The sequence below is a fragment of the Alligator mississippiensis genome, chromosome 4 (genome assembly GCF_030867095.1).
Source record: "Alligator mississippiensis isolate rAllMis1 chromosome 4, rAllMis1, whole genome shotgun sequence".
Taxonomy (NCBI): Eukaryota; Metazoa; Chordata; order Crocodylia; family Alligatoridae; genus Alligator; species Alligator mississippiensis.
Genome location: NC_081827.1, coordinates 151,441,946 through 151,512,609, shown reverse-complemented (window position 1 = coordinate 151,512,609; position 70,664 = coordinate 151,441,946). Strand labels below are relative to the sequence as shown.

General features: G+C 49.6%; 2 protein-coding genes across 2 annotated transcripts in view; both read left to right on the top strand.

Moving 5' to 3' along the window:
• LOC109286369 (scavenger receptor cysteine-rich type 1 protein M130) overlaps positions 1–3,872 on the top strand; it is a 15,920-nt gene extending 12,048 nt beyond the window's left edge. The window contains exons 9-11 of the mRNA XM_059726246.1: positions 1,030–1,125; positions 3,020–3,211; positions 3,760–3,872. Coding sequence (XP_059582229.1) covers positions 1,030–1,125; positions 3,020–3,211; positions 3,760–3,872 — 401 coding nt within the window. The remainder of the gene's footprint in view (positions 1–1,029; positions 1,126–3,019; positions 3,212–3,759) is intronic.
• Positions 3,873–14,866: 10,994 nt separating this feature from the next.
• On the top strand, positions 14,867–51,222 carry LOC102562404 (scavenger receptor cysteine-rich type 1 protein M130). Its single transcript, XM_059726794.1, has 13 exons — positions 14,867–15,072; positions 30,577–30,897; positions 32,361–32,675; positions 34,159–34,473; positions 35,904–36,221; positions 38,210–38,524; positions 39,078–39,140; positions 39,227–39,541; positions 41,237–41,272; positions 41,617–41,745; positions 42,996–43,091; positions 49,851–50,003; positions 50,552–51,222. The coding sequence occupies exons 1-13, from the start codon at positions 14,997–14,999 to the stop codon at positions 50,674–50,676; spliced, it is 2,577 nt and encodes an 858-aa protein (XP_059582777.1). The 5' UTR covers positions 14,867–14,996; the 3' UTR covers positions 50,677–51,222.
• Positions 51,223–70,664: the final 19,442 nt, after the last annotated feature.

Below are 70,664 nucleotides of genomic sequence, written 5' to 3'. Positions count from 1 at the left end.
CTGACTGCTAGTTCGGGAATGCAGGGTGGGGCAGGGTCTGAATCCGGTGTGTGGTGCCCGGGGGTGGGGAGCATGGAGCCTGATTCTAGGTGGACAGTATGGCACAGATCACTTCACCATCTCCACCTCGCCAGCATTGGGCTTTGCCCCTCCTCCCTCCCCCACTGCCCATACCTGGCCGGCATTGGACTGCCCATACTTGGCCAGCATTGGCACCGTGGAGCCCCAGGCCAGATCTTGGTGTAAAGGGCTGGCACAGGGCATGCTCCAGCCTGCAAAGTGGAGCCATGCTATTCATCAGGCCAATGGAGCCAAAAATGTGAGCAATAATGACCTAGAACAATTGGATATACTGTGGAAAATTTTGAGACTATAGATGTGCGAAGAATAGGGTGGCCATTCATCCAATTTCATAGAGGGCAGCCCAGTTTTCTGTTACTCTGTCCTCTTTCCTACTGATATGAAACTTGATACCTTTATATCCTCCATTTCCCTCTGCAGACTTCCACCAGTCTGACATAAAGGCATCCAGTTTCATACCAAAAGGACAGAGGACAGAGTAGCAGGAAACTGGGCTGTCCTCTATAAAACTGGACGAATGGCAGCCCTAGTGAAGAACAGTTTTGAGCAAGAGTGGATAATGTATTATACTCACTGGAGGATTGAGTCTTACAGACAAATGCATCTTCAACTACAACAACATTATAAAGCAGAGAAATAGGTGTTGTTACTCCTGAAATGTAAACTTTGTGTTGGGAGAGGAATTATTGAAGCTGCTGTGTGGGCAATAATGTACAGTAATGAAATGAAAGGGAAACAGACATTTTAGGAGGAGAGATTTTGTGATGGTGGAACAGATAAGGAAACATCTCCAAAGAGAAGTTTTTAAAGGGGACACATTAGTTGTCTAGACTGAGATATTTTCTGGCAGGAAAATGAAGTAGAACTGCTGATAGTCCCACACTGATTTGAAGGTTTAATAATGTTTCCCACCTCCTCTTCCAATAACCGCTTACTCTTTGCTTTCAGGGTCCAGAAACGTCATGCAGCCCTTCTCTGAGGTTGTGTATGAAGAGATTGACTACAGCCCAGTGAAGGAGAAGCAGGAATTATTTGTTCATTCAGGTCTGTGCATTACGTTCCTAACACAGAGTCACTGTCTAATTCACTTCCCATCCTGAGATCTTGACCTAGACCTAATTCCCTGTAGTTTTCAACTGGGCTGAATGCTGCCAGCACTGGTTCTGTGATGAGACCAGTGAACTTCCATCAGTGAAAACCCCAGCGTGCTCATGAACCAAGATGTTGCTAGTCCCAGCTCCCGGGACAATTTCTGTCACATTGCCCATGCTCCAGTTTTGGAGTGGAACTAAGGATGGGTCAGGAAAGCATCTGTTTCTAGGGCCAGATAATTTGAAAATAGCTTGGGAACATTGGAATAATGATTATTCACTATCTCCTTTCCTTTCCTACAGTGGTCAGTGATCTGCTGTGTGGGTTCACTTTCCCTTGAGGTTTCTTCCACCATCATCCTTTCTACTACAGAGTGTGGTGTTGATTTAGTTGTATGGCAGAGGACAGAGACGAAAGGGTATAAACAGACATCATGAAGCGAAGTGGATCAGCTGGGACAATATGTGCCTCACCAGCTGATTTGCTTCAATGGGTAAAATAAATGTTGCCCATTGTCCTGAATTGATTAGGGCCTGATCCTGTGGGGCAACAGGTGATTTGTTCCTTGATTAAAGAGCTGTCTCTCAGAGATTCCCCACAGCACATCCATGTAAAGGAGGGAGCTGAGGTTCCCCATTTACACAGGAGTGCATGAGAGACTGCCCTGGAAAGCTAGGCAGGTGCTCTGGGGCTTTGAGGGAACTGATCCTGCAAGATAATTCCCAGGCTGTGCAGGATTGAGCCTCTTAAGTCCCAAGGTGCTAGCCTGGGGCAGCTGAAGAGCATGGGTCGTTGTGGGTTGTCTGTGCTCTTGTGCATAAAACAATGAGATGCCCACTGAATAAAATGGCAGAAAACCTTTCCGTATTCATTGCAGCCACAAAGTTTGGGCATTTGCGGTGTGACAAGGGGTATGAATTCCTGTTTGCTTGGCCTTTGTGCCTCCATAAGAATTTGACACCCTAAGAAACAGAAAAGACATGCTGTATTCCAAGTCAGGAGAGAGGCACATTGTCCAAGCAGCAGCTCTTTGCCAGCTGGAATACTTTGCAGTTTCCACAAATCTGGATTTTTACTGGATAAGTTCATTTTCTGTTGGGAACTCTGAAATGAAGCTACAGCTCTCTGGCTCTTCCTGGGTTGCTCTGGAGAAAGGGCTTCTATGGATTAGAGGCTCCTGGCTCCCAGAGCCATTGGGACTCTTGAGGTGGCTGATTGTCCAGGCTGTCAAACTCCCACAGGGGTCGGCTCTCCAGAGACTTGGGATACCTGGGAAATCACATGTCCAGCAAATCAGGGATCCTAGGAAAATGGCAAGCCAGTTGCATAGCTCCCTGCACTCCATACCTTGCAGAGAGGGAGAAAATCTGTGTGGCAAAATCCTCTACCTTCTTATATCATTTTATTTCTGCATTATATTTTGTTATTTGATTGCTTAGAGTCAAGTTGCTTAAAAATGCTGTTTGGGAATGTTTGACAACTTATTTTTACTTGGAATATGGCTGCTGTCTCATCTCAAGAACTCTGTGGAAAATAAGATATTTGTTCAGAAACTGATGGAAAGAAGAATTAAAGATATGGAAGGAAGATAAAATGGGACAAGATGAACATGGGTTTATCACAACATACAGTTCAGTAATACTGATATCCTCTGATGAAAAGATAATGGGGTTCTTGAATAAGGCTAATGTAGTGGACTTAATTTTTCCAGGTCTAAGCAGAGCATTTGCTAGCAGGCTTCCCAGGCTGAATGAATGGAATTGATGGACAGAGCAGATCAGGGTTGCTTATGGGCATCTCAGCCTTTTGTCCCTGACCTTTACTTAATTTCTCTATTCCGTGTCAGGTCTGTCCTCATCACTATTAATTCCCATCTGTATTTCAGAGGCCTCTGTACTGCCCAGAGATGCCACCAGTGATGGTTATGATGATGCTGATGAAATTTCTGATGCAGAACACAGTTCTGCTTTTCACCAGAATGATGAGGAAGTCAATGAAGTCCCAGAGGAAAGTGATGGGACAAGGGATTCGCAGACAGGTGAGTAAAGTTAGTGTATCTCACTACATAATTTCTAGTCAAGCAGTGTTTAGTGTTTAAAAAAATTCTTCTGTCATGTCTGGAGATTCAATAAGCTATGACTATGATGATGTCTAAGAAGTTCATCATGCTGAAGAAGTTCTTGCACCTTGGCAGAATAAAGAGAAAGCCCCTGGAATCCCCGTGGAAAGTGGAGTCACATCATTATGTAAAAGGTTCTGTTTTGCTTTTAAAAATGTATAGCAAGTTGTGCAGTTATCAAACTTAAAAGGCTTAAAAAATGAAGCATGCGTAATCTAAGTTTCAGAAATAACAAAGGGATGAAAATATTCTATTTATTTTAAAGCTTAAAAATATAAGTTACTCCCACAGTAGTTTGAGGCCTTGCTCAACATTCCTCAAGTTATGCAATGGGAAGTAATGGATATGCCTGTATTGCATGGTGACCTTGAAATCACCAAGGTGTATGTGGTTGCGGTGGCTCACCTGAATGGGAAGGCAGGGTTCAGAACTAAGTCACTATCATGTGCTTCCCTTGATATTTTCAGGTTGGAGTCTGCACTCCCGAAGAAGTGGAGCTGACAGAAAAGACCCATCCCTGCCTCCTGGGGACATAGAATATGATGATGTTGAAGACGGTTTTGCTGGAATGTTGATATAATAATGTCTGTGTTTATCACAAATGCCTTGCGAGGACATAAATGCTATATGATTAGATGATACCTCTCAGAAATGCTGACTGGGCCAAAGAGTCCCTAGAAACAGTCCCTGCATAGCTGGTGGCCTGACCAGCTTCTTCTAGAGGCTGATGTAGTTGCAAGTGTATTAGTTTAAGTGACAATTTTTAAGTTATCATTGATTAGGCTGTATGAATAGTTCCTCCTTTTGTATTCCTAAAAAATTCTTCATGCTAAAATTAATGCATTTTCATATTAAAACATTTTGAAAGCTTGTTCCAGAAATGATATATTTCTCTCAACCTGATGTATTGGGTCAGTACAAGGGGATGATAGAGTGAGAATGAAAATGCATCACAAGACAAGGTAACAAATATAGGCATGTCTACCTCCAGAGGGGGTCAGTTAGCCTCTGCCTCTGGGCTTGGCATTGTAGGGACATGCAGCCTCTTGGGAGCCTGGTTTGAAACTGACCCATAGTGAGGGATGCAAGAAATGCTGTGGGGGCATCTGTTGTCCACCCAGAAGGCTCCTGCCGTGCCATTGCCTAACATAAGGGAGAGAGAAACTAATAAAGAAACAAAAATCCAAAAAATACATTGGGGCTAATGAATCCTATAGGGGCAGGCTGGGGCTATGGGGAAAGTGGAGGGCAGGGGAAAGCAGGCTGAAGCTCACTCATCTACAGCCCCATGGGAAACCAGGCGAGCTATGCCTGGGGAAAGTGGGTGTGTGTGTGGGGGGGGGACACCCACAAGGGCGGGGAGACTCAAGCTGGCTTACTCAGCGACAGGGCGAGTGGACCTCAGAACTTACCCCACAAGGGCAAAATACAGTGTGGAGGTAGCTGAGGAAGGTACAAAAAGATGACTGGAGTGGTGGAGGGTCATTGTGTGTGGAAACTCAGTCCAGGAGCCCCTCAGGCCTCCAGCCAGGCATTTAGCAGCAGGGCAGCAGGCAGGGAAGCAAAGCGCAGGATCAGACGTGGTGATGCAGGTGTGAGGGAGTGCAGGAGCAGTCAATTAAGGAAGTAATCCAGTGCAGGTGCAGTGTAGGGCAGTGTGATGTGGTGCAGCAGGAAATCCACCCCTCTCCTGAGAGAGGGCAGCACCGGTACAGGTGGTCACCAGCAGCAACAGTGGTAGCAGCTGTCCAGGTCAGCCACTCAAAGCATGGTTCAGGTAAAGGTGAAAGTGAAGGTGAAGGCAGAGGGTGGCCTGCAGAGGCAGCTGAGACAGGGAAGGCATCTTAGGTGCTGGCAGTGATGGTGGGGGAGGAGCCCACGGGCAGCACAGGAGGGTGGCAACAGCAGCAGAAACAGCCCAAGGCAGGAAGGGGCACAGCTAACTTCCCCCCAAAAGCTCTTGAGAGCAAGCAACAGCAGAAGCAGCTAATAGCAGCAGCAGCAGGAGACTGAGGCAAGAAGGGGCCTGGCCAACTTTTTCGAAGAAGCTCCTATCTATTTGTATCTTCCAGTGGACATGGGCCTTAAGGCCCACCCAGTTACCTAATAGCCCTGACTGTGTGGGGCCAAAGTTTGAAAGATGCAACTAATACATTTTTTTTGGTAGTGGTGGTGGTGGTGGAGGGGAAGTAAGGGGAAAAAACAAGAACGGAGTGACATGGGGGTAAAAATGTGAAATTAAGTACTCCAGAGGGAGACTGAGCAGAGCCCCCTGGGCCACACCCAATGGTCTTCAAGGGCATCTAAGGAGCTGGAGGATGCCGCCCACTGGTGCTCTGTCTGGAAACATGCAAAGAGGAGGGAAAGGAATGTGGTCCCACAGTCCCTGGGCACCTTCTTGGCCAGAGTCTCTTTCTTGATCAAATACAGGGTCCACTTGGCGAGGGCCAGGAGAAGGTAGACTAGGAAGTCCTGGGACTTGATGGGGCCACAGATGAGGTGAGCAAAAATAATAAGGTCAGGGTGAAATGCATCCAGAACTTCAGGAAGAAGTCCTCCACCCAGCTTAGGTGGTGGAGCAGGGAATGCCACAAGGCTTGGTGAGGCACCGCCCCCATGACAAACTCTGGTGGGCTGGAGAACACGGGGGGGGGGGGGGGGTTGCCTTCACATGCACCAGGTCACCTGAGTCATGGACCGTGAAGGGTACATCACCAGCATACACTGACCGGACCTGCTTCACCACCAGCTCCTGGGGCAACCTTGCCACCTGCCTCTGCAGGATGATGATGAAGGGCTCCAGGGCCAAGGTGTACAGCTGGCCCAACAGTGGGCAGCCTTGATGCACCACTCTCCTGAATGGGATGGGCTCCATCAGGGTCTAGCTGAGCTTGACCAAACACTGTGCAGAGGCATACAGCACCTGGAGAGCCCCTGTGAAATGGGGCCCAAAGTCAAAGCCCCACAGTGTGCCTCTGATCCACTCTATCAAATGCCTTCTCCTGGTCCATGGATAGGAGGGAGAAAGACAGGTCCTCCCAGTGCGTCCTCTCTAGGAGGTCCTGAACCAGGTACAGGTTGTTGAAGATGGAATATCCAGGCACCATGTACATCTGGTTAGGATAGATCATATCTGTCAGCATGGACTGCAGGCGCAGTGAGATGACCTTAGCTACCACCTTGTAGTCCATGCAAAGGGGGGACACGGGGTGCCAGTTCCTCAGGTTATTTTGATCTGCCTTCTTTTGCAGGAGGGTCAGCCTGGCCCTCTGATGTTATAGGAGCTCCCCACTTCCGTTGCATTTGGCCCAGACCACAGCAAAGTCTGGGCCAAGGACGTCCCAGAAGGCCCAGTAGAACTCTGCGGTCAGCCTGTTGATGCCCAGCACCTTGTTTCCAGCCATCAGGTGGAAGGCAGCTGAAAACATGGCCAGGGTGAGAGGAGCTTCCATCTGGTCCCATTTGCCTATGCTGACCAGCAGGAATCTTCCCACAGGGTATGACAGGCTTTGGCATTGGTCAGATGCAGGGAGAACAGGTCTGCATAGAAGGCTTGCACGCACCACTGCATCTCACCTGGATCCATGAGGGGGTGCCATCAACCACCAGAAGTCAGGTGATGTACTTCTTGGCTCCCTGCCTCCTCTCCAGGGCATAGAAGAAGCAGGAGCCATGGTCCATCTCCCAAAGGAGCTCGACACGCGAGCAGACAAATGCACGGTGGGCATGGTGGTTGTCCAGTGTACAAAGCTCTTTCCGCCTCTCCCAACACTTTCTGCAAAGAGACAGGTTGGTTGAGGTGGTGGCTAGGCACCTTTACAGCTCTAGCACTTCTCACCTGAGCTGCTCCCGGACTGCCTCCCTCTGCCGGGTCTGCCCCCGAGTGTAGTTGCAGTAAGAATGCCAGATGCACACCTTCCCCCATGTTCTACCTTCTCTGAGCTAAGGGGAAAGCTTCTGGTTGCTCGTGGGTTCTGTGGCTGTCCCCTGGGGCTCAGTGCCGCTAAGCCTGAGTGGCCCAGAGCTGCGAGACAGTGCACAGTGCCCTGCTGAGCCAGGTCACATCAATGGAATGCAGCAGCATGGTTGCCAAGTGGCTGAGGAGGGACATGGGGTGCCAGTTTTTCAGGTCGTGGGGATCATGCAGGAGGGTCAGCATGGTCCTCTGGCATTACAGGAGCTCTCTTCTTCCCTTAGATTTGGCCCAGACTACAGCAAAGTCCAGGCCAAGGACGTTCCAGAAGGCCCAGTAGAACTCTATGGTCAGCCCATTGTTGCCTGGTACCTTGTTTCCAGCCATCAGGTGGAGGGCAGTCAAAAACTTGGCCAGGGTGAGACGAGCCTCCAACCAGTCTCATTCACCTGTGCTCACCTGCAGGAGTCCCTCCCACTAGGTCTGACAGGCTTTGGCATTGGTCAGATCCAGGGAGAAGAGTTCTTCATAGAAGGCTTGCACACACCACTGCATCTCACCTGATCTGTGAGGGGGTGCCATCAACCACCAGAAGGCAGGTGATGTACTTCTTGGCTCCCTGCCTCCTCTCCAGGGCATAGAAGAGCTGGACGCGTGAGCAGACAAACGCACGATTGGCATGGTGGTTGTCCAGAGTACAAAGCTCATCCCCACTCTCCACAAAGGGACGGGTTGGTTGGGTTGGTGGCCAGACACCTCCCCAGCTCCAGCACTTCTCACTTGAGCTGCTCCTGGACTACCTCCCTCTGATGGGTCTGCCCCCAAGTATAGCTGCGGCAAGAAAGCCAGATGCACACCTTCCCCATGTTGTACCTTCTCTGAGCTGGGAGGAAAGGAGCTTGTTGGTCCCACCAGGCCAGCCAGAACTCCTAGAAGGCCTCCTGTAGCATGGTCTGGGCTCAGACAAGGTGATGATCACTGAAAGGTCTCAGCCAGATGCCAGAAGAGTGGGGCTGTGCAAAGTGCGGCAAACAGATATAAATCTGATCTAAACAGGAGTGGCATGCCTGCTCCTCCCCCACCCTTACATAGGTGAAGGCAGGTTGGGGCCAGTAGGGTGATAAGCATGCCAGACATCCACCAGGGAGTAGTCTGTTAGGATCTCCCCAAGGACACCCATGGAGGCCTGGTTCTGCTCCCTGCCTGACTGGTCCTCACGTGTCTAGCATAATGTTAAAGTCCTCACCAAGGACCAGGCACTCATAAGGGTTGAGGGTGCCGATATAAGTGGCCACCTGGCAGAAAATATCTGCCAGCTCTGGGGCTTTCGCAGGGGTGTACACATTCAGAAGGTTCAGGAGCAGCCCCTGCACTTGGACCCAGAAGTGCAGCAGGCAGCCCAGCACAACCTCAACATCCTGGAGAACCTCCTGCTGCAGGCCTATGGAGAACAGGGTGCCCACCCTGCAAGAGGTGGCCAAGAGGGGACTAAAAAAGACCCTGTCTCCCCACTCCAGTCACCAGTTAGACTTCTGGGCCAGAGTCATCAGGGTGTCCTGCAAGAATACCACAGGGTACCCTGCCTCTTGAAGGAGGTACTCAGAATCTCTATAGACCCTTCCTGCAGCCATGAACATTGCCGGACATGATCTTAAATGATGTCATGGCTCAGGTAGGGGGTGGAGTGGATGGTTTAGCATGGGCCTCATGCATCTCAATGCCTGGTGTGGGGTTCACCAGCTCACACAGTGCTCTCCCATAACTATAGAGGACATCTGCAAAATTGCAGGCTCACCTATAGATCTGGGTGTTGCAGCTTTTGGGCACCTTGCCTTCTATTGCTAGTGCCCTTGCAGTGGCAAGGATGCAGTCAAAATCTCTCCAGCATCCAAGGTGAGCTGTATCTTGCTGGTGGACCGCTGGGTGTACTCACAGTCAAGAAATGCAAGTAGCTCACCCTTGCCAGTTCTCAAGCATCCTCCTCCTGGTCCAGGGGCTCAGACCCCACACTCTGGTTGGGAGTGGGAGAGCTCTGCAGCTCCCTGGTCCACCATGTGAGCTGGCTGGAGGACACCAGACCAGTCCACTTTTCCACTGTCTATCACCTCCACCTCTACACACTTGTGTGTTGCATGATCCATCATGCTGCCCTCACATTCCACCCAGACATCAAGTGGCAGGACCTGCTCAGCGAGGACACGGCTGGGGCAACCCAGTGGCTGAGTCTGTATTCCACCCTCATCCCACAAGTCACTGGGGACCTCAGCTGGTGACTCCTCCAAGGAGCCATTGCCACAGGTGTGTATGTGGCAAGCTTCACAGACACCCTGGTCTCTTGTCCTTTCTGCGGGCAGAGAAAGGCCCTGATACACACGGCCCATGAGTGTGTCAGGCTGCAGACCCTCCACCTCCACCTCCAGAACCTTCTCCTAAGGACTTCATCAAAGGCTTTTGACACTGTCTCCCATTCCAACCTCATTAAAAAACTAGGCGACTGATGCCTACACACTCAGATGGATTGCAAATTGGCTGAAGGGTCATACTCAAAGGTTGGTGGTGGACCGGTCATATTCGACCTGGGGGGGAAGTGAGCAGCGGAGTCCCCCAGGGCTCAGTCCTTGGGCCTGCACTGTTCAATTTCTTTATCAGTGATTTGGACGACGGGTGAAAAGCAACCTGTTTACATTTGCTGATGATACCAAAATTTGGGGTGAGGTGGGCATGCTAGGAGGGAGGGAAAAACTGCAACAAGACCTGGATAGGTTGCAGGGGTGGGCTAACAAAAACAGGATGTGTTTCAATACGGACAAGTGCAGGGTGCTGTACTTGGGCAGTAGTAACCAGCAGCACACTTATAAGATGGGAAACTCCCTTCTTGAGAGCACAGAGGTAGAAAGGGATCTTGGAGTCATTATTGACTCCAAGGTGAACATGGGCTGACAATGGGAGGTCATGGTCGGCAGGGCTAACCAGACCTTATCGTGAATCCACAGGTGCATCTCAAGTAGGGCCAAGGAGGTGATCCCCCCCCTCTACGCAACACTGGTCAAGCCACAGCTGGAGTACTGTGTCCAGTTCTGGGCATCCCACTTCAAGAGGGATGTGGACAACATTGAGAGGGTCCAGAGGAGGGCCACCTGCATGATCTGGGGACAGCAGGGCAGACCCTATAATGAGAGGCTACATAACCTGAACCTGTTCAGCCTTCACAAGAGAAGGCTCAGGGGGGACCTGGTGATCCTCTATAAACTTACTGGGGGGGGGGCAGAAGGGTTTGGGGGAGATCTTGTTTCCCCTAGCGCCCCCCGGGATAACAAGGAATAACGGCCACAAGTTGTTGGAGAGTAGGTTTAGATTAGACATCCATAAGAACTATTTCACAGTCAGGGCGGCTAGGATCTGGAACCGACTTCCAAGGGAAGTGGTGCTGGCTCCTACCCTGGGGGTCTTTAAGAAGTGGCTTGATGCCTACCTGGCTGGGGTCATTTGAGCCCAGTTTTCCTCCTCCCCAGGCAGGGGGTTGGACTTGAAGATCTACAAGGTCCCTTCCGACCCTATTTCTATGATTCTACGATTCTATGATCTCTTTGTGTTCCCCCAGGGGCAATCTGCTACCCCCCATTTCCTCTCTTTTGTAGATCCTGAAACCTCATCTGCCATTTCTTTCACCCGGCATGGAAATAGGCACAGCTGCACCTTGTGTCCCAGTCACTGCACTTTCCATGAACTGGCTCCCCAACTTCTTGGGAGAGGAACCAAGGAACAGGGTTGACTGTCACCGTGTTTCAGTGTAATCTCACCCTTAAATAAAAACATATACTAGCCCACAGCATTGCAGCAGAAAGTCTTTGAGCCACAATGCCCAGGTTAAATCAGAGACAGGGGCAGATCCAGAGGGGACCCAGTGGTTTGGACGTTCCCTGCTTCCATGACTCCCACTACTATTCCGGGTTGATCCAGGTGCAGGAGGAGCCCCAAGGATGCTCCTGCCCTGCTCTACAATGAGCTGTGTCTGTTGCTCAGAGGACAGCAGTCCCCTGTCCCATGCTCAGGGGATGGCGGTGGCAGTGGACAGCAGGGGCAGTGTGTAGGCTCCACCCTCCAGCACCTTCTCCCTGGCACCCTGCCTCTCCACTTGTCCCATGCTGGCTGGTCAGGGAAATGGAGAGATCTAACCCCAGTATAAGATTCACACATTTAACTCAGAAGTTTTACAAACAGTATCATAATCTGCCGCAATGCTACGCTAGACTTGTTTCCAGGCCTCTGGAGCCTTGGCTGTCACGCATGACTTCCCTGACGTGCATTTCATCAGGGCCGTTGATTAAGTTTTATTCACATTTATCTAAAGCTCTCTGATATGCTCTAAACACCAGGCTGTCTACGGGGTTGTGACAGGGGGGCCTCCCGGGGCCAAGCTCTATGGCCCGCCTGCCTGTCACCGTGACAGCAGGCCTACTCAGGGCCGAGCTCTTCATGGCCCGCCCATCTGTCTCTGGGCAACCGCCCGCTCATCTTGCCCGCCACACCTTTGATGATAATGAGTTCAATTATGATAATAATTAAGCAGGAGGCTGCCCTTCGACTGCCCCGATGCCCAGGGGCGCTCTGCGGCTCCAACCTCCCCTAATACTGCAGCCCAAGCCTCGCAGATGGCATCATGGTGTTCTTCCTCACCGGCCCCCGCACTGGGCCCCAGAATCTTCTATGCAAGACCCCACTATGGTCTTCTCTACTCAGGCGGCCACTCCGCCGTCATCTGGGCTACCTCACCCACCCGAAGCTTTGTTCCCCTCTCGGGTGTGGTTCCCCCGGAACCTTCGGCTACCAGCCCTGGCCCACCTCAAGGCCAGTTGGGACCCCAGGCCCCCGGCTCTTGGGCGTCTCTCGCGGTGGGCCCCCGGCCCTTTTGACCCTCACTGGTCCTGGCCCCAGCATGGGCCAGTCGAGGGGACTCTCCCCTTCGGGCTGGGTCTTTCTAGCTACTCACTAACTCCTCGGGCCTCACTGTGCCACTACTCCCTTCCTCCTAGGAGCAACCGCGGCACCTCGCCCACCTTACTCCCACTCTTGGGGTCCGCCCTCTCTGGGCCCCTTACAAACACAGGCCCTCTCGGCCCTCATAACCCTGGCCCTCTCGGCCCTCATCCAACTCAGGGGTCACCCACCTGGTGGTGGTGGGAGCTAGGGGTTAAGGCACCCCGACCCGCCTTTCACCGGGGTGATCACTGGCCTGGCATTTCCTGGGGGCTCCCGCGCCACTGAGAGCCCCACCAGACCACCCACTCCTGGCAGGGTGCAGTTTCAGGCCATGCCCAGGACCAGGAGCCTCCTACCATCCCCTTGCAGCTCCCCCTTACCTCCAGGTCATACACAGCAACCCTAAGGCCAGTCGATGTTGCTGCCTGACCTCCTGCAGCCAAACTGCCTGGTTTATATAGGCCTCAAAATGGCTGCCGCAATCAGGCACCTGGAGGCTGCCAGCTCCAGGCCCTTAAAGTGGCAGGAGCACCCTGTGCTCTGCCACAGGGGTATACTCATTCTACGTTTTTAAGTGGTCTTATATCCACAAACATATTTGGCTTCTTAATCTTTGATGTGCCATGTAGAGAGCTAGGTCAGAATAGCATCCCAAATTCATCCAGAGTTTCCTTAGACTGAGCTTCTGGGGAAAAAAAAATCATTCCTTAAGACTGACTTTTTTTTTCAGTTTAATTGAGGGATTCCAACCTTGGCTTTGTTCGGGCCCCAAAATGCGACAATCAAGCAACATTAACCACAGATTATTGCCCCTGTCCCTCCAGGGAAGAAATAATGAACACAGTGAGAGAGAAACCCTACAGATGGATATGAACTTAATGCTAAGGATCCCGGGATCTCTGCCCTTCTGGGCATGTCGGGGTTCCTCCATGACCCGTGTGTATGTTCCTGGAGGTGAGGAGCCCATGCTTGCTTAGTGTGGTTTAAGCTGTCTTTCTGCTCCCTACACAGGCTTATATGGGCTATAATTTAAATTTGGGCCCAGCTAGTAAGCTAAGTTAAATCTCTGAAAACCAGGAACTACAAGCTTATGGTAGACATCATCCTTGTAACTTTCGGCAGAAAGAGGAATGAGTCAGGGATAGGGGTGAATGTTGATAATATAGAGACTTGACTTGACAAGGCAGATGCATGGCTGGGGAAGGCTGAGATGAAGGAGGCAAAGATAGGGGCTGTTTTGTAATAGAAAAACTGGTTTGATATAAGCTTGAGCTACATGGCCAAGGAAGTGTGTAACACGCAAGAAAGCCATTTCCTGTCAAGTAGGTATACAGCATTTCTGAGAACATAGAGAAACGTTTGGAATTCAGTGGCTCCTACAGTGATAATTGTTTAATGAGAAAGCAAGGAGAAGGTGACCTGCAAACAGTGTCCCGGGGGATATATTCTTTGGGGGACTGTGGGAGAAAAAGATTGGAGGGATAGGAAAACATAATCCCAGAAGGTGTTCATCAACCTACTTAATACTATTGTGCTTTCTACGTAATAGACCAGTCAGGAGTGTGAAACATGGAAAAATGAGGTGGCTTTTCTTACCAGCCCTGTCACCTGTCCTCATCGCAAACATGCCATTGCATGATCTTAATCCACTATTATTAAATAACTAGGAGAGGGAAGAATCCCCTAGGAATAATATGGTATCCTGATACTATTTAGGATCTGCTATACAAAAGAGCTGCAGATCTGTGTGATATATGTATCTGCCTACATGGCCCCTAATTTGTCTGGTGGTATTTGATGTGCATACCGAATGCTGTGTTCAGAAAAAAAGCAAACCAAACTTGTGAAAATTAGGATATAAAATGTCTAGATATATGCCAATACAGCATTAAGTTTCTCTTTTTTGACTGGTAGCCAAGTAAATCCAAAGTATGTATATTCTCCTCCTGCCTTTGACCTGCACTGGATAGGACCTTCTTCCAAGCATACAAAGATCCAACACTTAACCTGCTCACAGATGGAACACCACAGCTACTACATTTTATAATGCCATTTACTACCTTTTATAAACCTTTCATCCTGAAGCACATATAAGACTGTGCTTTCCCTTATACAGCATTAAACTCTCAGCCTCCACTTCTCTTCCAGCTAAGTGCAGATACCCCACACAGATTTAGAGAATTGCTCCTGCATTTTAATACACTAATTCAGAGTTGGTGGAAACGGCTCTTGATCATCCGTTAGGTATGTTCTGATACCTACCAATATTTCCTGATTTTCAGTTTTAAAATGTGAAACACTTTAAAATTTAATTTCCTGATTTTCAGAAGTTGGAGTTTTCTAAACTCAGTCTTTAACTCAGTATTATGAAGGGTTTCTTTTTTGACATAGATAAAACTAATTTGGATGTATGATTTCCACCTTTCTTTGCCTAAATATTTGATATACTCTAGAATTGTTTAGAAAAAGCATGACTGTAAATGCAATGTTCCTGCCCCCAAAAAGAAAGAGCGGTTGCATGATGATCCGGGACTGTAGCGAATGTGACATCAGAAGCGGAGCTGTCTCTCATATATGGTCACAGGCAGTGTTTTACTATTTTATTGGAGGTTTTAGCCATGAAACATTGGAGATAAACCCCCTGATAATGTCTAAAAAGGTGAAGGTTGTTTCTATTGGCTCCTCCCTGCAGAGATGCAAGCCTGTGAATCTCTATATTTCCTCCCCCTGCTTTGTATTCTTTGTCAGACACAGAGAAGCCCTGGCAGAGTGTGAGGTGCATGCAGGGCAGTGCCAGCAGGGTTGAGGGGCATGATGCCGGTGAAGGGGCACCTCTCCACTCAGCTGCTTTGGTTTCTTGTCCTACTTGTTCTTCAGCTAACCAACAGTGAGTATTGTATACATTTCACTCTTATATTTTTTGAATTCTTTTTAGCTAGGAATCAAGGCACTGAGAAAGGAGAGACATAAAAATACAAGAAGTTATTCTCTTGCTTGTCTGTCTCCCCAGTTTTGGAGTCTGCACGATGAGCTGTTCAAACAGAGAGGGTTGTTTGGTTTATATATTTATAGTAATGCTTGTATGGAAAAAAAAAAGAAATATCTACTGATTTTAAAGGAGTAAAGAAAAATTAGATGGAAGTTTAAGATGCATCCAAAATAGGTTTTGATATTGAAGCCACAACCCCAGAACAGGAAGCTTGTTTTCTTAGGGGGAGCATATTACATTAGAATGTGCACCTCATAATTCACTTGGTGTCACTTTAACCTTCATATCGAGTATCTGAATGTGAGTCCTATCTGGAAATCCCAGGGGTCAGGGGTGTTCTGTTCACCAGCAACAGAATGATTTTTTTTTCTCTCAACTGAGTATGGTATTTACCTCCTTTTCTTTCTTTCTTCTCTCTTTTTTTTTTTTTTAGTTGCCTTCCTCTGAACTATCAGACTTTGCCTGCAAACAGAGATGAGAGACTGAGCAGGGCAACTAATGCTCCCAAATTCTTCCTGAAACTTTCATGTCAAATCAATCTTTTGATTTGGGATCAAGATGAAATTTTCTCCCAGGTTAGATTAAGAATAGGGTCTTTTTAATCTTCCCCTTGTCCTCCTCTTTAGCACTGGGCATGGCCCTTGTTTTACAGTCAACTACCATATTTCACTTAATAGATAGGACCCTGGTAGTATTCAGATCTTTCATTCTCTCTCCTGTTTGTGGTATGCAGTAATTTCCTTTTTGTTTTTTGGTCCTGTGCTGATGGTATGAGAGAATTGGCTGAATAGTTATTTGGTGGACAATTGTGCCTGTCAGTGCAAAGGGCTTGGTCTCAGTGGCCCAAGCAGTCCCTCTCAGCCCTGTGTTCTTATGTTCCTGGTGATTGGTGCACATTATGTCCCACGTGCCATTGTTGTAAATCTGAATTAATAATCTCAAAGTGCCCAAGTGCTGCAGGGTTATAAACCCTGCTGAACTTCTAAGCAACCATGCTGTTGACAGGCATAATATTAAAAAATGTCAAATGGCCTGAAAGTGCAGTTGAAATGTTTCAAAAGTCTAGTGTACAAAGATACACATGGGACAAAAGTGTTTTGTGGGGAGCAGATACTATTGTGTACCCTGATATTTCATTCTGCCTTACATCTAGACAGTAGGTTTATCCTCCAGGCATCCCACAATGAAACACTATCTCCTTTCCCCCTGCTTCTGATGGTTTCTCTACACCCAGGCTGCTGTTGCTCCCCTCCCAGCCCCTACTGCTGGCTTCTGGCACTCCCAGTGCTTCAGGCATTGGGGCTCTTTGCTTTCTGGTCACTTGGTACAGCTCATGGCACTGTGGGACTGGAATTGCATTAGGCAGGTACAATCATAGAATCATAGCAAAGTAGGACTGGAGGGACCTTAGGAAGTCACCCAGTCCAAACCCCAGCCTAAGCCATCCCTCCTAAACATCCCTGTCTAAACCATTCCAGACAAGTGTTTGTATATCGCATTTTTAATAATTTCCGAGGATGAAGCATCCACAGCCTGTCCAGGTTGTCTCTTCCAATGCTCAACTGTCCTCATAGTGTGATTTTTTTTTCTAATAACCACCTTAAATTCCCCAATTTACAGTTTAAGACCCTGGGGGTGTATCTACACAAGAAGTTTTACTGCATAGTAGATTAGTCTACTGCTCAGTAAAGCATGACTGTCTACATATTTATTACACAGTAAATTAGACTACCGTGTTACTACTTTAAATAAAGGCAGTAAACTAACTGCGCAGTAGATATTGTGCAGTAACATATGTGGAGACCCTGACAAGGAGCAAATTTGCTCTGGTTACTCTAGCCAGCAAGGATGCAGGGGATAAGGGAAGTTTTTGTCCCTGGTCCTGGTGCTGCACAGATCCCTGGTTCACCCCAGGAGCTGGGAGCCAGTCTGCACCAGGACTGGGGAGTTCTGTGCTATCAGTTCCAGCTCCCAGCATCAAGCTGGTGGCTCTGGAGGGTGATCAGGGCCTAGGAGTCCATCCCCTGGCTATCCCCTGGAGCAGCTCTGTGTGGCAGGGGGCAGGCTGATCAGGAAGTGGGAGGAGCTGGGAATGTAGCCCTCATCAGTCCCCTGAAGCAGCTGCATGTTATGTGGAGCTGGCTGCTGCAGGGAGGGAGCAGGGCTTGGCATCCATACCCAGGACACCTCCCAGCAACCCCCTGCTAGAAAATCAGCACTGCAAGAAAAGATTGTCTGCCATTCCTGCGAATTAGTTAAGTATTAAATAACATTAATAAGGGTATGCATGTATGTGTTGGAAATCCAGATTGTTGAGAGGAACACAATTCAAATTTTGTAAGGTAGAAATAGGGAGTTTAAAATGTTTATACCCAATTCTCTGAAAAGTGGAATATCCTGAATTAACAGGTACACCTATCTGAGGTTAATTCTGTTCCCTCTGGACCTGAAAGTAGCTAATCTGTAGCTAAATTAAGAAAGAAAGACTTTGACTTTTAAGAGACCTTTATTCCCGGGAGGGTGATAACTCGGAGCCAGTAAAGAGCATGTACAAGTATGCCCGAATCTCTGGGCCTCATGGACAAGGCCTGGGCTCATGGCCTGCAAGGCCTGCCCGTACACTCTAGACAAAAAAACCCAACACAACGAACATTAGGACTATTTACAGTATTTACAGTTCTGCCAGCGGGGACACCCACGGAGGCCTCCGGGGTCGACCCGCATGAACAAAAGTCCAAGGCCTCGGCCCGCTTGACGTGTCTCTGCAGCTTGAGCAGCCGGTGGCATCACAGTACGACGATCAGGCGTCCTGCCTCGACTCGGCACAGTGCCCCCTCGAGGGCCCAGCGCTCCTCAAAGGCGGGCACCGTCCGCCGGAGGACAGCGTGCTCAAACTCGAGCGAGAGGCGGGCCTGCACCAGCAGGCGGAAGAGCTGCAGGGCGTCGACCATCCCGGTGCCGGTGAGCCAGTTTCGCCAGCTCTTCAGGGTGGCCATCTTGGCCTGGCCCAGCAGGAAGTTGGCCAGGCTGACCGTGGCCCGCTCAACCGCCCGGTACGGAAAGGAGTGGACGTAGGCGTCTTCGGAGAAGTCTTGGCCCAGCACCCGAAGCAGTGCGCCCAGAGCGGCAAAGAGAGGCTGCGGCCGGGGGCAGTCGAGGAACGCGTGGAAAATGTCCTCATCCAGCACCCCTGGGCAGAAGGGGCAGGCCACTGAGGCCGCTGGGTCCAGGTGACACACAAAGGTGCCGGTGGCCAGGATGCCGTGCACGAGTCGCCACTGCAGGTCGCCGGTCTTCTTGGCGATGGGCACCTTATATAGCGTGCGCCACGTCAAGGTCCCGGGCTGTGCCAGGCGCCGCCGCCACCTGTTGTCAGGGCGGCCGGCGAGCACCTGGGCGTGCCGGGTGCTCACCATCCACATGTAGAGGCCTTTGCGGGGCAGGGTGCCAAAAGGGCAGCCCGTATTGCTGCTGGGGGGCACCCGGAGCCTGAGCAGCGTGTTGGGCCTCTCGGCCAGCTCGCCAGGTACCGCTGGGATGACGGGTATTGGTGGGAAGGCGTCTTCTGTGGCGTCCGTGGCGGGGAGGGGCCGGCAAGTCTGGGGATGGACTTCCAGGGCGGTCACTGCCTCCATTGGGAGGGCGGCCCTAACGGCCCGCAGAAGCCGCCCTTCGGTGCGGACGGAGCACATCGCCAGCCGGGCAGCCAGGACCTCGGGTGACAGCCAGTCCGACTGAGCAGGGTCCAGGAGGTGCTCTAGGCGGGTGGAGCGCGCCTTGACGAGAGCTGCTGTGAGGCTGGCGGAGGCCAGGCTCGGCATGACACGTTGCAGGGCCGCGTTGTGGACCAGGGGCTCTCAAAGGAGTTGCGGGAACCGCAGGTGCCTGGCCTGGGGACAGAGATGGAAGGCCTCCCACCAGGCCCGCACCATGCTGCGGTAGAATGGGGGAAGGACCGCCCCGTTCAGGAAGGTGAGGTCCAGTTGAAACAGCTCCCGGTCAAAGCCGAGGCCCCCCACTTGCCACAGGAATCGGCATGCCAGCTGTCACCACGGGAGGTGGCCTTCGGTGTACAGGAGCCGCTGGAGGGCCTGCAGCCGATAGGCGGCCACCCTGCTGGCCAGATCGATCAGGCCCTGGCCCCCCTCAGTGGTGGGCAGGTAGAGGGCAGCTCGTGGGAGCCAGTGGCGTCCGTCCCACAGGAAATCTACCAGGAGCTGCTGCAGTCTCTCCAGTAGCTCCGGCGGAGGGTCCAGCACCGCGCAGCGGTGCCACAGGGTCGCCGCCGCCAGGTTACTGATGACGAGGACATGCCCCCAGTAGGAAAGGCTGGGCAGGCGCCAGTGCCACCGCTGCAGGCGGGCCTCCACTCCCTCCTCGAGGCAGTCACAGTTGCACGCCATGAAAGTCGTCGGCCCCAGGAACACGCCCAAGACCTTGAGGCCCTCGCGGTGCCAGGCGAGGCCCCCCGGCAAGTCCGGGGGAGGCGTGCCAGTCCATGCGCCAAGCAGCAGAGTGTCACTCTTTCCCCAGTTGATGCGGGCGGAGGAGGCGCGCTCGTAGGCCCGCTGGCAATCTGCCAGAGCCCGCACGTTTTCCTGGGTGTCGAGGAAGACGGTGACGTCGTCCGCATAGGCCGACAGCCGGAGACGAGGGCCAGAGGACGGGCCTGTGGCCGATGGCAGGGCCACCCCACTCAGGCAGCGGCGCAGCGCGTGTAACAGCGGCTCGATGGCCAGGGCATAGAGCATGCCCGACAGCGGACAGCCCTGGCGAATGCCCCTGCGCGCGGGGAACGGAGCGCAAAGCACCCCGTTCTCCTTGAGCAGGATGGAAATGTCTCGGTACAAGACCCGGAGGGCCCCGGTGAAGAGGGGCCCAAAGCCAAAGGCCTCCAGCGTGTGGAAGAGATAAATGTGGCTCATGCGGTCAAAGGCCTTCTCCTGGTCGAGAGAGAGGAGGCCGACGTCGAGGCCAAAGAGCTCTCTAGCCATGAGTAGGTCCTGCAGCAGGAACAGGTTGTCTTGTATGGTCCTGCCCGGCACGCAGTAGCTCTGCTCGGGCCCGGTGAGAGAGGCCATGACCGCGCGGAGGTGGGTGGCCAGCGCTTTGGCCAGGATCTTATAGTCTGTGCACAGCAGGGAGACCGGCCGCCAGTTCTTCATGTAGCCCAGGTCTCCCTTCTTGTGCAGCAGGGTCAGCACCGCTCGGCGGAAACTGATCGGCAAGACCTTGTCGGCGAGGCTCTCCTGGAAAACACGCAGGAGGCTGGGGCCGAGGAGAGGCCAGAAGGTCTTGTAGAACTCGGAAGGCAGCCCGTCGAGGCCCGGGGCTTTGCCGGAGGTGAGGCCGGCCGTGGCGGCTGCCAGCTTTTCCAGGGACAAGTCCTGCTCAAGCTCGCCGGCCTCCAGGGCATCGAGACGCGGTAGGCCCTTGTGGAGTTCCCGCGTGGCCTTGGGGCACGACGGCTTGGCCGCGAACAGGTCGCGATAGAAGGCGACGGCACGTTCGCGTACTTCGCCCGGCTCTGTAATGACCCGGCCCTCAGGAGTCTTGAGATGATCCAAGACTTTGCTCGCTGCCCTCCGCTGCTCCAGGTCGAAAAAAAAGCAGGTCGGGGCGTCAGTTTCCACCAGCTCCTGGCAGCGGGCGCGGATCCTCGCGCCGCGGGCCGCACTCTCCGCCAAGTCGTGCAGGCATTTCCTGCAGAGCCGGAGGCTCTCGCTCAGTGCCGTGTCCCTGCCAGCAGCCAGCAGAGCAGCCTCGAGCTCCGCCACGTCCTCCTCCAACTCCCGGATACGGCAGCGTGTCTCGTTTGCGGCCAGCTGGGTGTACTGCTGGCAGAAGGCTCAGGTCTGTACCTTGCCCACGTCCCACCACAGCTTCCAGGAGGAGTGGCTTGGTCTCGCAGCCTCCCACCTCCGCCAAAAGTGGGCAAAGCAGTCCCGGAAATAAGAGTCCTGAAGCAGACTAACGTTCAAACACCAATACGGTGCCCGTGCACAGGCTCTCCCCGGCAGGCTCAGTTCGCTGAAGGCCAGGCCATGATCTGATAGACCCAAGGGAGCGATGTGGCTGCTGCGCAGGAGTGGCAGGTGGTGCCTGGTGATATAAAGGCGGTCAAGGCGAGCCATGGTGAGACCACCGGCACTCATCTTGGCCCAGGTGTACTGGCATGCATCAGGATGCAGGGCTCGCCAGACGTCCACGAGGTCTGTCCCCTCCAGGGCAGCTTGCGAGTGGAGGGCAGGTGGGGCTCAGGCCCTGTGCAGTCGAGGCGCGGGGCAGTGCTGCAGTTGAAATCGCCCCCGAGGAGGAGCAGGTCATCATCCTCACTAGCGTCGCGCAGGAGGGCAGCCAAGGTTTCAAAGAAAGTGACCCTCTCCTGGCCATCGGAGGGCGTGTAGACGTTGATGAGCAGCAGGCGGTGTTGTGCGAGGGTGACGCGGACGGTCAGCAGGCGGCCGGGGATGACCTCCCGCGGCACCGCCGCGTCAAGCTGCAGCTGCGGCGATAAGAGTGTCGCGACCCCCGCGTGGAGGTTGGTGCCGTGGCTCAGGAACACCTGTCCTCGCCAGGCAGCCCGCCAGGCCGCCTGGTTGAACCTGTCAGAGTGCGTCTCTTGTAGGAAGGCGACGACCAGCCTCTTCTGTTGCAGGAGCTCCAGGACAGCCTCGCGCTTCACCGCGTCTCGACAGCTGTTGACGTTGAAGGTGCCAATGGTTGTGGCTGCCATGGGTGTGGGTGTGGGAGAGGAAGAGCAAAGCAAAGTTTGGGTGGAAGAGCGAGCACCCAAGAGCAGAGCAAGGCAATACAGACAGGTCAGGGAAGGCCTACCGTGCCCTACTCTAGTCGAGGGACCCGCCCAGACCCCACTCCACTCTCACCCTCTGGGCAAGCTTGTCCAGACGGTAGGCCATCTGGCGTGTGCCCCGATCCTGCTGCATGAGCTTGACTGCCGCCCTGGCAGCCTTGACGAACACTTTGGGGTCCGCACACCACTGAGTGATGTGCCCCGCTACATTTTTCTGCCCCTTAGTTAGCTTCAGCAAGGACAGGAGTCCCCCATAGTCAGGAGGGACCCAGGGGGGCTCCGCCAGCTTGGGGTGGATGTTGCCTACGGAAGAGCGGCGAGGCCGCACCCCCGGCGGGAGCTCGCCCGCAACTGCAGCGTTGACCCCCTCGATGTCCAGGCACATCAGCTGCCTCTCGTCGTCCGAGTCAAGGACCGGCTCCGCGAGGACATTCCCTGTCTTCTTGGGGGGGGAGGGGCCATCCCGCTCACGACGTCTCTTGTGAGACTCAGAGAGCTGGATCTCCATCTCGCTAACTTCCCCATCTGATCCGCTAGGCTGGGGCGTGACCAAAGGGGCAGCAGGCTCTCCTGCCACCCCCGGGGCCAGGCCACCGGAAGAGAGACATTCGCCACTATCCCTGCTGCCGCCCGACTCCGGAGGCTGGGGGACAGGCGAGGGGAGGGGGACCCCTGAAGGCCCCTCCCCTCCGCCCGCTAAGTCTGCCCCGTCGATGGCTACATCCAACGGGGCGGGTGGTGTGGCAGCCGGAGTGGGGTCCGGCTCTGTAGTGGGGGGGCCCTCAGCACTGGCCGAGGAGGGGTCTGTCAGGGATGGGGTGTCCTGAGAGGCCCCCCTCATCTCCCTCTCTTTGTCAGGCGGTTGGGAGGAGGCCCGAGCCCCATCATCCGATGAGGCTCCAGCGCTACAGTCCCCGGCCACCCCAGCCACTTCGGCCGGGTTAGGCAGGGGGCAAGGGGAAGCGTCTGCCCCTCCACCCGGTGGGGCTGCCGTACCGAGGGCAGGGGGCGCCACAGACGGGGGAGGGGGCGGTGGGGCCATGGTAGTAGCACCAGCCCCTCGGCTGGACGATGGCTTCCCACTGGAGACCCCGGTCCCCTGAGATGGAATGGGGGTGGAAGGAGGTCAGGAGGAAGAGCTCCCAGCCTCCCTGGGCCTGCCGCGTGCCCCAGAGGTTGACGCGCCGTCTCTCGGTGGTGCCCCAGGTGCCGATGGTCCGGCCGCCTTGCCCTGAGGGCACTGCGCAGCCAGGTGGGAGGAGCCCCCGCACTTGAAGCACGTGGTCTCTCCCACAGACAGATAGATAATGAACCTCCGACCCTCGAGCGTGAGGCTCAGGGAGCGAGGTAGCGACTGGGGGCCCTCCTTGAGGAGCATGAAGACCTGCCTCCGAAAAGACAGGACGTGCTTCCCCTGAGGGTCCTTGCTTCCCATCAGGAGGTGGTGAAAAGGACTCGCAGGAACCCCATAGGCCTCGAGTCCCCTGGCCAGCTCCTGATCAGAAACGTGTAGTGGGACGTTGGAGATCAGCACCCTCACTGCCTGAGTCTCTAGGGGTGTGACAGGGTAGTGGACGCCTGCAATGTCCAGGCCCTCCGCACACACCCTGTCAACCAAGGTGGGCTTGCTCAAATAAATCATCGGGACCGTGTTCACGCGCCCTGCATAGCGGATGGTGCGCCATCCCAGGAGCGCAGCCAGAGCCTCCATGCAAACCTCAAGCCCCACGTGGAGAGGGGTATGAACCCTCAGGCCATGAGTCAGCGGGAGGTCCCGAGAGACATCCTCATGCCAGCTGCCAGGCGTAGGAGCAGCCATTCCTCACTAGGATGGGGTTAAACTGCAAAGCGCAAAAAAACAAACAAAAAAACCCCCCCAAAACCCTCAGGCTGACAGGGGGGACTGGGAGGGGGCTGAAAATGCCCCAAAATCAGCCTGGGGGGGGCAGAGCAACCCGGCAGGGGCTCAGGGCAAGCCCCAAGGCAAGGGGAGATGGCAGGGACCAAGGGAAGGGGCCCTGGGGGAGGGAGGCAGCAGAAATCAAAGGGAGAACTCAGGCGGGGGTGGGGGAGGGGCAGAGACAAACGAGGCTGCCAGAGCCCAGAGGAAAAAGGCTCAGAAAGTGGGGGGAAGGGGCAGGGAGGGGGGCCCCAGGGACAGGGTGGGGAGAGGCAAGGGGTTTTTTTTGGGGGGGGGGGACAGGAAAAGCGGGGCAGGGAGTGCGGGGCAACAAGCTGAAAGCACCTGAGCTGGAGGATCTTAGAAGGGCTTCAGCTGTCGGCGGCCATCTTGAAAGAAAGAAAGAAAGAAAGAATGGAAATCTTAGTATGAAGATGTAGCTAGAGGGAGAGAGGGATAGAGAAGGGGAAGGGGAGGGAGAGGAGGAGGGAGAGGGAGAAAGTGGGGCTGGGAGGCCAATTGAAGGAGAAGTGAAGACATCATCCCATATGGAGCTTAAGTCCTACAGCACGTATAGTCAACCAAAAGTCTGATCAGAAGCAGCAAGGAAAGTAACTACTTGGGTGGAGGAAGGGAATGCTGTGGCTATAGTGTAACTGGACTTCAGCAAGCTTTTAACATGGCCCCACTTTACCTGAGTGGGATGCTGGGGAAGTCAATCAGGTCTCCTGGTGGCTACATCAGTGGCAGCAGCAGCCCCAGCCAGAAACTGTGTGCTGGCTGAGCCATACCCTTCCACACATGAGCTGGGAGTGAAATGCAATAGGGTTTTTGCGGGGTGGGGGGGAAAGGTATGTGTGTATATATGGGCACCTTGCTCGTATCCTTGTGTGTGTAAGGGCTGGGTGAGGTACAGTTAGATAGATAGATTCATAGATGCTAGGGTTGGACGGGACCTCAACAGATCATCAAGTCTGACCTTCTGCCTTGGCAGGAAAGAGTGCTGAGGTCAGATGACCCCAGCCAGATGTCTATCCAGCTTTCTCTTAAAGACCCCCAAGATAGGGGAGAGCACCAGCTCCCTTGGAAGCCCATTCCAAATTTTGGACACCCTTTCCATGAAGAAGTTCCTGGTGAATGGGCTTCCAAGGGATAGTGGGAATCTGTGGGCTGGATGAAACTGGGTCCAGCCCATGGGCTGTATTTTGACTGCCCCTGGGTTAGATTATGGATTTGCCTAGACTAGTTTGGATAGGGGAGATTCTGCCTCAGGCAGTGGTTGGACTAGATGACCTGTGGATGTCCCCTTGTACCCTTATTCTCTAAGATTCTATGACATAGCTCAGCAGCTTTTTCTTGACTGTTGCTGCAAAAGGATGGCGTCCCTGATGACTTTGACTCTTGGAGAAGGCAGGCAAGCTACAGCAGGCCACCAGTACATTTGACTCCTGGAATGTTAGGGAATTCCTAATGGTGTACCTCATTACCCAGTATGACCCCTCTGTCTTTTGGGACTCAGACAAGATAAGAGGTGCTATTGATCTGTCTCTAGTTTAACTGTTAGCCAACAAATCCCAAAGACTTCAGACAAGGAGCTGCTGAACTGCTGAAAATGTGTTGCTTGAGAATGCAGAGGGATTAATCATCCCCTCCTGCTGCTTACCTGCCCCCTCCAAGAGCAGAAGCTTTGAGGGGATTGGTAGACTGCTTCTGTGAGGAGACCACCACTGTACCAGCTGCCACCACCTGCAACTCCCTGACCACCTGCTGTGATGGCTGAAAATGATGTCTGTATGGTAAAGGTGCTTGTTGAACACTCTGTGAGGATTAGACCAGGTGTTTCTTGTAGTTTATTCATGTATTGCGAGCTGTATGTTGCTGCTAAGAGCTTAATTAAAGTCAAAGATTAGTGAGGCCTTGTATGTAGTGAAGCCTTGAAAGAAGTAAGGCCTTGTATTTAGTGGTGCAGTTAAAATTAACCTTATAAAAAAAATGCAAAGACTTGTAGTGCTATTGGTCAGTCATAAGGAGAGTTCGTCGTGCATGGCTGTGAGTCCACAGCATGGCTCAGAAGTTATAAATTGGATAGCACATCCAGAAATTATCAGAAGGGAGATGCAGCATTGTAAGAGTAGCTACTAATTCAGGAATTAGCAGCTGACCTGGGTTCAGTGGGCCCGTGGATCTTGAGGAGCCCGAGGACTGAATACCAGGGTTCTTCCCAGTACCCCCTGGACAGCACAGATTGGGGATGCCTGACTTCTGTGAGCTTTATAGAAGAGGAACTTGTTGTACATCAACCATCAGAGGGGACTGCCGATAAGTTACCAACGTGAATTGTTATTATCTGTCGTTGTGTTGTTATATTATGCGTAGTTGTGTGTTTGTTAAGTCAATAAACCTTTCTTACCTTTTTAACCCAGACCACTCTCTCAGTCCCGAACCCTCCTGCTGGTAGCTGGGACATCTGCATAGACTCAGGTTCCGAGCCCACCCTGTGCCCCATCTTTTCCCCATAGTGAACAAAGCCATGACTGCATGAATTGAGTTTGGCAAGATGGGGGATCAGAGGAAGTATGAACTGACTGTTGGAGACAATTTCAGCATTTAGACCCTGGGACAGAATGACAAGGAATCATTTCAAGTAGTCTGGGACAATACAGCCTTGAACTGTGGCTGCATGGAGGGGAACCTGAACTACCATGATAGTCTCCTCTGACTGTCCAAGTGGCAGACCTGAAGCTTTAAAACCTGCTTTGTTACTCATTCCCTTGCTCTCTTACTTGGTCACTCATTCACTATACCTGTAGTAAGGTACCTATATCTATCACTAATTTGTTGTTTACCAGGACTGCCTAGGTCAATCCTAGTGCTTTCTTAGGTTGCAGGAGGAAGGGGGATGGGGGCAGGGGAGCAAGTAAAAAATCTAAGTTAAACTGATCTGTAAATTGGGGGTGGGTCCACTTCAGAAACTGTGGCTCTTGTGGCTGATGATGCGCCGTAGCAGAATGGGCTGAGAGTTCCTGATCTGGCTCATAACCTGGATTGCTGTGTTGGCCTGGAAGGGCTGCCTATCTTCAACGACAGTTGGACTGGAGTCCTTACTATGCTCTTGGCTGGTTCCAGGGGTCACTGGGCCCACCACATTTTCAGACCTGACCATGTCACTTACTGCAAAGATGTGGGAGAGAGTATTGTTTCAGGTGCATGTGAGCTTGCATGTGCTGATACGCAGTTGCTGTCCTGTGCCTTTGTGAACTGCTGTCTCAGTACCTTGCACTTGGAATACAGCTGGTTTCAGTCATGGTCATAAACCCGGGTTGCCATTTCCTTGGGAATCCAGTGATATGCATCTTGTTTTAGTGGTTTGACTAGAGTACCCACTGATTCTTCTTGACCGAGATGGCAATGGGATTGGCTATCTTTGGGTAGTTAAATGCTATGGTCAGGACCAGTGTGACCAGACAGAGTTAAAGAAGGTCCAGGTTTGGGGCCAAAAGAGTGCAGTGTGGGATACCTGGAGGTCCCACACCAGAGAATCCCATGATAGTGTGGGACAAACTATTAGTAATTTCATAGATTTCATAGACATTCGGGGCTGAAAGGGACCTCATGAGATCATCAGGTTCAGCCCCCCACCATGGGTGTGAAGTCAGCTGGGATCAAGTGACCCCAGCAAGAAATAAATCCACCTGTTTGTTGAAGGAGTCCAGAATAGATGCTTGCACCAGTCTTGGGGGAGTTTGTTCCAGACTCTGGAAACACACAGTGTAAAGAACTTTTTGCTATGTCTAGTCTAAATCGGCCTTCCTGGAGTTTATGGCCCTTAGACGTTGTTATCCCTTGGGAAGCTCCGGTGAACAGGTGTTCTCCCAGGTCCTGATGTACCCATCTTATGTAATTGTAGGCTGCCACCAAGTCCCCCCTAAGCCTTCTCTGCTCCAGACTGAGAAGTCCTAAGTCCTTCAGCCTCTCCTCGTACAGCCTTCCCTCCAGGCCTTGGATCGTATCAATGGCTCTCCTCAGGATTTTCTCAAGCTTCTCCACATCCTTCTTGAAGGTGGGGGGGACCCAATACTGGATGTAGTACTCCAGCTGTGGTCTCACCAGAGCTGAGTAAATTGGGAGGATGATTTCAGGCCTGTGCAAAGCAGCTAGTATTAGCTTTGGATTCGTATTCAGCCTATTCAGGGGACAGTGTTTCGATTCAGTGATTCCAATCACTGTCCCAAATCGATTCCGCTGAATCAGCGAGGTCTATCCTCCCCGGCCTGGCAATGTGTGCCCTGGCCTCCCCAGCTTCTGGCACCTGGGGAATAAAAAGCCCCAGCTCAGTGGGTGCTGCCAGGTTGGGGGGCAATCGCTGCTGCCACCCCGAGCCCCATGCTGCATGGGGGGGGTCATGCAGAGCTCATGCCCCATGATGCATGGGGGGCCCCCATGGCTGCCCGCCTGATGCTCCCCCAGCCGCCGCACAGCTGCCATGCCCATCATGGTTCTGGCCATTTAAAAAAAAAACAAAAACCCAGACCCACCCCCAACTCACCGCTCCTGCCCACTGAAGCCCCAAGGCTGCTGCAGGAGCAGTCCATCCCTGGGCTTTTCTCTTTTTTTTTTCTTGAAAGGGCCGGATCTGACTCTGGGCAGGGTGCCTGTGTGAGTACTGGGGGAGTGAGGGGGGGATCAGGGGTCTACTACAGAGCCCCCCATGCAGCATGGGGCAGTGGGGGGCAGCAGGGATTGCCTCCTGCCTGGCAGCACCTCGTGAGTGGGGCTTTTTTTTAAGTACTTGGGAGCTGGGGCAGGTGGGGCAGCCATAGCGGGACTGGGGGAGTGTGGGGGTTGGAGGGGCTGGGGGCGCAGGCAGAGGATGGGGGCTGGCGCAGGTCTCCCCATGGTCCCCTTCCCCAGGACCCAGCCCCCACTCCCTCACCCCTAGTACTTACCAATTTGTAGTCCGGCTGTAGCTGTCTGCTGCAGCCACCGGGGACTCTCTGAATCATCTAAACTCTCTGAATGTTTTCCAAAGATTCAGAGCGCTTTGAATCAATTCAGACCTTTTAATTGATCCCCTGATTGGATTTGGATTCAGAGATTCAGGCATTGGATCAAGCTGAATCCCCTCCAAATCAAATCACCACCCAAAGCTTTGCATAGCCCTAGATGACTTCCCGGGTTTTGATTCAGAAGCATCAGTGGATGCACACCAGAGTTTGGTTACCTTTGCCAGCCTTAAACTGCTGGACTGTAAAGTAAGGTAGTTGTAATCAGGTCCTGTCCAGTGCAGTTGAAAGGCAGAATTACTGTATGTGTAGTTTGGGCTTACTGGGATATCAGGCAAAGAAGAAAGATCTAAAGCTATGGAGGCATATATCTTGACTTAAATTTCCAAGGTTTTGGGTGGAGTTTTGCTTAATTCAGCATTCTGAATACTCCCCTGGAACCACCAGGAAACCCTAACTCTCTGTTAACAAAGCTTTTTGTTATGGACGTTCCTAGGTCTTGTCTTGAATTCCCTTTTTTTTAATAGAAAGAGAACCATTATTTGAAGGAGTTAGTGGTCATTGCAGCAGTTGCCCTTTAACATGTAGCTTTGCAGTTCAGAAGCTATTGGTCTGAAGGGAAGCTGATGGATACTATGAAATCTCTTAATAATTGTTCCACCTCTAATACATAGATTCTAGTGAAAATTTGAAGTGTTTGAGTGTGGAGTTGCTGATAGTACCAATGACAGAAATAATAGACATAGTTTACATCCAAATATTATTATTATTGTTATTATTATTATTTTATGGCTACTTTCCAAGCTTCAGGTAGGGGTACTATTTATCTCAACTTTGTACAGGCTAGTCTAAATATGAATGACCTTGAATATACTCCAGATCCAGACGTGAGGAGCAGGGAGAGTAGATTAGGCCTCTCCAGCCCACCTCTTGAATCTGTGCAGCCAAGAGAAAGAGATGCATGGGCCATGAGGAAGAGATGCTATAGTGAGGTGGCTGTTGCTTTGTAATGGAAAGGGCTGTGGGTCCTAACCTGGACCACTGTCCCAGTGGGGTAGGAGTTTCTGCTCTGTTCTCCATCTGTTTTGCTCAATTGAATATAAAAAGCAAGATATAGTGGCTCAGCCAAAAATTTGCAAATGTCCTTGGTGACTGTGTGGTGCATGACATGTATGAAAAGGTCATCTCATTCTCTGACTTCCTTGTAACCCAGATAGCTGTGAAAATGTGTTTGTACTGTTAAGGTAGCTGGCAGCAATAGCAGAGACTAGTTTCATAGGAGCAGACACCCGGCTGGCTCTGAATGCACAGTTCAAGCTTCCATGACTGATGAAAAAAGAGGGGAGAGAACCTGTCCCTTCTTCAACTTCAGTGTTGAGCTGTGCAAAACATTAGAGACCGCTGTTTCCAGATCCTGTGCTAACTTCATATGTGCCACAGGAAGCAGGCAGAAGTAGCTGAGTAAGATCTCATGAGGCAGAACTAAGTTAGACATAGTGAATACACTAAAAAGTCCAGGAGACTGATTTAGAAATGAATGACAAAAGCCATACACCACTGATATATGCCTAAAACTGTTTGGCAACTACCGTTAAATGAGCTTGGGAGCTCCTAGCCTGTACAATACTTAGGAGATATGACTCAATGTGCTCTTCTGTAATTCTATCCTGCTTCTCTAACTGAAGGTATATACCATGGAGGGAAGCTTACCGGTGGTAGCAGTCCATGTGCTGGCAGAGTGGAAGCAAAATTTGGTGATTTCTTCATGAAAATATGTTTTCCTGTTGCATCTATAAAAGTGTTTCAAGTAATTTGCAGAGAACTTGGGTGTGGATCAGCAGTGAGTTTCCACAACGCCAGCCATTTTGTGGAGGATTTCATGCCATACATAGTTCCAGTAATTCTTTGTCGTGGTGATGAGACAACAGTCATGAAATGCAAGGGAACTTCCTACTCTCTGGAGTTCACGTGCCCTCCTTCTTTCTATACTGGAGTCACATGCTCAGGTAAGGAATTAGCCATCCTTCCACCTGTCAGGAAATTGCCATGGAAGAAAAGGGAATGAAAAAAGAACGTGTCTCATCCTTCTGAAACAACAGGAAAGTGGGTAAATATCCTCAACTCCTATAACTGTTATGCGCACTGAGAATGAGGACATCTAAGTCTTTAGAATCCCTTGATTAACCTAAGCCCACTTCTCCCAATGCCATATTTACTATTTACCATTTATAGGTTTTTACTCCATTTCAAATCAGAAACATTGTATGCATTTAAAAGCTATTGTATCTGAGCACCTAAACTGTATTATGGACACGTCTACATGTTGCCCTATGGCACAGTGAACACCTGCACTGTGCCATGAGCATGCTGCATGGTAAGGTTTAGCAGCTACTTTGCCTTTATGGTGCAGTTTAATGAGGGAGTGTGCAGCTATGGCTAAGTAGTTGCCAGTGACATGTAGATGCACGTCGTAACTATATTGGTGTAGCATGTCACTGTAGTGACATAGTGCATCATTGTGGTGATGTAGCATGACATGTAGATGCTCCCAGTATGTAGTGTCAGAGAATCTGTACTGGAATTCTGTATAATTGTGTTACATTGATAATGCATGAATCTGATGCATGCTTTCCTCATTGCTGTCCTGGGGAACTTGAGCAAGCAGGTTACTAAGCAAAGCAGTAGTAGTAGAGAGTTCCTTGGTGCAACTACAACATCCTGATGTTCGTTTTCTCCCAAGAGCTTTATCTGAACTCAAATAACTCATCTAATGGTGTTACGGTTACCTCCCAATCTGGGTATTCATCTCCACAGTCACCCTGGCTGTTTGAATGTTCCTCCCAATACCGAGACTGAATTTTTATTTCCTTGGAGCCTTATGCAGTTTTTTTCAGCTGTGCAAAATGAATGTGTGGTGTTTCCAAACCATAACTCTTTTGCTCACATTGCTATTAGAATTGGCAATGAGGGTGTGCATAACTTTTCACAAGTACAAATCATTCACGTTGCAAGAGAGTGAAAGAGTAGATCCTTAGCTTTCAGTTTGTAGCTAGTACAACTTGTCTTTCTTCCTCTCTTTGCTTTTCTTATTCCTTCTTCTGCCTTACTTACTGTATTCTTTCTTGAGTATAAGTGATAGGATTATTTAAATCTGTTTCCTGTTCAACTGAAAGTGGAAACCACAAAACTTTTGTTAACAATTAGTAACAGTGTAGTACACAATATCATAATAATTAATCAGAAAGCAAAGTATTTAATAAAATAGTCATGTTCCCTATCCCTTGTGATTAGTTAATAATTTTTTTGAGAAGTAGAAAATTAATTAATGTGTGTATGGGAGGTTAATTCCCTATTTTTAAAAGAATTTGGCATGCAAAAGGTTTGAAAAAATTATCTGCATTTACTAAAAGCTGAAATGGAGGGCAAGGGGTTTCAGTGTTATATTCATTGATGGATTGATTGACTCTAGGTGACAAACAGCCCCGGCTGATTGAAGGTGACAATGCCTGCTCAGGACGTCTGGAGATAAGACATGGACACACTTGGGCTACTGTCAGTGATTCCCACCTTGATCCTAAAGCTGCCAGTGTGATTTGTAATGAGCTACTGTGTGGAGCAGTTGTATCCATCACAGGAGGAGCTCACTTTGGAGAAGGACAAGGGCCAATCTGGACTGAAGAGTTTCAGTGTGTGGGAAATGAGTCTCATCTTGCGTACTGCCCCCGAGCACCACCCATGAATCAGACAGGCTCACACGCAAATGATGCTGGCCTCATATGTTCACGTAAGAATTTAGTGTGGTAGCTTAAAAATAGGAATATAGGAATGTAGTATCAAAACAGACCACCTGAGACACTGAATCCAATCCCTGGCATTTGCAGGAAGCCATTTATTTATATACTAGCCAAGTGTCCATTATGATTCATGGGTGGGCGGTGGGGACGGAGTGTCATCTGCTTTGTGTCTGGCTGCGTTCAACCTTCCCCCACCCCTTTCTGTGGTTGGCTCTGTATGCCCCCCGACACACTGGACACACACCAGGCCACACATCACCTACCACACACTTGCCACACACACCACATCCACCCAGCCACATACCACACCCACCCATACAGCCACCTGCCTCACACACCCAACTACACACCACCCACCACACCCAGTCACCCATCACACTCCCACCCAGTGATACCCACCCACCCAGCCACACATCACACCCATGCACACACCCAGTCACACGCACACATGTGTGGTCCCAGCCACATGTTGCATGCACCCAGCCACATGCCACACACTGCACACACCTGGTGTGGCTGGGTGCCCCATTCACTGTGAACAGCCTGGCCAGGGGGCAATCAGAGCCTGGTGGCTTGTGCAGGAGCATGATGCAGGGAAGCTTGGGCAGGGGGAATGTGTTCCCCTCCCCTGGCTCCCCTGCAGTGTGTGCAGCAGTGGGGGCCAACTACTCTGGAGGAGCAACCAGGCTCCCATGGCCCCAGGGAAACGTGCTGCCCTCCGTCAGCTCCCCCCAGTGCGAATAGCAGCTGGAGCTGACCAGCTATGGCCCTAGAGGAGCCGCTGGACTCCCTTTGTCCTAGGACCTGGTCTGGTCTAAGTGTAACCCTCGCCCAAGTGAGGAACAGCCCAGCATAGCCCCAGCCCCAGCCCCAGTCCCCCATGGCTTTTCCAGTGGTGGTGGTGGCTGCTGCAACCCCCATTCCCTGCTCCTCCACCCACTCCCCACTCCCTTCCCTGCTGGCTGCTGTTGAGGGAAAGTGCAGTGCGGTGGCTCCCTGCCCTTCGACCACATAGGCTCACTCCCCTGAGCCCTGGCACACAGTTGTGCCCGGGCCCCCTGGGCTAGCCAGTCAGCACCCACCCTCTTGGCGGCACATGTGCAGTTAGACCAGAGTGTTATGGACAAACAGAGACACAGACAAAGCTTTTATTATATTAGAATTTATTTATGTGTTTCTTTCTTTATAAGCTGTCTTTCCCAACAAAGTCTCACCCTTTCAAACCTGCATACACAACACCAAGACAGTATTGATATGAATTTTGGGCTTGGGTAGAGCAATAAAGAGATATCCCTTTGTTGGAAGGAAGGACAGCAGAATTGTAATCCATTTCTGGTAAAATCCCTGAAAAGCCAAGATAATCAGAAAGGGGTTGTCATTTTCTGATTTCCCATTCTTTGACTATTTGGTATAAAATGAGACATGGACTGTTGTGCTCCTCTCTAATCACTGTCCACCTTCTCTTCTCCACAGGGTTCACAGGGTTCAGGCTGGTGAACGGCAGCACACAGTGCTCGGGGAGAGTGGAGGTCCAGGTGCTCGGTGCCTGGGGCACCATGTGTGACTCGCGCTGGGATTTATCAGATGCCCACGTTCTCTGTCGTCAGCTTGATTGTGGATTTGCAGTGTCAGCTCCAGGAGGAGGGCATTTTGGGAGAGGAACGGGGCCCGTCTGGAGAGACACATTCCACTGTAATGGGACTGAACCCCATTTATGGCACTGCCCGGTTACTGCCCTGGGAGTCTCTCAGTGTTTCCATGACCGTGATGTCAGTGTGATTTGCTCAGGTGAGCAGAGAAACAATGGCTCTGGCTCCAAATAACACTGGTACAAGAATTTTCCAGTCAGCTGGTTTCCACTTCCCTCCCCTGCTTCATAGTGGAAGAATATCTAAGAGGACACTGCTTTTATATATATAGTCACTGCTTTTATATAGTCACTTCTGTTATGCTTTCTTAGTGCAATGGGGCAAGAACCTATTACAGTGATAGTTATTACTTAGATATGTTCCCTAATTTAGGTGATTTGGTAATTGGGGCAAGGTTTCTTAGTGAAATAGCTAGCCAGTTCAGTTACTCAGAGAAAGACATAGTCTACAGGGATTGCTTATTGTTCCAGAATATAATGTGTCGTGTAGTTCTTGTCATTCACTGTGTATATTGGACCTTATGATCACTACTCCTATGTCATAGCTCTGTTGTCTTGGCCACTAGCATCACCCTCCTCTGTGTGACCACTTCTCCATTCTCTGCAGAGAGGGCAAGGACTGTAGTGAATGGGGCAAAGCCGATGCATAGCCCTTTAGTAGCAGAAGAAACTTCCCCTCTGCCACAAGAGTTACTCTTTTCATTGAAAACTCCTGCTCTCACCCAGTAGCCCGATGAGAGTCAAGACACCCTCACTCCTTCAGGCAGTTGCCATGGTTCATTCAGCAGGTGGTATCTTAAATTATACTTCATAATGTGGCACATGGCAGATGACTGGAGCTGCCCAGAGCTACTAGAAGCATGCAGTGAACATATCCTTTAGCATCTTGGTGGCCATAGCTACTGTTTGCTGCTAGAAATACTGGCATCAGATGCAGAGGAGTGAAGCATATTCTTAGACACTGAGACACCTTCAATCAGCACCTTCATTCACCTGTTGGGTTGTCTCCCAGCAGAAGTCAAAGCTATGGTATCTTCTCTCTACCTTCCTCAGGCTATGTTTATATAATGGCAGGGAGACAGGGACTGCTACTACTTTAATTAGGGCATCACCACAAAGTTGCCTGGGCCATCTGGTGGCAGGGGTTTTCCTTTTGCTGGAGCTATACCCTCACCCCTGACAACAGAAGCTCTGCAAGGAGAAAGCAGAAGCTGCATCCACACTAGGGGTTTTGCCAGCAGAGCTACTTCAGGTATAGGGTCTGATCTTTCCACACTCGCTGCCAAGAGAGCTCTGATGGCTGACAAGCAAAAGTCCAGTGTTGTTCCTTGGCCTCAAGGAATGCACTTAATCGGAGGTCCTGGCTAACAACTCCCTGCCAGGGCTCTAGCCTTGAGTATAAACATTCTGATGAAGGATTCTACTAAATTCCTCGTAACAGCAGTTGTTCTTCTTATCACTGTAGTTCTCTGAGTGTTTGATAACCAATGTAATTTCATGCATTCTGCATGTTATATAATGGAAAATAGAAAGTGATGTTCAATTCATTTTCTCTCTCTCCTGGGGCCAGGTCGATCTGAATCACTTATACTGTTGGATGGAGAGAGCCGGTGCGATGGGCGAGTTGAGATTTCCCTCGGTGGAACATGGAGCAGAGTCCTGGATGATCAGTGGGACATGAACGATGCCAGCGTGGTGTGCAGGCAGCTGCAGTGTGGAGCTGCTGAGAAAGCCTATCACCCTGCAAAGTCTGAGCGCGGGACAGGTCCTGTGGGGTTCAGAAGTGTCCAGTGTGCTGGACATGAGTTTAATCTGATGCTCTGTAACAACTCCCTGTCTGAGACAATGCAGGCTGGCATAGCGGAAGATGTCAGTGTTGTTTGCTCAGGTGACTTCTCCTGAAAATCCTACAAAAATCTTCTTCGGTCAGGGGTACAGCCAGGATGTCAGCGGTCAGGGTCACAACCCAGGGGATCAGGAACAGACAGGTCAGGGAGCAAAGGACCGCAGTTGTTATGGGTCAGGAGCAGGGGGTCAAGAGGCTGAGAGCTCTTATGTGCCTAGATGTTGGCAGTTTTGAAACATGAGACCAGGGGTCAGGATCAGTAAGCAGGGATCTAGCCAGGGTGACCAGCCAGGAGGCCTGGAGCAGCAGTTCTAGTTTATGGGATTGGGATATTGGTGATTACTACAGGCCGGGAGCTGGCTGTCAGAGGACAGGAGTCTGGCTTGGAACCAGGATCATGGTGGGTTAGGGAGTCAGCAAGACAGGCTGGGAGAACAGATTGTTTCATTTTCTTTCCTTCCTCCTCCTCCTCTTACGTTAACCCTACTCTGTGGGCCATTTCCTGTAGGAGATCTCCCAAGGGATCTTGACTCGATGTTCCTGATTGTTTTTTCCTTTCCTTTTTATTTGGAGGTTGAAAAGTATCTTAAAGAGGTATCCTTTCTCTCCACAGAGACAATATTGCCATAAACCTTCCCTTTGCTTTGCCATGTGCCCCACTTACCTGCACATTGAACAAATTAGCCAAGTGTGGGCTGCTGCTAGGTGTCCCTGTTTGCCCCATTTAGGACAAAATTTTGGCTTTCCATAGTAATATGTAACACTGCAGTTAGCACCTGCTTCTACCAATGTGAGGGCACTGTATACTCCTCCCGGACTTGAGGGGATGTGGGGTATGCTTTTAGAAGGGCTTGGGCCATCCAAGTGCCTGTCCATATCCTGTTTTTAGCCCCTATTTTACTGATCTTTCTTATTTCCTCAGAGTGCATCTTTACCTATATTCATAAGTCTGCTTCAGTGAATGTATTCTAATTTCTACCAGTCTCTCTCGATTTTTTGGCACCACACTAAAAACAGTGTACATCAGTACTGGGTCACCCTTGGCTTCTTGAAAGCTGCCTAGAAATTTCTGATAGCCTTTTTGGCTCCTAAAACTCAGATCCTAGTCTAGTCCCAGAGGTATAACAATGAAGCAGTTTAGGTCTGATGGGCAGACTTTCAGTATCTTCTGAAGCACAGTTTGATTTCCAGGCTCATTGTTTCCAATTTCCCAGTACCAGAGAGAAGCTCTGCTGTGGCACTTATCCTCACAAGTGAGCATCATTGCTTCCTGCAGGTCCCTCCATATTTTCTTCCCCTTCCCCTCTCCCACCAGGAAGGGCAGGAAGTGCCTCCACTGGTGCCATCAGTGTCACAGCCACAGTCACTGTCTCCTGCGATGTTGCCATAGCCATTATTACCATTGGTTCAGGGTCAGCTCCTACCTGCCATCCTGCCAGAGGGCCGAGTAGACAAAGGCCACTGCTGCCCAAGCAGTCAGAGGCCCAGGACTAACAGGGAGACAACTGTCATATTGACCAGGCTTGTGTGTGCTCTGAAAGACCTGCTGCTAATAAGTAGGCATTCAGACCCTTACCCCCATTGAGCTGGGGGCTGCTTGGCCTGCTTATTGACCTAACTCCTGACATCCACAATTGAGCAGAAATATGACCATCGTAGAACTTGCCACCAGCCTACTTTGTGAAGTGATCTCACTCGGATGCAAAGAGATGTTAACACAAGGGTCAAATCTGTACATTTTTGGTTGGCAGGATAACAATATAGTAAGTTCCAAAGCATGGCTGCAATTCTGCTTCTTGTACTTCTGATGGGGGTAGAGGGAGGCATGGCCTATTTATGAGCCTGAATTATTTCCTGTCCAATATCTTCTTGTATTCTAACTTTGCAGGTGTTTTCCTTTATTTTTACTTGTAAGTCCAGGTTTTTAAGTCATTTCAATGTATGAACCTTATTAATATCAGAATGATTTACATGAAAACTATTCAGTTATCATTAATTTGCCCATTAACTGCTGGGATTTCTCCTTACAGGAAGCAGGAATATCAGACTGGTGAATGGGGCAGGTCGCTGTGCTGGGAGAGTGGAGGTTTATTACCAGGGCACCTGGGGGACTGTCTGTGATGATTCCTGGGGCTTGTCTGATGCCAGCGTAGTTTGCAAACAACTGAGATGCGGAAACGCCATTGAGGCATCTGCCTCTGCTCACTATGGGGAAGGCTCAGGGCAGATCTGGCTGGATGATGTGAACTGCGCTGGGAATGAGTCGGAGCTGTGGGCATGTCCTTCCAAGAGCTGGGGCCAGCACAACTGCCGACACAAAGAGGATGCAGGAGTGCTCTGTTCAGGTCTGTTCTGTAACTGCTCACATGAGCCTGGTTACCCGGGTATACTGGAAATCATGGTGTGAGAAATCACAATCACACACACAACGGCAGAGAGCTGCAAGAAGTTTGAGAAATCATGTTTATAACTAACGTACAAATCCTTTGGTATTACATAAACTAGAACTTCTATCTTATTCATACAAGGCGCATCTACCTGTACTCATATGGTGATGTTGCTCCTGTGTCATGCCCATGCTTTAATACTTCCAAAAGAAGTGCTAAAGCATGGCGCAGGTGTCGCCCGTACTGTGTTGTCTATTGGGCAAATGGTGATTTTTAGCTGCTGCTATTCTGTAGTGGCATGCTACAGTGAGGGAGTGCAGTGCTGCAGCAAAGTAGCTGTTGGTCATGTGTAGATGGACATGATCGCTTCGTCAGTATAGCACGTCACTAAGGCGAGTTACCGTCGCATGTAAACTTGCCCACAGTGTTGCAGTGGAGAGATTATAGATTCTACTTCATTTTTCATGAAATACAGTAATTAGTCCACTCATGGTAATATTTGTTTCTGTAGGAGGAAAAGAAAACAGTACACAAAACTCATTTGCTGCGTGCCCAGGCTCTACAAACTGCACAGGTATCAATGCTTCTCTGTATCTCTTCTCTAATTCTAACAATCTTCCCAGCTATCCCAGTAACATGTGAGGTTTCCGCCTTTCCCAGACAAGGAAAAGCTTCGCGTTGTGCAAGGAAAGGACGGCTGTTCAGGGAGAGTGGAGGTTTGGCACCGCGGCTTCTGGGGAACAGTGTGTGATGACTCCTGGGACATGGCGGATGCAAAAGTTGTGTGTAAACAACTGGGCTGTGGACCTGCTGTGTCTGCTCTGGGTCGAGCAGCATTCGGGGAAGGGACTGGCCCCATCTGGCTGGAGAAATTGGACTGTCAAGGGACAGAGTCATCTCTGTGGCACTGTCCTGCGAAGCACTGGGAGGACAGTAACTGCCACCATAAAGAAGATGCTGCTGTGAATTGCTCTGGTGAGTGTAAGCCTCATTGGACAGGTTGGAAAGATTCAGTTAGGAAAGCTTCCTGCAGAGATGGTATGTGAGGCTAGAAACAAATATTGTCAGTGGAGTGTGATTGGCTGTGCTGTGATAGGTTGTGGCACAACTGATCACACTCCACGCACATCTACAGACATGCCTGGTTGCTGAGCCCTAACTTGGGGTGTATCTGCATGAGGGGGAAACCAGTTTGCAGACATGTCCCTGGGTTGCGCAGGGGACCCCGGTGGGAGTTCCCCCTCTGCACCAGCATGCTTGCATGGGGAAACCCTTATGCAAGGCACTTGTGCACCTGGGTCTGCAAGTGCAATGGTGAGGGGGAGCTCCCAACCGGGGTCCCTACTCCATGTTGCAGCCTGTGCATCACACTGCTGTCAGGAATGGGAGTGCTGACAATGTAGAAGGTGCACCCCCTCAGGAATCTCCTTCCCCCAGGACTCCATGTTTGTAGGGCATGTGGGGAAATCCCCTGCAGAGGGATGCATCCATGGAGGGATTCATCTGGGTAAGCTGGGAAAGCAAGGCAGGTGTTTCTAAGGCTTGAGGGGCCAATCCTGCCTGGGAATTCCTGGGGCGTGAAGGATCAGCCCCCTCCATCCTGAGGAGCACCTGCCTCAGGGAGCCAGGAGTGCCTGAGCACTTGTGCCATAAGCAAACATACTGGGGCTGTTATAAAATCACCTGATCTATTCCTACTTTCAGTTGTGACACAAACCTGAGCATTTATGGTGTGACAGAGAATATGGACATGTGTTTGCTTTCACATTTTGTGGCTATGGAAATTTGGATATTGGTAGAAAGGTGACAGCAATTTCCTGGCTGAGATTGCTTTCTTGATGGTGGTCTATATCTTCAGATGATGGGCAACTGTTAGAACTACCTAAGGAGGCTCCGAGTATGGCTGGGAAGAATCAGGTAGGAGTGGACCAGCCATTAGGTGGGAAAGCTGAATTATAACAAACTAAATTATAGTTCACAGAGATTTATGAAGCAAAAATAATTCTGGTGGCAGATATTACCTATTCAGGAAATGCACTTATGTAACTAACTGCATTAGCTAATGATTGGCTTAATACTGTATATGTATTTGTATATAAGATGCATAATGGTGGAAAAATTTAAATCTGTTGTCCTTGCACACATCCCATTGTCAGGTAGCCTTATCACCTGGGCATAATGAATAAAGCTAATCTAGTTATTTGCACTGTGGATCTCTCTTCAATCCGTTATGCAGTAAGAGGTGGCAGCCCCTTGGCAGCAGTAACAGTGAGTGACAGGGTAGTTAGAAAGCTTGGAGCTTTCTGTGGAGGGGTGTTGGATACACCTCCCTGGCCACATATCTGTCTCCCATTCCTTGGCCACAGGAACGGATGGTGAGGGGTGTAACCTTGGAGGGCCCAGATGGGCCCAGGTGTCAGCCCATGGAGCCCCTGGTCTCATCTGAGGCTCCGGTGTTCCAGTTTATTACTGTTGTCCCCACTGCTACTAAAGCACTGGGGGACTTCTTTCTCAGTTGGCCCAGCACTGTCCCTGCCCGCTTGAAGGGAGAACATATATGTGATGTGCCAGTTCCACCTGTAGCCACCCACGGGGACCATCCCTTTGGTAGATAATGCTTTACCTCTCCCATCTCTCAGACTCCAATCCTTCTTCTATTTCCCTTTGCAGATGCAACAGGAATGACAACTTCCCCGAAGGGAACAGGTAAAGAACCCCCTTCCAATAAGTGCTGCATTTTCCTGAGAGATGACCTGTAACTTGTGCTCTGGGAGAAGGAGCTTCTTGACTGAAAGTCTGATATCTATGAGCCAATGGCACCTGGGGTGGGTCCTGCAGGGCACGCCGACCAATAGGCTTTCCTGCTCAGTGGCTTTTCGCTGATGTGCCTGGGCTCCTGACTCTCACTCTACCATGTGAGTTCCTCTCCTGTCTCTCAGTATTTGACCTTTTGGCCACATACAGTAGAATAAAAACTGGGGATGTTCACTTGAGATTTATTTGTCTTTCAGAGAATAGTTTTTACTTCTTCTATGTTTGTTTCCTTTCAGATCCACCTGCCACAGACAGTTGGGGAGACATGGTGCCCATTGTCATCTGCATTATTCTGGGCGTCCTTCTCTGCTTGGTCCTAATCATTGTGGCTGGGCTGGTGCGAAATGCCAGAGCACAGCAGAAAGGTGTGTCCCAGTGGGTTTAACTGATATGGATGTACCTCTTTGAAGTTGCAGGAAAAGTTGTAGAGTATGAGAAAGAAGAGGGAAATAGTGGAAAAGCCCCTGGAAAGGAGTGTTCAACCCCTAGACTGTGGGCCAGATCCAGCCCACAGTGCTCTGCCATCCAACCCGTTGGGTTCCCAAACGATCCTGTGGGTAGACTTGCTGACTGTGGCTCTGAGTGCTAGATCGGGCATGCAGGGTGGGGCAGGGTCTGATTCCAGTGTGTGGGGCCCAGGGGTGGGGAGCATGGAGCCCTGGAGCCTGAATCGAGGTGGACAGTATGGCATAGATCCCTTCACCATCTCCACCACGCCAGGATTGGGCTCTGCCCCTCCTCCCTCCCCCACTGCCCATACCTGGCCAGCATTGGACTGCCCATACCTGGCCAGCATTGGCACCATGGAGCCTTGGGCCAGATCTTGGTGTAAAGGGCTGGCACAGGGCATGTTCCATCCTGCAAAGTGGAGCCATGTTATTCATCAGGCCAATGGAGCCAAAAATGTGAGCAATAATGACCTAGAACAATTGGATATACTGTGGAAAATTTTGAGACTATTGATGTGCGAAGAATAGGGTGGCCATTCATCCAATTTTATAGAGGGCAGCCCAGTTTTCTGTTACTCTGTCCTCTTTCCTATTGATATGAAACTGGATACCTTTATGTCCTCTATTTCCCTCTGCAGACTTCCACCAGTCTGACATAAAGGCATCCAGTTTCATACCAAAAGGAGAGAGGACAGAGTAGCAGGAAACTGGGCTGTCCTCTATAAAACTGGACGAATGGCAGCCCTAGTGAAGAACAGTTTTGAGCAAAAGTGGATAATACATTATACTCACTGGAGGACTGAGTCTTACAGACGAATGCATCTTCAACTACAACAACATTATAAAGCAGAGAAATAGGTGTTGTTACTCCTGAAATGTAAACTTTGTGTTGGGAGAGGAATTATTGAAGCTGCTGTGTGGGCAATAATGTACAGTAATGAACTGAAAGAAAAACAGACATTTTAGGAGGAGAGATTTTGTGATGGTGGAACAGATAAGGAAACATCTCCAAAGAGAAGTTTTTAAAGGGGACACATTAGTTGTCTAGACTGAGATATTTTCTGGCAGGAAAATGAAGCAGAACTGCTGATAGTCCCACACTGATTTGAAGGTTTAATAATGTTTCCCACCTCCTCTTCTAATAACCGCTTACTCTTTGCTTTCAGGGTCCAGAAACGTCATGCAGCCCTTCTCTGAGGTTGTGTATGAAGAGATTGACTACAGCCCAGTGAAGGAGAAGCAGGAATTATTTGTTCATTCAGGTCTGTGCATTACGTTCCTAACACAGAGTCACTGTCTAATTCACTTCCCATCCTGAGATCTTGACCTAGACCTAATTCCCTGTAGTTTTCAACTGGGCTGAATGCTGCCAGCACTGGTTCTGTGATGAGACCAGTGAACTTCCATCAGTGAAAACCCCAGCGTGCTCATGAACCAAGATGTTGCTAGTCCCAGCTCCCGGGACAATTTCTGTCACATTGCCCATGCTCCAGTTTTGGAGTGGAACTAAGGATGGGTCAGGAAAGCATCTGTTTCTAGGGCCAGATAATTTGAAAATAGCTTGGGAACATTGGAATAATGATTATTCACTATCTCCTTTCCTTTCCTACAGTGGTCAGTGATCTGCTGTGTGTGGTCACTTTCCTTTGAGGTTTCTTCCACCATCATCCTTTCTACTACAGAGTGTGGCATTGATTTAGTTGTATCATAGAATCGTAGAATCATAGAAGTAAGGTCGGAAGGGACCTTGTAGATCTTCAACTCCAATCCCCTGCCTGGGGAGGAGGGAAACTGGGCTCAAGCGACCCCAGCCAGGTAGGCATTGAGCCGCTTCTTAAAGACCCCCAGGGTAGGAGCCAGCACCACTTCCCTTGGAAGTTGGTTCCAGATCCTAGCCGCCCTAACTATGAAGTAGTTCTTATGGATGCCTAATCTAAACCTACTCTCCAACAACTTGTGGCCGTTATTCCTTGTTATCCCGGGGGGCGCTAGGGGAAACAAGGTCTCCCCCAAACCCTTCTTCCCCCCCCCCCCCAGTGAGTTTATAGAGGATCACCAGGTCCCCCCTGAGCCTTCTCTTGTGAAGGCTGAACAGGTTCAGTCCCATAGCCTCTCATTGTAGGGTCTGCCCTGCTGTCCCTGGATCATGTGAGTGGCCCTCCTCTGGACCCTCTTAATGTTGTCCACATCCCTCTTGACGTGCGGCACCCAGAACTGGACAAAGTACTCCAGCTGCGGCCTGACCAGTGTTGTGTAGAGGGGGAGGATCACCTCCTTGGCCCTACTTGAGATGCACCTGTGGATGCACGATAGGGTCCGGTTAGCCCTGCCGACCATGACCTCGCATTGTCGGCTCATGTTCATCTTGGAGTCAATTATGACTCCAAGATCCCTTTCTGCCTCCGTGCTCTCAAGAAGGGAGTTTCCCATCTTATAAGTGTGCTGCTGGTTACTACTGCCCAAGTGCAGCACCCTGCACTTGTCTGTATCTGCAGTCTTTCCCTCCCTACTAGCGTGCCCACCTCACCCCAAATTTTGGTATCATCAGCAAATTTGAACAATTTGCTTTTCACCCCATTGTCCAAATCTCTGATAAAGATATTGAACAGTGCTGGCCCAATGACCAAGCCCTGGGGGACTCTGCTGCCCACTTTCCCCCAGGTCGAATATGACCCATCCACCACCACCTTCTGAGTATGACACTTCAGCCAATTAGCAATCCATCTGAATGTGTAGGCATCAATGCCACAGTCACCTAGGTTTTTAATGAGTATGGGGTGGGAGACAGTGTCAAAGGCGTTGCTGAAGTCCAGGAAGACTACATCCACAGCGACACCTGCATCCAATGCTTTTGTGACCTGATCGTAAAAGGCAATCAGGTTGGTCTGACATGACCTGCCCCTAATGAAACTGTGCTGGTTGCCCTTGAGCATCATCCCCGATGCCGGCCCATCACAGATGCGCTCCTTGATGATCTTCTCAAAGAGTTTCCCCAGGATTGAGGTAAGACTGACGGGCCTATAGTTGCCCGGGTCCTCCCTCCTCCCTTTCTTAAAGATGGGGACCACATTGGCTATGTTCCAATCATCTGGCACCTGGCCCGAGCACCACGAGCGCTCGTAAAGCCATGCCAAGGGACCAGCAATAACCCCTGATAGCTCCCTCAACACCCTGGGGTGGAGAGCATCTGGACCTGCTGACTTGAACACATCCAGCCCCTCCAGAAGCACTCTAACCCGGTTCTCCTCAACCTTAGGTCTTGAGGCGTTCCCCTCGAGTCCATCCTGAAATACGGTGGGGGAGTCTCAGTCCCTGCACAAGAAAACGGAGGTGAAGAATTTCATAGATTTCATAGACATTAGGGCTAGAAGGGACCTCGGAAGATCATCGAGTCCAGCCCCCTGCCCAAAGGGCAGGAAGTCAGCTGGGGTCATAGGATCCCAGCAAGATGAGCATCCAGTTTGCTCTTGAAGGTGTTCAATGTAGGTGCTTGAACCACCTCCGGTGGCAGGCTGTTCCAGACCTTGGGGGCTTGGACAGTAAAGAAATTCTTCCTTATGTCCAGCCTGAAATGGTCTTGTAGTAGTTTATGACCGTTCGACCTAGTTGTCATCCCTTGGGGCGCTCTGGTGAACAAACGTTCCCCCAGATACTGGTGGTCACCCCGATAAACTTATAGGTGGCCATCAGATCACCCCTGAGCCTGCGCTTTTCCAGGCTAAAGAGCCCCAGGGCTCTCAGCCTGTCATCGTAGGGTCTGCTTCCCTGACCTCTGATCATGCGCGTGGCTCTTCTCTGGACTCTCTCAAGCTTCTCCACATCCTTTTTGAATTGTGGAGCCCAAAACTGGACGCAGTACTCCAGCTGCGGCCTCACCAAGGCTGAGTACAAGGGGAGAATGATGTCCTGGAATTTGCTTGAGAAGCATCTATGGATGCAAGCCAGCGTTTTGGTCGCTTTACTAGCCGCAGCATCGCATTGCAGGCTCACGTTCATCTTGTGGTCAATGATGACCCCCAAGTCTCTTTCTTCCATAGTGCTAGCCAACATAGCACTGCTGAGCCTATAAGGATGCTGTGGGTTTTTCTTCCCAAGGTGGAGAACCTTGCATTTATTGGCGTTGAACACCATCAGATTCTCATCCGCCCACTTGCTGAGCCTGTCCAGGTCAGCCTGGATCACCTGCCTGTCTTCTGGTGTGGATGCTTTGCCCCAAAGTTTGGTGTCATCGGTGAACTTGGCCAGTCCGCTTCTGACTCCAGTGTCCACATCATTAATGAAGATGTTGAACAGTATGGGTCCAAGGACAGAGCCTTGGGGGACCCCACTGGTCACAGGACGCCATGATGAGTGACTTCCATCAATTACTACCGTCTGGGTCTGACCACGGAGGCAATTTTCCAGCCAGTGGATCGTGGTGGACCCAAGGCGACAATTGGCCAGTTTCACCAAGAGGTGATCATGGGATACCAGATCGAAGGCTTTTTTGAAGTCAAGATATATGACATCAATCTCTTCTCCCTTGTCCAGGTGATAGGTCACCTGGTCGTAGAAGGAAATGAGATTGGTCAAGCAAGACCTACCTTCAATAAACCCGTGCTGGCTATCCCTTAAGATGTTGGCGTCGGCCAGTCCATTAAGGATGGCCTCTTTAATAAACTTTTCTAAGATCTTCCCCGGGATAGAAGTCAGGCTAATGGGCCTATAGTTAGCCAGATCCACTTTCCTCCCTTTTTTGAAGGCACCACATTGGCCTTCTTCCAGTCTTCAGGCACTACACCAGAGCGCCAAGAGTTTTCAAAGATCCGTGCTAGAGGTTGGGCTATGATGCTTGCCAGCTCCTTGAGTACCCTGGGGTGAAGATTGTCAGGGCCGGCTGACTTGAAGGTATCCAGCTTCTCAAGATGTTCCTTCATGAAGTCAGCATTAATGGAGGGCAGGGGATCACCCTCACCCGGACTTCCCTGTCCCGTAGCGGGCATGGGCATCCCATGGGATTGATGAAAGACCGATAAAAAGTACCTATTTAATAGGTTGGCTTTTTCCTGGGCATCAGTTGTCAGTTGCCCTATCTGGTTCAGCAGGGGTCCAAAGTTGCCCCTGCTTTTCCTCCGGCTCCCCACATATCTGAAAAAGGACTTTTTATTGTCCTTGATGCTCAAAGCTAGCTGGAGTTCAGTTGCAGCCTTGGCTTTCCTGGTATGCTCCCTACAGGACCGGACCAGTGCAGAATAATCCTCCTTGGAGGTGACTCCCATTCTCCATCTTTTGTAGGCTTTTCTTTTTAGCCTTAGGAGGTCTGCTAGGTCCCTGGAGAGCCAGGGGGGCTGCTGTGCCCTCTTGCTGCCTTTCCTCTGAGATGGAATAGACTTAGTTTGTGCTTTGAGGATCGCTCCCTTGAGGAGCAACCACTCTTTTTGAACTCCCCTCTCCCTGTGGTCATGGTCCCTTAGGGACTCACTGACAAGCCTCCTGAGCTTGTCAAAGTCAGCTTTCCTGAAGTCAAGGACTTGTGTGTTGCTGACTGACTTGCCAGCTTTTCGGTGGATGGTGAAGGTGATCAGCTCGTGGTCGCTGTCACCCAGCTTCCCATCGATCGCTAGGTCGCCGACTAGGTGATCCCCAGTAGCCAGTACCAGGTCGAGCAGCGCTTTGCCTCTCGTTGGCCCATAGACTTCTTGAGTCAGGTAGAGGTCATCCAAGCACAAGAGGAAGCTTTGCGACCGCTCAGATTTTGCTGAGCAATCCTCCCACGAGATGTCCGGGTAATTGAAGTCACCCATGACAACCATGGTCCTGGAGCAGGCTGCCTCAGCCAGTTCCCAGGCAAACTCCTGGTCAAGCTCAGGACTTTGGGTGGGAGGTCTGTATTAGACTCCCACCATTGTGTCCCCTGTGCTGTGTTCCCCATGGATTTTAACCCAGAGGGTCTCTAATTTGTTAAAGATGTCTGCCTTCTCCTCTGGTGTAACCACCAGATTGCCCAGCGCATCTTGCAGGGGCCCCACATTTCATGGTGCCCTCTTCATCCTCCCTATATATTTGAAAAAAGGACTTTTTATTATCTTTGATCTTGGACACTAGTCCTAGCTCTATGTCTGCCTTAGCTTTCCTAACAGCCCCCCTACAGGCCCGAGCAGTGGAGGTATACTCTTCTTTGGAGATAGCGCCCCCCCCTTCCACCGGGTGTACACCGCCTTTTTGGCAACCAGGCATTCCCAGATGTCCTTGGTGAGCCAGGGAGGCTTTTGGGTACTCTTGCCCCCCTTGCTTCTTGTTGGGATTGTCACCCCTTGGGCCCTGAGTCTCGTCTCCTTAAGGAACGACCACTCATCTTGGGCACTGACTTCCCCTGCCCTCGAGAACCCCAGCGCCTCTCCCTCCAATCTCCTCAACTCGTTGAAGTTGGCCCTCTTGAAGTCTAGGGCTACCACCTTGCTGTAGGCCCTTGACACCCTGCACTGGATGATGAATTCCAGCAAGCGATGATCGCTGTCACCCAGGTGGTCAAGGACCTGGAGCCCCCTCTGTATGGCAGAAGACAGAGACGAAAGAGTATAAACAGACATCATGAAGTGAAGTGGATCAGCTGGGACAATACGTGCCTTACCAGCTGATCTGCTTCAATGGGTAAAATAAATGTTGCCCGTTGTCCTGAATTGATCAAGGCCTGATCCTGTGGGGCAACAGGTGATTTGTTCCCTGATTACAGAGCTTCTCTCAGAGATTCCCCACAGCACATCCATGTAAAGGAGGGAGCAGAGGTTGCCCATTTAAACAGGAGTGCATTAGAGACTGCCCTGTAAGAGAGGAAAGCTAGGTAGGTGCTCTGGGGCCTTGAGGGAACTGATCCTGCAAGATAATTCCCAGGCTGTTCAGGATTGAGCCTCTTAAATCCCAAGAGGGCTAGCCTGGGGTAGCTGAAGAGCATGGGTCATTGTGGGTTTTCTGTGCTCTTGTGCATAAAGCAATCAAATGCCCACTGCAATTAAATGGCAGAAAACTTTTCCGTATTCATTGCAGTCACAAAGTTTGGGCATTTGTGGTATGACAAGGGGTATGAATTCCTGTTTGCTTGGCCTTTGTGTGTCCATAAGAATTTGACACCCTAAGAAACAGAAAACACATGCTGTGCTCCAAGTCAGGAGAGAGGCAAATTGTCCAAGCAGTAGGTCTTTGGCAGCTGGAATGCTTTGCAGTTTCCACAAATCTGGATTTTTCCTGGATAAGTTCATTTTCTGTTGGGAACTCTGAAATGAAGCTACAGCTCTCTGGCTCTTCCTGGGTTGCTCTGGAGAAAGCGCTTCTATGGATTACAGGCTCCTGGCTCCCAGAGCCATTGGGACTCTTGAGGTGCCCAGGCTGCCAAACCCCCACAGGGGTCAGCTCTCCAGAGAGTTGGGATACCTGGAAAATCACATATCCAGCAAGTCAGGGATCCTAGGAAAATGGCAAACCAGTTGCGTAGCTCCCTGCGCTACATACTTTGCAGAGAGGGAGAAAATCTGAGTGTGGCAAAATCCTCTACCTTCCTATATAATTTTATTTCTGCATTATATTTTGTTATTTGATTGCTTAGAGTCAAGTCGCTTAAAAATGCTGCTTGGGAATGTTTGAGAACTTATTATTACTTGGAATATGGATGCTGTCCATCTCAAGAACTCTATGGAAAATAAGATTTTTGATCAGACACTGATGGAAAGAAGAATTAAAGATATGGAAGGAAATAAAATGATACAAGATGAACATGGGTTTATCAACATATAGTACAGTAATACTGATATCCTCTGATGAAAAGATAATGGGGTTCTTGAATAAGGCTAATGTAGTGGACTTAATTTTTCCAGGTCTAAGCCGAGCATTTGCTAGCAGGCGTCCCAGACTGAATTAATGGAATTGAAGGAGAGAGGAGATCAGGGTTGCTTATGGGCATCTCAGCCTTTTGTCCCTGACCTTTATTTAATTTCTCTATTCAGTGTCAGGTCTGTCCTCATCACTATTAATTCCCATCTGTATTTCAGAGACCTCTGTACTGCCCAGAGAAGCCACCAGTGATGGTTATGATGATGCTGACGCAAATTCTGATGCAGAACACAGATCTGATTTTCACCAGAATTACGAGGAAGTCAATGAAGCCCCAGAGGAAAGTGATGGGACAAGGGATTCGCAGACAGGTGAGTAAAGTTAGTGTACCTTGCTACATAATCTCTAGTCGTGCAGTGTTTAGTGTTTAAAAAAATCCTCCCGTCATGTCTGGAGATTCCATAAGCCATGACTATGATGATGTCTAAGAAGTTCACCATGCTGAAGAAGTTCTTACACCTCAGCAGAATAAAGAGAAAGCCTCTGAAATCCCCGTGGAAAGTGGAGTCACATCATTATGTAAAAGGTTCTGTTTTGCTTTTAACAATGTATAGCAAGTTTTCCAGTTATCAAACATAAAAGGCTTCAGAAACGAAACATGCGTAATCTAAGTTTCAGAAATAACGAAGGGATGAAAATGTTCGATTTATTTTAAAGTTGAAAAATATAAGTTACTCCCACAGTAGTTTGAGGCCTCGCTGAAGATTCCTGAAGTTATGCAATGGGAAGTAACGGATATACCTGTATTTCATGGTGACCTTGTAATCACTGCGGTGTAGGTATTTGGGGTGGCTCACCTGAAGGGCAAGGCAGAGTTCAGAACTAAGTCAGTATCATGTGCTTCCCTTGATATTTTCAGGTTGGAGTCTGCACTCCCTAAGAAGTGAAGGGACCTCTGGACCTGACGGAAAAGAAACATCCCTGCCTCCCGGGGACATAGAATATGATGATGTTGAAGATGGCTTTGCTGGGACATTGATATAAGAATGTCTGTATTTAGAGCATATGCCGTGTGAGGACACAAATGCTGTATGATTAGATGACTCTTCTTTGAAATGCTGACTGGGCCAGAGAGTCACTAGAGACAGTCTTTGCACAGCAGGTAGCCTGACCAGCTTCTTATAGAGGGTGATGTAGTTGCAAGCATAGTAGTTTAAGTGACATTTTTTATTTACCATTGATCAGGCTGTATGAATAGTTCCTGCTTTTATATTCCTAAAAAATTCTTCATCCTAAAGTTAATGCATTTTGTTATTAAAACATTTCTTAAAGCTTGTTCCAGAAATGATATTTCTCTCAACCTGATGTGTTGGGTCAGTCCCAGGGGATGGTAATGGAGGGAGAATGAAAAGAATTACAAGAGAAGATAATAATAAAGTGGTACTTCATCACTGCAGGCTGTTAGACAGGATATTTGATTTATAATTCTGTGCAGCGATGCTGACATATGCAGTAAGGAAATATTGATAGAGATAGAGAGGACCCAAATGTAGTATTCATGCTCCAAACTTCCATTTGAACTCCAAGGTAATAAACTGACTGTCATTTCTGCCCCTTCACATGCTTTCACAAAATTAAAAAACAGTGAAAAGAAGTCCTTATTTTTTTTGTAGACAAAGTTCTTTGGGTAAATATGATATCTTTTATTAGACCAACTAAATAGTTAGAGAACAATTTTTAAGCAAGTTTTCGGGCTCAAAAACCCTTCGTCAGGCTAAGGAAGTTTCAGCAGTTGGTGTGTGCTCTTCCTGGATGGAATGAAAAGTAAAGAAGCCAGCGGCTGTGCTGGTATGCATACAAAACAGGCAGTCAGTGAAAATGTAGATTATTTCATTTTTCTTCTCTTTAAATTCTTATACCCTGGGAGCCCAGCACCCCATGCATCTTCTCCAAGCACCCCTGCCTGGCAATGGTGCAAGTAATGTGGGGCTTCGTGTGCCCCAATCAGCTGTGGATGGCTGCAGCAGCAGGCAGACCTCATCTTCTTCACCTGCTCCATGCTTCACGCCCCCTGGTATCTCCTGCCAACCCAGGGCTCCAAGCATGCTTTGGACTCCACGGGGGACCCAGGCATCTGAGGCTCCAGGGAAGGAGAGCACTTATAGGGGATCCACACTATTGAAGTGGGGTGCAACTGCACCTTGCAGTCCCTCCACCCTCTCCGCCCTCCCCTAGGAGGTCTGCCGTGGATCACATCCAAGTTTATGGCTTATGAATATCTTGTGTTGCTTTGGTTTGTTCATATGTAGTTGATAATCCCTCTCTCTCTTTTGAGGGAAAATTACTTATGGAAATTTTTCATGGAGTGAGTAGTTGTTGCAATTTATGATATGATATAAGTTTATGACCGACTTGACCCATGTGCACGTGCATTTGGAAATGCTGTCTTGTTGGTGCTGAGATTCTGTGAGAATCTCTTCTAAAATCTTTGGTTTATCTAAATGAAGGTAGGGGTCCTGAACAAAGACAAAATGACTTTGTAGTAGACAGTCCTTTTCATCTTTTCAGGAAAAAGCTGAGGAAGGGTGAAAGGTCAGATAAGCTTTATATATTCCAGGCTGAAATGACTAAGGTCCAGATCCTTGTCCATCTATTAGGCAGCTAAAAGAACTTAGATGCACAAGTTTTATCATACTTGTACTTTTTCATATTTCACTTTTGGGCTTCAAGACTAGCCTACCACTGGTTCTTGAAAGGGATGGTCACATTGATCATCAGGGCTTGTTCATTGTCCTTGTCTGTTTTGATGATGTCTGGGCGCAGCTGGCTGTTGCAGCCTTGGATGGTGTGGTATACTTGGTTCCTATTGTCTCTGAGATGACTCTTAGTAGGCAGTCCTGGACAGTGTGTTGTGCCAGATTTGCTTGCAGGCACACAGGACATGGGGAAGGGTCTCACTGTCATAGCTGCACCTCTGCCACTTGGTGTTGCAGTTTCTCTAGTGGATGGTACTGTGGAGTGGCAGCCAGTTGAGATAGGTCCAAATGATAAAACATCAGTCAGTAAAGTGTGTGAGGATCCCCTGGAACATGAAGTGGTTGCTGGTGCCCCAGTTTGAGGTAACCTCAAAGACTTTGCCCTGGTTGGGTTTCACCTTCAGATCGCTGATGCACTTTGTCTGCACACTATCCTTCAAAAACCTCTCCAGGTAGGGCAACTGACATTGGGGTGGGGGGGTTGGGGGGTGGCCAAGTGATTGGCATCAAGGGCTGGGACCAGCAAAACCCACAGATCCTGCTGCTCCTTGTACCATGTCCAGTGGCAGGTCATTCGATTTGGAGAGATTTGGAAAGATGTATTGATTCAGACATAGACACAGGTTTAAATGTTTTTTCTACATATGTCTAGGTAGCAGGCGGCTCATAATGCTGTGATGCTGGGGTGCATGGAGCATCCCACAGGAACCCAGGGGGCTCCCCAGAATGCTCAGCAGCACACCCAGAAGTGGAGCAGAAACACTTCTGGTCCACTTCTGGGTGTGCTGTGGAGAGTGCAGGCCCCTTCCTCCCCACCCCCATTCCCCTTCCGGCTCAGTGACTGGTGCCTCCTGGGTCCGGGGGCTCACCCAGGATCCCCCACAGCCGACTGCCAAACCAGGGGTTCGTGGAGGGCTCCCACCCTGGTTCCTGGTGGACCTGAAAGTGGACTGGATGTAATTCTGGTTCACTTCTGGGTTTGCTGCTGAACATGTGGGGGATCCCCCCATGCTCTGGTGGGATGCTCCATCCATCCCAGCATTGCAGCATTCACGAACTGCGCCGGGTACCTTGAGGTATGTAGAAACAACATTTAAAGCTTGTCTATGGCCAAACCGCTGGTTTTCCAAACCAGCATCAAATCTTCAGATTTGGATTCAGCTGAATCAATTTGAGACAGTGATCCAAATCAATGAATCAAATCACTGCCCCCAATTTGGGCCAACTCACTTTAAACTTCCAAGAAGCTCTGGGTGAGAGAGATGGCACCATTTCAAATTACATGGAGCAACAGCCTAGACTTTTCCCACTGCAAGGTAATCAGTGTGCTGCTAATCCAATGCCACCCAGTCCTTGGTATAGGGATTCGGCTCACCAACTCCACAATTATCTCCTTATTTCTATTATCATGAGCAAGGAGATGAATAAAATGATGTGTTGGGACCAAGTCCAAGTGAGCAATTATTTTATAGAACACCTAATGGATTTATGTGACATGTTTGTGCCTTGGAAGCTCCCAGAAGAGAAGAAAATTCTGCTTGGGACCAAAGTCAGCTTGGCCTGGCATCAGATGCAGATAGCTGGTTGCTGCCAGTTTATCCTGTGCTGCGTTTTCTGCTCAAACCAATTCTAGTCTAGAGACATTCCAGTGTCTCTCTGGCCATCACCACAGGGGCTTACTTCTCACTGTGCCAGGGGGAGATTATTCTTTTCGTCCTGGTGCTACATAATTTGTTCTCATTGCTGCCTGCAGGGCCAGGTTCAAAAGAAGGGTGGGAGATAGCACTGGTTAATGCCTGCCCTGTAGTGAATGTAACAGGGAGGTATGCCTTTGGTGTGGTGGTTAGACCACCATGCTGGGAAACCTGAGGGATACAGATTCAAACCCTCCCTTGACAGGCAGAGGTTAAAACCTAGACCTTTCAATTGTTTGGGAAGTGCTTTAACCACACGGTTATTTGGGCTACAATATGCCAGGACCCTCTTCCATGCAGCACCCATCATGTTTGGGTTTCTGGGGGGATGAATTTTCAAATCTTAGGCTAACATGCTCATCCAAAATAGGCATGTGTATGTGGCTACAAACTTTTCTGACAAGTGTGTAGTCTGCTGCAGGTGCTCTGTAGCCATGTGAATACTTAGCATCCATAATGCAGGGGAAATAGAAACATAACCTGCATGTAACTGCCAAAAATACCACTTATGAGGTCAGCGAGGTAGCATTTAGTTGCAAAAAAGGAACATAGAATTCTTCCTTTTTTTAGACTCCTCAGTGCCAGTCATGTAGGTCTCATGCAGGTCACAATCAGAATAAATTGTGGTTTAATTCTGGCATCCACATCCTTGTATAAAGGTGATGTCTTTCACTTCTGCCTATCACTGAGGTCTTCCCTGCTGAAGGTTCGAAGTAGCTATCTTCACAACAACAGCTTCACACATAGCCTGGGAAACAGTATTAATTCATCTACTTTGTAACACACTGTCATCTTACCCTTGACTCTGAGTCACAAAAAAGCAGCAAGAATGAGGAGCGTTCAGGATTGAGAGTATGGTCAAGGGTAGAAAGGTAAGAAAGATTTATTGACTTAACAAAAGCACAACTACGTGTAGTAACAAAACAAACAATGACAGACCAAAGCAATTTGCATTGGCAGCATATTGGCAGTCCCCTCTGATGCCTGATACACAGCAAGCTTCTCTTTCCACAAAGTTCAGCGAAGTCAGGCGTCCCTGAACGACACTGTCCAAAGGGGTACCGGGAAGGACCCTGGAATGCAGTCCTTGGGCTTCTCGAGGTCCATGGGCCCACTGATCCAGGCAACAGCTAACTAATCCTTTTCACAGAGCTGTATCTTCCTTCTGAATGGTTTCCAGATATTCCAGCCAATTTAAAGCTTCTGAATGGTTCTGATAACGTACAACTATTCAGATTCCTTTTACTTTAACTGTCCTTAAACTGACCAATTAGCAGTACAAGCCTTGCATTCCTTTGATAAGGTAATTTTAACTATGCCACAGGGCCTTACTACTTCAAGGCTTTGCTAAATTTACTAGGCCTTACTTTATACAAGGCCTCATTACATCTTAAATTTGAATTAGGCTCTTAGCAACAACATATAGCTTAATATCTAAACAAATACAGAAAAACACTTGATATAATCAGGAAGCACCTTTATTACACACATAATTTTCAGCTGTCACACATCTGCTGCATCTTTTGTAGCAACTGTTTTTCAGAGATTTTAGCAGGGTGGAATAAAATTGCATTTGGCTCCTAAGACCCTTTAAACGCATAATAGGGGGACTAGAACCTAGCCAAGTTGCCTCAAATGGTGTTTGCATGCTGACCTCAGAGATCCACTCCAGCATCTCGTCTTTGCAACACCCAGCATCAGGCCTCAGCTCAGAGAGTCCGTATCAGGTGTGATGCTGAGCCCAGAGCCAGTGCCTGCACGGCAAAGTTGGTGAGTGCTGGGGTTACCCTCCTGCAGTGCATGAGGGCAAAAAAACCTGTAGTACCAGTGCCTGCATATAGGCTCTGAGCGCTCTGAGTTGAAAGCCTTGGAAAATCATGATTTCTGATCTCACGTCACTGGGATTGCTTCTACATTCCTCCAGGGACAGTTATAGCAGAGAAATCTTATGGCTAAGTTCTATTTTTCTTCTTAGGGTATGAGGGATACAGGCTGGGAAATGGCAGTACGAGGTGTTCAGGGAGGGTGGAGCTTTGTCACAGGGGCACCTGGGTAGCTGTTTGTGACTCCCAGTGGGACTTCCTGGCTGCCAATACCCTCTGCCAGCAGCTGGACTATGGAGTAGCCCTCTCAATCCCAGCAGAAGAGCTCTTTGGGAAAAGAAATGGGCCCGTTTTGAATGCCACCTTTGGCTGTGAAAGGAGTGAATCCCACAGGAGACATTCTCTTGTGACTGCACTGGATGCTGTGGAGTGTCCCTGTGGGACTGCAGCCCACGTGGTGTGTTCAGGTGAGCAGCAGCAGGAAGGAAGAGAATCTGCGCTTTACCGAGAGACAGGGCCAGACTGTCAGAGCTTTTAAATGGGTTCCTCCCCCTGCCTTCTCACTGAGTACATAGTGTGAGAAATATCCTGTTTCCCAGTTCCCTTCTGCTATTATTTGGGATGGCCACACTGCTTCCTTGGTGCGTCCAGTGCTCTCAAAGATAACCCTCTCACGCACTCTTACTTAATATTTGCCGCAACTATTGAGCACACCGGACAGCTTTAGAACCAGTGAAGAAGGAGCCACTGAACAGGAGCTGCAAACAGGGTAAGCAGTTTGCAGGATAATTTGCAGGTTAGTTTACTGCCCCCCACCCCAGCCTTTTGAGGGCTGAGCCTTTCAGCTTGGTGTGAGGAAAACAGGACAAAGGAACCTTTTGGGGCCAACGAGCAGTAAAGAGCCCAGCTTCCAGGTAAGTTCACTAGGGAAGGTGTGCTTGAAAGAAGGAAGATTAAGAGACCCAGGGAAACGGCTGGAGGATGTTGCAATGCCAGAGCCACTGACACTGCCTTTGCTCGCACTTGTCAGGTTTCTCTCCAGGCAGGACCACTCACCATAAAGGCTTCAACAAAGGCCTGGGTTTCACATTGTGGCTTGCAGGTTCCCTCCAGCAACGGCCAGGTCAGGGGGTGTCTGTGGTGTGAGCAGTTCTTCCTGGTGGTGTCTCTCAGGGAATAGGCATGAGAACTACAGGAGGGGGTGGTGAGGGTTCGAAGTATCCTCTGCCATGAGGAGCTCTTCGATTCAATGCTGGAAAAGACCTCCAGGACTGTGGAGGAAGAACTGCCAGAGGCAGTGCTAGAGAAGAAAGAGGACATGGACTTCCAGGAGGGTGGCAGCTGGAAGCTTGTGACCTTTAGCAGGAGGCAGAAATCTTCACCTCCACCTGCAGCAGTGTGTCTGGAGAAAAAATTATGCAGCCTTGGCAACAGAGAGGGGAGGAGCATATTCCAATGGTGGAGGAAGACAGGCCAGGCCTCACCAAGCTGGGAAGGACTGAGAAGACATCCACCAAGAAGAAGCGATGGATGGTGGTGGTTGGAGACTCCCTTTTGTGGGGGACAGAGGGAGCCATTTGCTGACCTGACCTGTTTTCTCAGGAAGTCTGCTGCTTGCTCAGAGCCCTCAGAGATGTCACAGAGAGATTACTGAGACTCTTTTGGCCCTCTGACTACTATCCCATGCTGCTCATCCATGTGGGCACCAATGATACTGTCAGGGAAGACCCTGAGCAGATAAAAAGCATCTACTGGCTTTTGGGTGCAAGGGTGAAGGAGTCTGGGGCTCAAGTCATGTTCTCTTCGATCCTTCTAATCAAGGGAAAGGCCCCGGGCAGGAAAAGGTGCATCCTGCAGCTCGATACCTGGCTGTGCCGGTGAGATCACCAGCTGGGATTTGACTTCTTTGACCATGGGATGTTGTTGCAAGAAGAAGGATTGCTGGGAAGAATCCACTGGATGAAGAAAAGGAAGAGTATCTTTGCAGACAGGCTTGCTAACCTAGTGAGGAGGGTTTTAAACTAGGTTCACTGGGGGATGGAGGCCAAAGCCCTGAGGTAGATGGGGAAGCAGGAGATCTGGAGGAAGAGCAAGCAGAAGAGGGCAACAGAGGAGGTGTTCTCATACATCTTGAGAAATCAGGATAATTGCCTAGTTACCTCAGGTGCCTGTTCACAAATGCATGGAGACTGGGAAACAAGCAGGAAGACCTGGAAGTCCTTGCACAGTCACAGACCTATGAACTGGTAGAATAACAGAGACTTGGTGGGATAGCTCGCATGACTGGAGCACTGTCATGGGTGGGTACAAACTTTCAGGAAGGACAGGGAAGAAGAGAAGGAGAAGTTGCACTTTAAGTGGAAAAGCCATATGATTGCTCATAGCTCCAATGTGGAACTCCCCACCAATCCCATGAAGCCCTTTCTGAGCCAGCAGCCACTGTCAGCAAGCCTGCCACCCTGCCAACTGATGGTGCTGTTAATGAGTAAGAGACAAGAAAGAAAGCTGAATTAATTACATGTGTGTGAAATGTTTTATTTACCTTGACAATATGAATGTTAAGTCTCCAGCCTTAATAGCATTGTCTCTTGCTATTGTTTTGAAGTTGTTATGCTTGTTTTAAACCTTTATTTCATGTTCTGTCTTCCCCAGTTCTGTTGTAGAATTTTCTCTCTTGTTATTAAAGTTGGGTTTTGTTAATACCTAAATTTAGCTGCCCTTTAATTGGATATGTCACCTCACAGGAAAGGCAGGGCTTTAATCCATTTTAGATTCAGTAATAAAGTGTAAAGTTCTTTGTTAACATGTTTTCATCAAGCAGCTCATTAATATTTGGCTGTCCAATGGTTTGATATTATTTAACTTCAATAAAAGTTTGTGATGACACTCAGTTCTCTGGGTTCTGCCTTGGTTTCTTAGTCATACCTGGGTGCGATTTTAGGTGTTGACTTGTAAATCCCTAATGCAGTTTGGGTCCTGGATGAACAAAGGACCCTATCTTTGTCTACAAGATATCTGAGAAGCTCCTATTGCCTTTCCCTGGATTGTAATGTCTAGGGCCAGCACACCTTTAGTGGAGAGAATAAGGTCCCAGGACTGCTTCCCCATGTTTCTGGGACAAAATCAGGTTTGCTAACTCATCAGACAGAATTAAGGCAGTTATTTTCTCAAGAGTTTGTCTGCAGTGTTGCTAGCTGGGCTTGTAAAAAGCTGTATGCTGCCACAAGACTTTCAGTGCATTCTGATTTGTTCCATAATGATATGCAGTCTCTTAATTCTGTGCCCTCACCTGCACCAGGTCAGGCAGTTGGTGGATTTCTTATCTTTGAAATAAGTTAGTTAATGAAGAAGTTCAAAGCTGCCCCTGCCTGTCATTGGTGATACTTGTACAGTGGCTTTTGTTTACACACAGGAAGCTCTGAAGTGACATAGATGGAATCGAAGGCACAGATCCAGTGATAGTGGTTCAGGCATTAAAAGTAAAGTCTTGATATTCCTCCTTCAGTTATAATCTGGAGAGCAAACCTCTGGCTGTGTAGATTACAGCTGCAGAAACCACACAGCATGGTACTTTGCCAACATGAGATTCAAACTCATTCTAGTAGGGCCGGATCTAGGAAGAAAGTGGTTTCTTTCCCTCGGCTCATTTCCCCCAAGACTGTCACTTTCTATTAAACTCTGCAGGAGTCACGACTCCTAGGTAAAATGCTTGGTCATTTAAGTAATGTAAGAGGAATGAACTCATGCCTAATTCGGTATACTCTTTGTAACAGATTGTGTTTAAAGAAATAAATCATTCGATAGTCCTGTTAATTTCTGGTGTTGCTTATCCCAATGGGTTGCATTGTTCTGTATGCCATCCTAGACAAACGCCTGTGCAGTCTCTTCTTGAACATTTCCATTGAAGGACCTTTGTTCCACTGCCCTTATTGCATGTTGCACTGCCCTGTAGTTCTGACACTAAGGATTTTTTAACCCTCAGAGTTGATCTAAATCTGTTTTGCTGCAGTTTAAGCTCATTGCTTTGATTTCTGCCCGCTCTGGAAAGAGAGAACAGTTGTTCTCTCCTCCTCCATATATCAGTCTTTTAACAAATTAAAACCCTGCTCTGGTGGCATGGACACTGGGGTGAGTGGCTGAAAGCCCCGAAGTTGAGGGTGCAAGGCCATAGCATGACTACTTATGGCGTGGTCATGTCAGGTTTCAACAAAATTCTGCTGAATACCTTGTCACATGGACACAAAGAAGGAACTATTTGAAAACGGCTCTCATGTCTCCATTAATTTCATTTTGGCCAAACTAAACATACCTCATGCTCTTAATTTTTCCTCATGCAGCTTCCCTACCAACCCCCTTTATCATATGTGTCACTTACTTCCGGATCCTCTCAAGTTTCTCCAGATTCATCTTAGATTGCAGAGGCCAGAAGTGGCCAGTGCACACACTACTCCATTAGAGGCCTAACCAGCACTGCGGAGAGTGATAACATCATCGTCTCCCATGTCTCGTACATTCTGCTCTGATCCAGATATAAGCATGGGAGCTGGAGTGTACACGTGCAGCTGGACATGCTTGTAGGTCAAGCCATCCTGCAGCCTGCTGAAGTCACCCGAAGCCTACTGGTGTGAAGGACCAGCGAGTGAAGCCAGAGGAAGTTTTTCCCATGTAGACTGCATCTGGAAATGCTGGAGCAGTGGAGCAGAAGAAACTTGATAAGCAGTGATCCTGGTTATCTTGGTTATTAACAATCACAAATTCTCTGATGTAAAATTGCAAATTATCTAATTAAAATTTCCCAAATCCACCTTTTACCATGATAGAAGTGAAACACCACTATATATATAGGTATCAGTTGAACACAATGTTTTATTTATATATTTACATTTTAAAGCAATCTAGAAGCCTACCAGTGCCTCCAAGACTTTAATAAACTAAATTCTGAATATCTATAAACTAAAGTTAGAGCTCAGGTTTATTATCATGCATAATCAGAGCTCCCCCTTCCCCCTTTGCTCACCAGGACTCACATCCAGCTGCAGCTGTCCCCCCCAGTGCTTTGCGGAGCTGAGCAACTCTGATATGCCAGTGACCTGCCGATGCTGCTGCCCCTCACTCCTAGCCCCCAGCTCTGCTGATGCCCTTCACTCCTGACTTACAGCCCTCCACCCCTGCTGGTACTTCTCACTCCTCACTCATAGCTCCCTGCCCCACCCCCCAGCTGTGCCAGAGGGGACCCCTAGCTGCCAGGGGTATGGGGCCAGGGACCCTGGTCCACAGCCCCCTGCCCCCCAGCAGTCCCCAAGCCCTGAGTGCTGCCTGTGTGAGGCATTGGCTCCTGAGGCTGGAGCCTGGATGAGCAGAGGGCACCTTGCCATTAGAGTACAGGCCTCGCGGTGGCAGCACTGAGCCTCCCTGCCCCACTCTGCCCTGCTCTTCTGGGTTCCACCCACTGAGCTGTGGATGGCCCAGGGGGTAGGTAGCAGGGTGGGCAGTCCCAAGCCCACTGCTGCTAGCCCACATCTGCCCTCCCAAGCACAAATTTGGGGGGCACATGACCACCATGCCCCTCCTGGAAGTATGCGCAATGGCAGGGAGCCAGGTCTCCCACTGCCTCCTGGATGAACTACCCATGGCTCTATGGTGCTCCCTGCTTGGGCCCTGCAGCTGTGCATTCTGGCTGTGAGCCACAAGCCCCATGCACCCCTTAGGCTGGGCACCCCTTAGGCTCTCATGCTGCTTGGCTGCCACACGCATGTGTGTATACACACATATGCACGTGGTACCCTCTGCCTGATTGCCCTCCTCCCACTCCCCTTAGCCCCTAGAAGGCTGAAACTCTGCCAGCCTGCAAGGGGAAACCCACTGGTTCCCACATTTTTCTCTTTAAAAGAGAAAATCTGGGCCTTTTACCTTAAAATGAGAAAAATCTGCATTTTACCTCATTATTCCATGGCAAACAGAAAGCCCAAATCCCTGGTGGTGATGGACAATTGAGAAACCAAGACCTCAGGGGATGAGGGGGAGTTTGCTATAGAGACAGTGACAATTCTTACCCACCATTGGAACGAGATGGGGACTGGGAAGTAAGCAGTGGCCAGGTGGGAGAGTAACAAGTTTTAGGAGTCAGCGTGTTTTAAACCTTTATTTTATGTTCTGTCTCCTCTAGTACTATTGTAGTGTTTTTTCTCTCATTATTAAAGGTTTTTTTCCATGCCTAAGTTTAGCTGCCCTTTAATTGGGGATCTCACCTCACAGGGAGTTTGCACCCTCACAGCCTTGACCAATTTGGGGTTCAGTCACAGTGGTCTTTCAAATAATATGTCTCAACCTAACAGTAATTCTATCTGGCCCACATGTCTCCAGTTTGCTGATGAGAACATTATGTGCAACTGTACTAAACACCTTATTAACATTCAAATATGTTGTAAAGTCCAAGTATGTTGTGTCCATTGGATTCTCCTTATCAATCAAATTATGTAACTCAGTCAAGGGGAGATATCAAGTTGGTTTCATGTGAGATGTTAAGTCCATTTGGCTATTAGTGCTCATCCCTTTCTACTTGCTCAGTTAACTTCCCATATACTGAAGTCAGACTGACCAGTCTATAATTCCCCAGATCCTTCTTTCCCCCCATTTGAAAGGTAAGTACTTGTAACAGATTGCCCAGAGGAACACTTGCTTGGGACTCCCAGCCTTGTTTAGGCTCTTTGCAGCTTGCTTCTGGAGTGGGTGAGCCCCTTGCTTCTTGGACTCCAAGACCCAACCTTTTGGTCTCTGAACCCCTTGGTTATCTGAGGCCCACCCTCTTAAAACCATTTTTCTGGCTTAGCTTCTGCAGAGGGACTTTTCCCTTAAAATGAGAAATATCTGCATTTTACCTCGTTATTCCATGGCAAATGGAAAGCCCAGATCCCTGCTGGTGAGGGACAGTGGAGAAATCAACAGTCATGGAAATGACCCATGCAGCATCAGAACTGTGCAGTAATGTCAGTAACAATTGTGCCGTCCGGTACATGTGTAGATGCACCACAGAATTACAGAACTGCTGCTACATTTGAGTACAGTAACTCAGATGTGCAAGCTGCACTTCCGTCATCTGTTAGATATGTCCTGATACTTACTGTATGTCCTAATTCTGAAATGTTTAAATTTGAAACAGTTTAAAATTTCATTTCCTGATTTTAAGAAGTTTTCTAAACTCAGACTTTAACTCAGTATTATGAAGGGTTTGCTATTTGACATTAATTAAACTAATTTAGATGTATGATCTCTCCCCCCCCCCCTACACTTTATTTGCTTAAATAGTCTACGTATTCTGGCGAAGTTTAAAAAAAGCATGACTTTAAGTTTGACGTTCCTGCCGCAAACCAGAAAGAGCGGTTGCTTAAAGATCGGGGACTATAGCAAATGTGACATCAGAAGCAGAGCTGTCTCTCATATATGGTCACAGGCATCATTTTCCTATTTCATTGGAGGCTCTGACCTGAAGCATTAGAGATAAGCCCCTTTATATTGTCTAAAAAGGTGAAGGGTTTTCCTATTGGCTCCTCCCTGCAGCTGATGCCAGCACCTGAATCTATATATTTCCTCCCCCAACTTTGTTTCTTGTCAGACACAGAGAAAGCCTGGCAGAGTGTGAGGTGCTTCCAGGGCAGTGCCAGCAAGGGTGAGGAGTATTATGGCAGTGAAGGGGCACAGCTCCACTCAGCTGCTTTGGTTTCTTCTACAGCTTGTTCTTCAGACAACCAACAGTGAGTATTTTATACATTTCTCTTACGTATTTTGGCTACTTTTTAGCTAGGAATCAAGGCATTGAGAAAAGAGAGATATAGAAATCCAATAAGATAATCTTTCACTTCTCTATCTCCCAAGTTATGGATTCTGCACACTGAAGTGTTCAAATAGAGACTGTTTGGCTTTATATTTGTATAGTAATTGCTCCCATGGGAAAAAAAGCATTAATGAAATATTCACTGATATAAATAGAGTAAAAAAAAAAGTTAGATGGGAGCCTAAGGTCCATCCAAAATAGGTTTTGATAATGAAGCCACAACCCCAGAATAGGAGTCTTGTTTTCATTGGAAAAGAATATTAAATTAGAATGTGCAACTCAGCATTCACTGGGTGTCACTTTAACCTTCATATCAGTTATCTGAATATGTGAAGTATTTGGTAACCCCCATCAATCAAGGCTGTTCTGGTCACCTGCAGCAGCAAGAAATAATTTGTTCTGCTAACTGAATATGATATTACCTTGCTAATTTGGGGTTTGTAAAATTGTTTTGCCTTCCCCTGATATACTAGCCTTAGCCCAGAGGCAGAGATGGGAGACTAAGCAGGGCAACTAATGCTCCCCAATGGTTTCTTGAAAGTTTCAGGGCAAATCAATCTTCTGATTTATGGTCAAGAAGAAATCTTTTCCCGGGTTAGATTAACATGGTATGAGAGAAGGGACTGAGTATTTGGTAGACAATTGTGCATGTCAGTTCAAGGGACTGGTCTCACTGGCCCAAGCAATCCCTCTCAGCCCTGTGTTCTCATGTACCTGGTGACTGGTGCACAATATTTCCCAACTTTCCTTCTTGTAAATCTGAAGTAATAACCACAAAGGGCTCAAGTGCCATAGTTTTATAAACCTGTTGAGCTTCTGTGAGCCTCAGGCTCCTAAGTAACCCCGCTGTTGACAGGCATAATATTAAACAATTTCAAATGGTTTCAACGTGCAGTGAAATCTTTCAAAAGGCTAGTGTACAATGATACACATGGGACAAAAATGCTCTGGAGGGAGCAGATAGTATTTTGTACCCTGTTATTTCATTCTGCCTCATATCTAGACAGTAGGTTTCTCTTCTAGGCATCCCACAATGAAACACTCCCCACTTTCCCCCTGCTTCTGATAGTCTCCCTATACCCAAGCTTCTGCTGCTCTCCTCCCACTCCCCACTACTGGCTTCTGTCACTCCCAGTGCTGCAGGTTCTGGTCATCTTGATATTCTGGGCACTTAGTGTAGCCCTTGGCACTGTGGGACTGGAATTGCATTAGGCAGGTAGAATCATAGCATCATAGCAAAGTAGGACTGCAGGGACATCAGGAAGTCATCTAGTCCAAACCTCTGCCTTAACCAGTCTTCCTAAACATCCCTGTCTAAGCCGTTCCAGATATGTGCTAATCTAACCCACTCTATTATAATAAAAGCCATAGTCTGTCTGTCTGTCTATAATGCTCTGGGCCAACTGTGCATGCACTGCCAAGAGGGCGGGCGCTGAATGTGTGGCCCTGGTGCGGGCACAACTTTGCGCCGCAGCTTGGAGGAGGGGGAGGAGGCAAGGGAGCCACAGGCAGATTAATGAATTTGCTGGTTATGAGCCCAGGGGCTACTTCCATTTCATGCCCAGGGAGAGGGGGCTGAGTTTGTCCAGGAGAGCTGTGCCCCACCTGCCAAGGGGGGGGGGGTGTTGGTTGGGGCTGGGCTGGGCCAGGAGCGGCCTTGGGGCCTAGAGCCCCCCCAAATTCATTTTAGCCTCCTTTCAGTTGAGCTACCACTCCCAGTGCCCTCACCCCCCTCACCTGACTGTAGAGATATGGCGCGGTGCTGCCCGCCCAGCCTGGTCTGGCCTGGCCCTCTGTATGTGCCTGCCTGCATAGGACAGCCGGCAGTAGCTCCCTGCATGTGACTGTGACAGGGGCTGTGTGGAGAGAGACTGAGCATGGGCTGCTTCCCCCCCTGGGAGCGTGAGGGCTGCCTCTGTGTGATCAAGAGTGGAGGAGGGGGGTCCTGTGAGGGGAAAGTGTGTGTGTGTGTGTGTGTGTGGGGCTATGGCTGTGTGGCTGTGTGTGCATGACTGCATGTGACTGTGCATGCATGACTGTTCATGTGGCTGTGTGTGTGTGGCTGTGTGTGTGTGTGCATGTGGCTGCATGTGGCTGTGTGTGCGTGGCATGTGGCTGTGCCTGTGTGTGGCTGTGCCTGCCTGTGTGTAGCTCTGTGACTGCATGTGGCTGCAAGTGCATGCGGCTGCGTGTGCGTGTGGCTGCATACAAGTGTGGAGTGTGGCTGTGTCTGTGGGTGGCTGTGTGTGACTGTGTGTGCTTGTGTGTGTGTGGCATGTGCTTGTGGCTAGGTGTGTGTGTGTGTAGCTTGTGGCTTTGTGTGTGGTGTGTGGCTGTGCGCATGTATGGTGTGTAGCTGTGTGGCTGTTTGTGTGTGGCTGGGAGTGGGGCTGGCTGTGTGGCATGTGGCTGCATGGTGAGTGGCTGTGTGTGCGTGGCGTGTGGCTGTGACCATGTGTGGCATGTGGCTGTGTGCGGCTGTATGTGTGTGACTGGGAATGTGTCTGGCTGTGGCTGTGTGTGGCTGAGAGTGTGTGGCTGTGTGGTGTGTGGCATATGACTGTGTGTGTGTCTGGGGTTTGGGACGGGGGTGTGCACGGGGATGGACGTGGAGCCTGGGGTGTGGGTTGTGTGTGGCTGCCTGCGAAGTGGCGGCAGCGTGGGGCACTGGGCGGTGGCTTTCCATCCCCGCCACTCTCCTGTCATTCTTGATGGGCACTTGTCTAGTTTTTAATAATTTCCCAGAAGGAAGCATCCACAGTTTCTCCAGGTCACCATCCTATAGTGAGATTACCAGCCTTGTAGTGAGAGTTTTTTTTCTAATAAGCAACCTAAATTCCCCTTTTTACAGTTTAAGACCCTGGGGCTGTGTCTACACGAGATGCTTTTCTGAGTAGTAGATTAGTCTACTGAGCAGTAAAGCATCACCATCTACGCAACACACATTTATACTACACAGTAAATTAGTCTACCATGCAGTTAGCTACTACATTTAAATAGAGGTACTAAACTATCTGTGCAGTAGATAGTGCACAGTACCAGATGTATAGACATTGACCAGGAGCAAATTTGCTCTTGGTCAACCTAGCCAGCAGGGCACCAGAGGTGATAGGGAACTCTGTTCCTGGAGCTGCTCAGCTCCCTGGCTCCCCCCAGGAACTGGGAGTGGATCAGCATCAGGATTGGGGAGCTCTCTGCAATCTGTCCTGGCTCCTGGCATGGAGCTAGGAGCTCAGGAAGGGGAGCAGGGGCTGGGAACCCTGTCCCTGCCTATCTTCTGAAGCAGCAATGTGTGGCATGGTGCTAGCTGCTCCAGGGAGAGGGCAATACCTGGGAATCCAGCCCTTGCCAGTCTCCTGGAGCAGCTCAGTGGTGCATGGAGCTGGTTGCTACAGGGAGCATATATGGGCTGGGAATCCATACCCAGAACAGCTCTCAGCAACCCCCTGCCAGGCAGGGAAGCCCTGTCCAGCTGGGGGCTTGCTGTCAGCTGTGTGTCCAGATGAGCATGGGGCTAGGAGAGCCTTGCCCACTTCATGGGAAACTCTCTTCCAGCCCCATGCACATCAGTTCCTCTCCTCTCCCCCGCCCAGTATTCATGGAGCCAGGAGACAGCAGCCAGCAGAGCTCTCTTGGCCCCATGGCCACTGGGACCAGTCCCATGCCCCTTGCCAGCCCCCAGGTTAGTACTGAGGGGAGTCTGGAACTCCCCCTGGCTGCTGCAGGGAGGCAGTGGAGGGCAGGAGCAAATGTGGTCTCAAGAGGGAGCTGGTGTAGATGTCTTCCCAGGAAGGCTTACATCACAGTATTTTACTGTGCAGTGAGGCAACATCAAATTAATAGCACATTTAGATGCATCCTGGGAAACTGTGGCTGTAGAACCATATTGACAGCTCATTGGCACTTTTAAAGTATGCCGGCTGGAAGGTGTGACAGGAAGCTGCATGCCTGTCTGCAGCTAAAAGGCTCCATTTGAAATGTTGAAAACATTCTTATACTTTGACATATTTCAAGTGTTATGTCTGTATGCACCCTAAGGTGCCTGTAGCTTACAGATCCAGAATGCCCCTGGTCGTTGGGGTGTGATTCAAGGAATCAGGGCTGGACACCTAACTTCCCTCTAGAGTCAACAGGGAAAATTTGTTTTCTTTGAAGAGTGATGGACAGAGTCTCTCCACCGAGCACCTAGAGCTAGCCAGTAGAAAGGAGTGAGCAGAGGACTGTGTCTGAATTCCTGTTCCTTTTTAAACATAGGGCTGGCTGCAGATGTGCAGGACTGTGCAGTTTGTGATGCCACAAGCCTCTTTGTGGTGTTACAAACCCCATGCCTACCATGCTAAAATGTATCTTGTGTTTCCGATTTGCACCACGGGGGCATAATTTGCTACCAGGAAATCCAGTAGCAAAAAAAATGTGCAAAAAAAAAAAAAAGCATTGAAACACACACCACAGGAGTACGTGCCTGCAGATATTGAGGCTCAGTTCTCCAGGGAGATGCTCTAGCATCTTCCCTCCTCTTGTTGTGCTCCTCTCCTTCAGCACACTGGGAGCTGGGAGAAGCAGGGAAATGGCAGTTTCATTAAAGTGGGACATTTTTCCCTACACCAAAACACACATGCAGGGGCAAGCACAGCAGCAAAATGTAGTGGCATAAATTTGTGCTTCTCTTTTGTTTGTCATTGCCAGCATACACTGTTGTATGTGGGGGCGTGTCCTACAGTAGCATCTAGACGAGTGAGAATGTGCCTGGAGGATTTCCAGGTATCAGATTTAGAGCCTGTGCTGCAAATATGGCTGGGCTCATTCTCCATGAGGGTCATGTGGCCATGTGCAGCTCCAAGGCTGTGCCTACAGCAGGCCAGGACCACCCTGGTGGCCCAGCTGGCTGCTGCTGCCAGCGCCAGGGGGTTGTGCTGCAGGAGGTGGAAGGGGGCAATGTCTGGCTGTCCCATGCAAGACCACCCAGAAACCCCACATGCCCCCCCACGCCCACCCACACACCCCATGCCTGCCCCCACATCCACCCACAAACCCCACAACTGACCATATCCCCCACATTCCCCCACATCCACCTACATACCATGGATCCCCCCACAACCTCCACATCGCCCACATCCACCTACACCCCTTCCCACCCCACTCCTACAACCCCCAACCCCGTCACACATGCCAGCTGCCAGACAAGATGAGACTTGCTGGCAGGAGCTGTGGCTGCAGGGACAGCTGTCTCCACATCCTGGTTAGTGAAGGGGACAAGGGGAGCTCTAATTTTCTATGATAAGAGAACCAAAATCAAACATTAAAATATAGATATTTAGAATTTATTTTATTATGGTGGTAGAGGCACTGGTAGGCTTCCAAATTCCTTCAAAATTGTAAATATATCAATAAAACATTGCCCAACTGATTTCTCTCTCTCTCTCTCTCTCTCTATCTGTGTAGTGTTCTTTTGTTTTAATTGTGGAAGAAAGTGGATTTTGGGGTATTTTAAAGAGTGAATTTGGGATTTTTTTATCCACGAATTTGCAGTTTTTAAATAGGCAACACCAGGATTCCTGCTAGTGAGACAAGTGACAGGACCCAGGCAGAGGAGCCTGCTCAGGGCTCGCAGCCGGGACCAGGCTGGAGGGCAAGTGAGGTGGCTGACCTCCTGGCCATTTGGGGCCAGGAGGACATGCTTTGACAGTTCAAAGCAGGCCACTACACTGACAGCATCTTCCAGGTGATAGCTGCCTAGATGGCAGGGAGGGGGCACACACAGCAGCAATGCTGCACAAAGGCCAACTGTGTAGCCACAGCCCACTGGTAGCTGGCCCAGAGGTGAAGATGGCTCTGCTACAGTTCCCATATCACAGTGTAGGTGTCTGTGTGGTCCAGGTCTGTCAGATGTGCAGACATAGATTCATAGATTCATAGATGTTAGGGTCAGAAGAGACCTCAGTAGTTCTTTGAGTCCGGCCCCCTGTCCTGGGCAGGAAAGAGCGCTGGGGTCAGATGACCCCAGCTAGGTGCTTGTCTAGTTTCTTCTTTAAGCCCCCCAGGATAGGGGAGAGCACCACCTCCCTTGGAAGCCCATTCCAGATTCTGGCAACCCTTACTGTGAAGAAGTTCTTTCTAATGTCCAACTTAAATCTGCTCTCTGTCATTTTGTGGCTATTGTTTCTAGTTACTCCAGGGGGTGCCCTACTAAATAGAGCATCTCCTATTCCCTGCTGCCCTGCCCTGATGAATTTATAGGCAGCCACAAGAAGGCTGAAGAGATCTAAGTTCCTCAGTTTCTCCTTGTGGGGCCTTGCGTCCAGGCCTTTGAGTATATGGGTGGCCCTCCTCTGAACCCTTGTCAAGATTCTCTACATCCCTCTTGAAGTGTAGTGTCCAAAACTGGACACAATGCTCCAAGTGCAGCCTGACCGGTGCCAGATAGAAGTGAAGCATAAACTCCCTGGACCTGTTTGTCAGGCATACTAAAGTGCGGTTAGCTTTGTTGGTCACTTCTTCACATTGACGAGTCACATTCATCTTGGAGTTAACTATGACTCCAAGATCCCTTTCCACTGCTGCGCTGCTGAGGTCATCCCCGAGCCCATAAGTGTTTTGGTGATCATTTTGCCCAGGTGCAGCATGTGGCTCTTGTCTTTGTTGAACTGCATCCTATTTCGTTCTGCCCATTTTTCCAACTTGTCCAGACCTGCCTGGATCTGTTCCCTACCCTCTAGTGTGTAAACTTTGCCCCATAATTTGGTATCATCTGTGAACTTGGACAGGGCTTGTCTTGGTCTGTGTCCAGGAATACCAATGGAAAGAACTCATTGAAGAGCTCAGCCTTGTCCCCCCTCTCTGTCATCTAACTTGTCCTGTAGGGGTCCTATGCTACCCTGAGCCTTCCTTTTGTTCCCTATGTACCTGGAGAAGGAATTTTTATAGTCCT

Excerpts from the sequence above, each read along its gene's own strand:
- LOC102562404 (XM_059726794.1), top strand. The coding sequence starts at position 14,997 with ATGATGCCGGTGAAGGGGCACCTCTCCACTCAGCTGCTTTGGTTTCTT. Across the intron at positions 30,898-32,360 it reads TACTGGAGTCACATGCTCAG|GTGACAAACAGCCCCGGCTG; the intron begins GTAAGGAATTAG and ends GATTGACTCTAG. Across the intron at positions 41,746-42,995 it reads TGCCAGAGCACAGCAGAAAG|GGTCCAGAAACGTCATGCAG; the intron begins GTGTGTCCCAGT and ends CTTTGCTTTCAG.